The sequence below is a fragment of the Eubalaena glacialis genome, chromosome 8 (genome assembly GCF_028564815.1).
Source record: "Eubalaena glacialis isolate mEubGla1 chromosome 8, mEubGla1.1.hap2.+ XY, whole genome shotgun sequence".
NCBI lineage: Eukaryota > Metazoa > Chordata > Mammalia > Artiodactyla > Balaenidae > Eubalaena > Eubalaena glacialis.
Window position 1 is genome coordinate 10,245,856 of NC_083723.1, and position 50,899 is coordinate 10,296,754.

The following is a 50,899-nucleotide window of genomic DNA, read 5'->3' on the forward strand; positions in this document are numbered from 1 at the left end:
ACTGGCCACTCCTTCTCTCTCCCTCTGCTGGATCCCAGCAGAGCTCATATTTCCAGATGGTAGTCAGGGAAGGCAGTGACCAAAGCCTGAGGGTGGCCTGGGCACGAGTGGCAATGCCAGTGGCTCAGCCACCTGCTCCCTCTCCTCTGGTTCCCAGACTCAAGGGGGCCTCTCCTCCTTAGGACATGAATTTGGAAGACCCTGTGACCCTGCCCTGGGAACTGGAAGTGGCAAAGTGGCAAAGTCTGCGGTGATAAGGCGATTGGGCTGTCGCTATGGTGATGGGGATGGAGGCCTTTTGCCATCAGCCCCAGTTTTCTGCATGGCAGCTCTAATGACAGGATGGTCAGCCCTGCAGAGGCTGGAGGGTGTGAGCGCAGAGGCCTGTTCCTGGTTGCCATGGCAGCGTGGGCCCTCGCAGGAGCGCAGAAAGCCCTGGCAGGAGAATTCCCCACTCCACACCTGGTCAGAGCAGGAAGTGTTGGGCCGTGACTGAGCCTCAGAGAAGCAGGTTGGGGTGTGAGAAAAGAACAGTCGCCCACAGCTTAATTACTCAAAAGCTGTCCCCCAGCCACAGGAGGAAGGAGGACCTTTTCTGCTGAGTCTGTCTAGAGAACACCACGCCGTCACAGCTCAGCACAGCCCGGAGAGAAAGCTGACCAGTGCTGACCAGCTCTGGAGCCCGGCAATGGCCCTGCCCCGACCATACCTGGCCTGACAAGGCCTCAGTGGGGAAGGGTCCCGACTGGGACCCAGAAGAGAAGGCTAGCAGGCTTGCTGGAGAACAATGAAAAGGAGGAAACTCTGTGATTGAACCTCAAGCAAGAAGCCAGCCAGAAGGTGGACCATATTCTACCAGACACTCGGGCTGGCCGTGACCCTTGGTTGGGAGAAGCCTGGGGATATTTCTGCCTTGGAAGCCCGTTGGGGAACACTGAGGGGTTCCAGCTCCCCCGGGCGGGCTGCGGTACAAATGCTGGATGACAGAGCCAGGATGGAGATCGCCAAGAAGGAAAAGGTAGCTCTCTGCTGCATTCGGTTTTCTAGAAGTGCTTCTTACTCGTTCCTGTATTCAGTGGTTTGTTTAACTTGACCAAGTGTTTGTGCCTCAGTATCTGATTGTATGTGCAGGTGCTTTAGGGACGACCTGCTGGGAGTGAATTATGAGGCATTGACTTTGGTAATGATTTTATTTTATTTTTATTTTTTAACATCTTTATTGGAGTATAATTGCTTTACAATGGTGTGTTAGTTTCTGCTTTATAGCAAAGTGAATCAGTTATACATATACATATGTTCCCATAGCTCTTCCTTCTTGCATTTCCCTCCCTCCCACCCTCCCTATCCCACCCCTCTAGGTGGTCACAAAGCACCGAGCTGATCTCCCTGTGCTATGTGGCTGCTTCCCACAAGCTATCTATTTTACGTTTGGTAGTGTATATATGTCCATGCCACTCTCTCACTTTGTCCCAGCTTACCCTTCCCCCTCCCCATACCCTCAAGTCCATTCTCTAGTAGGTCTGTGTCTTTATTCCCGTCTTGCCACTAGGTTCTTCGTGATCTTTTTTTTCTTTTTTCCTTAGATTCCATATATATGTGTTAGCATACTATATTTGTTTTTCTCTTTCTGACTTACTTCACTCTGTATGACAGACTCTAGGTCCATCCACCTCACTACAAATAACTCAATTTCATTTCTTTTTATGGCTGAGTAATATTCCATTGTATATATGTGCCACATCTTCTTTATCCATTCATCCGATGATGGACACTTAGGTTGCTTCCATGTCCTGGCTATTGTAAATAGAGCTGCAATGAACATTTTGGTACATGACTCTTTTTGAATTATGGTTTTCTCAGGGTATATGCCCAGTAGTGGGATTGCTGGGTCGTATGGTAGTTCTATTTTTAGTTTTTTAAGGAACCTCCATACTGTTCTCCATAGTGGCTGTATCCATTTACATTCCCACCAACAGTGCAAGAGGGTTCCCTTTTCTCCACACCCTCTCCAGCATTTATTGTTTGTAGATTTTTTGATGATGGCCTTTCTGACGGTGTGAGATGATACCTAATTGTAGTTTTGATTTGCATTTCTTTAATGATTAATGATGTTGAGCATTCTTTCATGTGTCTGTTGGCAATCTGTGTATCTTCTTTGGAGAAATGTCTATTTAGGTCTTCTGCCCATTTTTGGATTAGGTTTTTTGTTTTTTTGATATTGAGCTGCATGAGCTGCTTGTAAATTTTGGAGATTAATCCTTTGTCAGTTGCTTCGTTTGCAAATATTTTCTCCCATTCTGAGGGTTGTCTTTTGGTCTTGTTTATGGTTTCCTTTGCTGTGCAAAAGCTTTTAAGTTTCATTAGGTCCCATTTGTTTATTTTTGTTTTTATTTCCATTTCTCTAGGAGGTGGGTCAAAAGGATCTTGCTGTGATTTATGTCATAGAGTGTTCTGCCTATGTTTTCCTCTAAGAGTTTGATGGTGTCTCGCCTTACATTTAGGTCTTTAATCCATGTTGAGTTTATTTTTGTGTATGGTGTTAGGGAGTGTTCTCATTTCATTACTTTACATGTAGCTGTCCAGTTGAGGCACTGACTTTGTTGGGCAGACCAGGTCCTCTCCTTGCTGCTCCAGACTCCGGCCCTGTGACCTGGAAGTCACAGGCTGCCAGGAGGCCCGGGAGGTGACCTCTGTTGGGTACAGGGTCTGGGGAGTTTAGAGCCCCAGCTGGGGGGCTTGGGGCCTGGGATCTTGGTGGCAGAACCAACTGCCCAGCCATGAGGCAAGACTCAACAGACATCACGAAAGGTCTCAGATGCCTGCGCTTCCCTGCAGGAATCTCTTCCTAAGAAGCCTCAGGGCCGTTGCTCCTGGTGAGGATTGGAGAGCAGTTACTTTTTCCAAAGCAAAGAAAAATCCAGACATCCTCTGAGCCAGCCCTGTGTGCGAGCGGAGCCAGGGCTGGTGACAGGGCAGAGGGAAGAGCCTGCCTGTTCCCCCGAGCCAGGCGGGGCGGGGGAGGCAGAGGAGAGGGCCCATATCCAGTCCCTTTGGCATGGTTTCCTCCTCACATGTCTTTTCTTCTCCTTCTTCTGTGAAATGACAAGGTCAGCATAAACACTGGGCTCGTTCTGCTCCTGGCAGAGCTAATGATGTTGGGAGAAAAACAACCAGCCTGGGTCAGGGTGCCCGCAGCTGCGGGCAGCAGGAAGCCCACGTCTGCTGGTTCCTGGGGCGATGGCCGGAGTTTGGATGAGAAATCCTGCGCGAAGGGGCCGTGGAGTCCAGCTGGGGAGAAGGGAGGCGGGGTCTTTGGCACAAGCAGAGAGCTGGCGTGGCGACAGTGAGAGGTGGGGCCTGTGGCTCGCCGTGGGGAGCTGGTGTGGGGAGCCCACCACGTCAGACTGGGGCTGGCCCACGCCCCCTTCTCGTTTGTCCCAGGGACACAATGCTCCACGCGGTAAACCATTTCTGTTCCACACGTGCGGCGTGCTGGCCCCAGTTCAGCAGCCAGGCTGGTTCCAGATTGCTGGTGGGGGAGGGGGGGGTGTTTCACTGACAGCCTTGTCAGGGCAGAGAGGAGAGGGAGGCACTGCCTCTGGCACATGCCTTAGGGGGTACCAAAACCGTCAGTCATCAAGATAAATAATATTCTAATTCAAATTCTAAAGAATCAAAATCAATGCAAAAAATTACGATGAGCAAAATGCCAAATTTCTAAAGAAAGAGGGCCTGAGTATTACTGATTTTTTTCGCTTGTCTTAGGCCTGTGCCGGCTGCCCTTAGAGTGCCAGTTAGCAAGGTGCCAGGGCCAGACAAGGGAGGCGTGGGGCTGTGACGTCCACACTCCTCCCGTCTGTCCTAGCTGCCCAGAGGACCCACCTCTTGTCTGGGGGCTGGGGGAGTGGGGCGGGGGCGCTTCAGCTTGGTTTCAGGGCCATCCTAAGGATCTGAGGTTTTGCTGCCAGGCCCACCCAGGTCCAGCCCTGCATCCCCGGGAAGTGATACACCCACCCCAAGCCAGCATGTAGCCTGGAGTGGTCAGCTGGGGCTGTATCCACTGCAGGCTCCCAGGAGGAGAGCCTTCAGGTTGCTTTGGAGGGAACTGAAGTGCTGCTGGTTTTGCTCGCTCTTTTTTTTTTTTTTTAATTAATTAATTAATTAATTTGTTTTTGGCTGTGTCGGGTCTTCACTGCTGCGCGCGGGCTTTCTCTAGTTGCAGCGAGCCGGGGGCCACTCTTCGATGCGGTGCGCGGGCTTCTCATTGTGGTGGCTTCTCTTTGTTGCAGAGCATGGGCTCTAGGCACACGGGCTTCAGTAGTTGTGGCACATGGGCTCAGTAGTTGTGGCTCGCAGGCTCTAGAGCGCAGGCTCAGTAGTTGCGGCACACGGGCTTAGTCGCTCCACAGCATGTGGGATCTTCCCGGACCAGGGCTCGAACCCGTGTCCCCTGCATTGGCAGGCAGGTGCTTAACCGCTGCGCCACCAGGGTAGTCCTGGTTTTGCCCTTTCTGTTTCTCTGGTTCATCTTGCCTCTGTGACCTGTCGGATCACCTGTGGTCATCCCCCTATAATCTGCAAGAGTGTGTGGCCTCAGTACCGTTTTCAGTGGCTTCCCTGTGGGGATGGCAGCTTCTTACATGGTTTTTCTAGGGCTCCTTGGGGGAGGCCCCTCCTACTGATGCTGCTTTCCCTCCCCTCCAGACTGTGGCTGTGGAAGCCCACCACTGAGTCATTCCCTTGGCATGGAAATCTCTCTTTTTTCCCCCATAGTTTCATCATCTGTAAATGGGTTAAAAATATCATCTTTTTCTTTAAAAAAAAATTTTTTAATGAAGTATAGTTAATTTTCAATGTTTCAGGTATACAGCAAAGTGATTCAGATACATATATCCTTTTTTAGATTCTTTTCCATTATCGGTTATTACAACATATGAAATATAGTTCCCTGTGCTATACAGTAGGTCCTTGTTGTTTATCTATTTTATATATAGCAGTGTGTATCTGTTAATCCCAAATTCCTAATTTATCCCTCCCTCCCTTTTCCCCTTTGGTAACCATAAGTTTGTTTTTTATGCCTGTGAGTCTATTTCTGTTTTGTAAATAAGTTCATTTGTACCATTTTTTTTTTGGATTCCACATATAAGTGATATCATAAGATATTTGTTTTTCTCTGTCTGACTTACTTCACTTAGTATGATAATCTCTAGGTCCGTCCATGTTGCTGCAAATGGCATTATTTCATTCTTTTTTGTGGCTGAGTAATATTCCAGTGTATATAAGTACCATGTCTTCTTTATCCGGTCATCTGTCAGCGGACATTTACGTTGCTATGGAGTTCTATCTCTTGATGGCACAACTTCTAGAAGACCTGAAATTGGGTCCTGGGCTCAGGGGTCTGCCGAGCTGTGTGCGGCAGGGGTGTGTTGGAAGGTCAGCAGGCGTCTACAGGCATTCACAGGACATAAGGCCGAGGTCCTGGTCTATTCTTCCTGGAAGTTCCTGGTCTATTCTTCCCCCTCCCTCATTTGCGCCCTTCTGCTGGTGGGCGGGAGCGATGGGGGCTCCAGAGCCCGTACAGTTTGCTTTATGTGGTGGGTTTGGGGAGCACTTTTCAGGAGGAAAGCTGGGAAGGTAACACCCCAGGTGTCTTAGTCTGCCCGGCTGCCATAACAAAATACTGTGGACTGGGTGACTTAACCAGCAGACATTGCTTCCTCACAGTTCTGGACACTGGAAGTCTGAGATCAGGGTGACATCATGGTCAGATTCTGGGGAGGGCCCCCTTCCTGGCTTGCAGACGGCTGCCTTCCTGCTGTGTCTTCACATAGTTGCGGGGGGGAGGGAGAGCATTCTGATCTCTTCCTCTTGCGGGGGCTCTACCCTCATGCCCTCATCTAACCCTAATCACTTCCCAAAGGCCCCACCTCCTGACACCATACACTGGGGGTTAGGGCTTCGACATATGAATTTGGGGGAACACAATTCAGTCTATAGCATGAGGGGTGGGGGTGAGAGCCATAGGGGGCACTGACCTCCCTCCATTCAGCCCCCCTCAGCTGCCCTGGGCACTTTGCTGCTGAAGGAGAAGGCTCAGAGATGGGGTGAGTCTGCATCACTTGGCAGGCATGCTTATCCAGGTTCCCTGGCAGGACTTGTCCCAGCGGATCTGGGGCCCCAGCAGGAGAGATGCCCCTCCCCCCAAGCCCCTTGGAGACCTTGCTGCTGCCAGATGCTCAGGAGGACGCGAAGCTCCAGGTGGCCCCCAAGCAGGTGTTCTGGGAAAGGGGCCTACGCAGGGAGGAGCAGATGGCCCCACTGAACAGAGCGGTGACAAGACCCTGCGTGTGGGGGGAACCAGGCTCCCCGTGGCTGGTGTGGATTCAGCAGCAGGGGCTGGGGCTCTGCCTGCCTGCCGTGGGCCCCTCTCGGCCAGGAGCCGCTGGCTCTGAGCAGTGTGAGACGTTGTCGCTGCGGTCCCGTGATGGGGCTGGGCTGGGAGGCCGTGGAGCAGAGACTGCCCCAGGAGAGCTGAGCAAGCGGCCTGCGTCCCAGGCCTCAGGGTCCAGATGCCTCAGGAAGAGCATTAAAATCCCCAGCGGGACCGTGCTCCGGAGAGGCGTCATCGTCTGGGGCTTCTCGGGTCAGGAGCAGGCCAAGGGGACCGGGCAGTGAGACGCAGTGCAGACCCAGCCAGGCCCACGCCTGCTTCTGCAGCAGCAGGACCGGAGGGTGGGAGCGGGGGAGAGGCACAGAGTGCTCTCGGCCGCCTCCCCGATTTCTGCAGAGCTGCCCTCAAGCCACCTGAGGCAAGAGAGGTGAGAGCTGCATTCAAGGGAGGCCCTCCAGGGAAGGTTCTGGGGCCCCCACTGTGGGCTGCGCTGCAGCCTTTGGGGACAGCCCAGGCGTGTTCCCCATGTCCCCCCATCCCTGCGACAGAGGGGCAGGCCTAGCCTGGCCCGGCCCCTCCACCTTCATCTCACTTCCCTTCTCATGGGCGGACGCTGATCCTCAGGAGGACGCGGCTCTTCCTCTGTCTCTCTCTTTGTTTCTCTGTCTCTCTCCTTCTCCTGTCTCTCTGTCTCGGTCTCTGCGTCTCTCTGTGTGTGTCTCTATCTCCCTATCTCTCTGTCTTTGTCTATTTCTGCCTCTTTTTCTTTCCCTCTCTTTCTATGTCTCTCTTGGTCTGTCTGTCTGTCTCTTCATCTCTGTGTGTGTCTCTTGCTGTCACTGTGTCTCTGTGTGTGTGTCTCTCGCTGTTTCTCTGTGTCTCTGTCCCTCTCTCTGTCTCGGGCTGGGTGCACATTGAGAAGAGGCCCCCTCGTCCCCCCCAAGCCTGCTGCCTCCCACATCACCCCCTCAGGGCTGGGTCTGCCCCCTGCCCAGGTTCCTCCCAGACTGGAGTCCCCTCGGGCCCCTCCTCTGCACCCCTGCTCTGCTCAGCACAGGACTCCCTGCTGGGCCCACGCCCTCCTCTCCCAGGCCACTTCCCTCCTCAGCCTCCAGGGGCCTCCCGGGAAGCTTCTTGGCGTCCACCAAGGCCCCTGGTCGTCTGACCACCACCATGTCCTCTCTTGCGCCATGTATTCTATTCCTTTATTTCTGAAAGAGCAGCCGTTTCCTGGTGACCAGTTTGTGTACAGGCCATCGAGCTGTTTAGAGAAGCCAGCTTTATGGGACTAAGTTCCAGCAAGTACATGTGCCTGATGAGGGTCCATTTCTGTTTGTTTACTTCTGCTCCAAGGAATCCCTCACTGCAGCCACTCAATGTTTCAGATACGGCTGTGGTGCCAGCTCCTGCCTCCCCTTTCTCAGTGAAGTTTAAAGCCAGTTGTCAAGTTTCATAAAAAGCACCATGGGGGTTTTGACTTGGGGAGAGATGAACCTTCCACCCCAGAATATGGACCACTTCCCCCCGATTCAGATGGTCTTTTTTGCTTTTCGGACACGTGTTCACATTTTCTCTCTTTGGGTCTTGGGCTCTCCTCTCCACGAGACTTGAGCTCCTGGCCCAGGCCTCTCCCTGACCCCTGAGAAAGCCAGTCTGGCTCATCCTCCTCCGGCCATTGACGCCAGAAGGTCCCGTCCTGAGGGCTGGGGCGGGCCAGGGTGCTTGGGCTCTGAGCCTCCCGCAGGCTCCCCTATCATGTGAAGAGCAAGTGCAAGGATGGGAAGGGAGCGGTGATCAAGAGCAGGGCAGCTCCCGGACGCCGAGCTGGGTGCCGGGGGTCCCACCAGCTGCTGGAACCAGCGGGAATTGCCAGGTGCTGACAGCCCAGCCATGTGCTAGACCGAAGGGAGGTGATTGGGATGGGCACTGGGGGAGCGGGGCTGCAGAGGCCACGAAGGCCAGAGCGTGTACCCAGAACAAGAGCGGTCCTGCGGGGTAAGGGGGACAAAGGGCCAGGTGTGCGGGCAGACCGTGCTAGAGAACCCACCCTTCCGGGTGGGCGGCCGGCTCCCCCTGGGCCCCGATGCCTCAGGACCCCCTGCAGTCATCCTGCCCTGCTCTTGATCACCACCCCCTTCCCATCCCCGCACTTGCTCTTCACATGTCTCGCTCAATCCATATCTGCTCTGCCCCCCTCGGCTGCCCCCCACCAGGCCGCACCTGCCCAGCTGGCGGCAGTGGGCAGGTCTTCCAAGTCTCCCCCCCTGGTGCTGGACCCAAGCAGGAGTCTCACCGAGGGGAAGAGCCCCAGCGATGGGCCCTTGCTCCCAAGTCCCCGCCGGCCAGGTCTGCCCGCTGCACCCAAGCAGGAGTCTCACCGAGGGGAAGAGCCCCAGCGATGGGCCCTTGCTCCCAAGTCCCCGCCGGCCAGGTCTGCCCGCTGCACCCAAGCAGGAGTCTCACCGAGGGGAAGAGCCCCAGCGATGGGCCCTTGCTCCCAAGTCCCCGCCGGCCAGGTCTGCCCGCTGCACCCAAGCAGGAGTCTCACCGAGGGGAAGAGCCCCAGCGATGGGCCCTTGCTCCCAAGTCCCCGCCGGCCAGGTCTGCCCGCTGCACCCAAGCAGGAGTCTCACCGAGGGGAAGAGCCCCAGCGATGGGCCCTTGCTCCCAAGTCCCCGCCGGCCAGGTCTGCCCGCTGCACCCAAGCAGGAGTCTCACCGAGGGGAAGAGCCCCAGCGATGGGCCCTTGCTCCCAAGTCCCCGCCGGCCAGGTCTGCCCGCTGCTCAACCACTGGCTGTTCTCGGCGATGGTTCTCGGAGGCTGCCCTGCCCCTAATTTCACAGAGGAGGGCTCTGCAGGCAGAGAAGCCCTGTGAGTTGCTGAAGTCACACAGGGTGAGTGATGGAGACTTGGGTTCAGTGAGAGCATTTGTTCTTAGGCAGTGGCTTCGTGAGCCCAGAGGGGGCCCCTGGAGAGGGCAGAGCCTGCATGGGCTCTGGAGCCAGCTCCCTCGAGGCCTGCTGAGATCTGGGCGGCTCTGGGCCTCACCTGCCTGGTCTGCAAAATGGGGCAATAGCAGCGTGTGCCACCTAGGCTGGGTGTGGAGACTCCTGTGAGGTGTGGCTGGAGCTCGATCAGATGGGGACGCGGGGACCAGGAGCTTCTGAGAGGCCCCAGGGCTCTGGCCACCGCTGCTCACCGCTCCGGGGTTGACACTGCCTACACTGTCTCCTTTGCTCCCGCCCCTCCAAGGCGTCCTAGCATAGTGTGCTTGGGGAAGCGCATTCAGGACCACGGCCTTATGTCCCGTGAATGCCTGTAGATGCCTGCTGACCTTCCAACACACCCCTGCCACACACAGCTCAGCAGACCCCTGAGCCCTGGGCAGGCCCCTGGGTGTTGAGTGGTGAGCCAGCTCGGCACAGGCTGTGGTCCTCCACACTGGGCACCCTGGGCTTGCCCATCCCTCGGGGGCCCACTGTGCTGGCCACCCTGCCCAGGCAGGAGACCTGTTTGATCTCGGAGAGACGGCAGTGAGCGGTGGCTTGAAGCGAGATCTAGTTCCCTGCCCAGGAATTGAACCTGGGCAGCCTGGATCAAAACCAGGAATCCTAGCTGCTAGACCACCAGGGGCTAGAGGCTAGAAACAAAATTCCCCTGGCCCTTGCCCCCAGTGAAAAATGCATTTCTCAAGGAGGCAAAAACTGTAAAAATGGGTACAAGTTGACTATTAGAGACACAGTACAAGTGGGAGAGCACACAGAGAAACCATTTGTTTAGTTAAGACAGAAGTAAGGCAGAGATGCACACCCGGAGAGCAAGGGTGTGGGCGTCCTCCCTAATGAGGAGGAGAGTGGTAAAGAAGCGGTTAAAGCATTCATATAGGGCAGTTCTTCCAGGTCTTTGTTTACCTTTGACCAATTACCTGGTTTCTTTTTCCGCACCTGCCCTGCCCTAGGACCTCCCCAACATGCGTGTGCAACTTTCTTTCATGATGGATTCCAGCCCAGAGGCCTATGGGGGGCCTTGGCATCACATATTATGGGGTAGCGCCCCCTCCTTTTTGACCCCCAAGGAGACTTTCTGCGCATGTGTAGTGTCTCCTTTGCCCCAAGGATGGGAAATATGTGACCTCTTGATCTTTTCCGCAAACAGGGTTTAGCCCCTCTCTGTTCCTGCCATGACTGTTATCTTAAAGTATCTTCAGGAGACAAAGCCTGGCTATTTACCTTGTTTCTGTTGTTATTTCTATTTTGAAGTGCAAACAGGAGGCTGGTTGTAAATGTCCGGGCTGAAGCCCATCTTTTTCTCACCCCAAGCAATGTAAACAAGAGGCCAGTTGTAAATGCCTAGTCTGGAGCCCATCTATCTTGTCCCTCACAGGGCATCAGCAACAGACCTGGGTGGAGTACTTCAGGCCTGTAAGGACCCAGCAGATCCATCCTTTGCCCCCAGGGGAGGTGAGGGGCAGGAGGAGATAAAGACCCTCCCTCGTTAGCACCCCCCAGAGAGCAGAACTGGTCTGGGCACCCAGATGGGAGGGAGGCCAGCTCCACCTCCAAGGACTGCCCTCTGCTCCCAGCCTGTGCCTGGCTGGGCTGCAGGCTCAACCCCACTCTTCCCCTTTCCAGCAGGGTGGCCTTCGGCGACTTTGAAATCCCTCCAGACCTCAGTTTCCCCTCCTGTACAGCGCCCCCCCTGGGCTGCTGTGTGGGTGTGAGCCCCTGAGTGTGCGCCTCTCGCAGGCATGAGCAGGGCGGGGCCCTCATGCTAGGTAACCGAGCGCCGACCTTTCCAGAACAACACTTCCACCGTGAGTAGAAGCGCAGAAAAGTCCCACAAGTAGACAGATGGGAGGAGGAACGCGATGCGCCCGCTTCCAGAAGATACAGAGTCCTCGCCCTGCGTCCTCCATCCCTCCGATCTCTGCTTCCGTCGTTGTCATTCCATCTTCTTCTCTGACCTTCCTGCCTTCCCCTTCCCTCTTCTAAGGATGCTTATGATGTCATTGGGCCCACGGGATAATCCCGGACCATCTCCCTGTCTCAGGGTTCTTAACAGCTGCCACGTCCCTTTTGCCATGTAAGGCCACGTTTCACAGACTCCAAGGACTAGGAATTCTTGGGGACGATGGCTTTGCCTCCCTGGCCACCCTCCCCCCACCTCAGTGACGGGCACAGCCCCGCCTGCCTGCCTCACCCTTTGGCTCACTGGCTTTGAGGACTTTTTCTTTTCAGCTGTAGATATCCGCCCCCCACACCCGCCCAACCGCACACACGCTTTTAATCAAATTCTGACACTTTTAGGACTCCCCTGGCGGTCCAATGATTAAGACTCCGTGCTTCCACTGCGGGGGGCACGGGTTAGATCCCTGGTCGGGGAACTAAGATCCCGCAGGCCGTGGGGCACAGCCAAAAAAAAAAAAAAAAATTCTGACACTTTTAATCAAAATCTTATAAAACAGACCACACAGAGCTATTCCCCTTCCTGGGCAGCCCTGAGGAGGGCAAAAGAGGAGGCTGCCCAAGCCCAGACCCGTGCAAGGTCACAGCCTGCGTTTTCCCTACGTTCAGGAATTGGTACCAGACTCCTGCGTGGCCCAGTGGAGGGCAGGAGAGGCCAGGCTAGGGGAGGGGCTGGGGGTCCATAAACAGCAGAAGGAAAGGACTGAGAACCAGGGCAAGTGGCTCCTGGGCATCTTAGGGAGTTTGGGATGAGGTGCACGGCACGCCCTTCCTTTTCAATCCTTTCCAGGTGGGCTGGCCAGGAAGGCCAGCGAGAAGGGATGCTGCACAGGGGCCTGTGGGGGAAGCCAGCCCAGATGGGATGTGCCCATGAGGGTTTCGAGGCAGGAAGAACACTCAGGACGGGACACGTTGGGTCACGAGGCCCTGCAGCACAGGAGAAAACCACTTTCCTAGGGGAGGGGCAAGGACTTGACGCTTCTGATCCGTGAGGATGAAGGGACAGCACCGCCAGGAACAGCCAGGAGTCCCCCGCCTTTCCCCTTGTCCACGGCCAAGTGCTCTGCTTGTGTCTGATGGGTGACCCTCAAGGTGTCAGCCTTCCCTCCAATGCAGGCACATACCCCCGCACATCACCGTCCAGGGGAAACGCAGCATTTTCTAGTAGGCACGTTACAGAAGTAAAAAGAAATAGATTTATTTACATAATGCTTTATTTAACCCACTATAAACAGAATATTATTGGGACTTCCCTGGCGGTCCAGTGGTTAGGACTCTGTACTTCCACTGCTGAGGGCCCAGGTTCCATCCCTGGCTGGGGAACTAAGATCCTGCAAGCTGCGCAGTGCGGCCGAAAAAAATATATATATATATTATCATTGAAATGTGTAATCTACATAAAAACTGTTAATGAAATATTTCACATGCTATGGTTCATATTGCTTTCCAAAGCCATGTGTATTTTCCACGTACAGCATCTCCCAATGTGGACTTGCCACGTTTCAGGTGCCCAAGAGCCACATGTAGCCAGTGGCTACCACCCTCGATAGCACAGGTCACAGCCAGTCTGACAGGTGGTCACCCAGGGAATCGTCAGGAATCTCTGGCCATAAGCAACGCAAACTCAATGGAACCAGAGGAAGCAAAGAGGGGCTGGACTGGCCTGATGGGCCAAGCTCCATGTGCTGAGGTGAGGGCAGCTTTGGGGAGCAGGATCTGAGACTCAAAGGCGGCCAAGGTCCCTCTGTCCACCTCTGTCTGGGGCTGGCGTCACTCTGCCCACCTGACGATGGGGACCCGGTCATAGGAGCTCCAGGCTCACAGCCTTACATCCTTATAACCAGAGAGAAAGGAGAGCTCTTTCCTGTGAGTTCTCGCTAGACACGATTCCCAGGAAGGACTCCTCGGGCCTCTGTTGGGACCACAAACCCACTGGAGATCCACAGGGTGGGCACAATCTGACCGGCCCAGCCCGAGGCACTGGCTGCCCGAGACACTAGAATCAGCCGCCTTCAGGAGTCAGAGGGCTGGTGTAGGGACACAGGACAAGGGCCCTGTTCTGGGCACACCCGGCCTGACCCCTGTCCATGCCTATCCTAACAGCAGCGTGGCCGCCGCGCAGCCCAGCTCCACTCACCAAGACACTCACAGGCCTGCGCTCGGCTCTGTCTTGCAGAGCCCATCCTTGCCGTGTGCCCCTTGGCCAGCTGGCCCCAGCAGCCCTTCTGCCCTCCCATCCTCACCCCCACGCCTGGCTCCACTGGCCATCCCACTCCAGGTCCTCACCTTGCAAGCCCACTTTTCCCACTGCTTCCATAGTGAGCCATCTAAACGCAATTCCAGGCGTGCCTTCCCTGCACAGAACCTCCCATGGCCTCAGTGCAGAGCCAGACCCTCAGAGGGCAGCCCAGATTTTAGCCTCAAGGCCTGAAATCTGCTGCCACACTCCAGCCACCCCAGACCCAGTGCCCTTCACTGTACCCAGTCGAGCTCCTTGGCCTTGGCTGTTGTTCTCTGCCTGCCTGGCTACTGGCACAAGGAGCATGGGTGAGCAGGTCACAATTATAGCTTTAAATTTAGTGGGACTCTTCTTGTACCTCTACTGGAAGCAGCCCTCCTCTGAGAACCAGGACCTCTGGGCCCACAAAACCTAAGGTTGTGGGTACAGAAAGAACAAATTCTCCAAATGGGTCAGGAGGAGTGATGAAGAGCCTTTGGTTCCCAGACCCATGTATTTTACCTTCTAGGGACACAGCATCACCCAGTGGCCATTAAAGAGGACATTGCACCCTGGAGGACACCTGCCCCTTCTATAGGGGAGCATCTTCAAGCTGACAGCTCAGTTGTACCTTCAGGAGGCTGTTTGACCACTGTACAAGGGGGGCAGCTTCTAGGTGGGAGGACTAGTGGATCCTGTGGACCTTGGGCTAACTGCCAAGCCTCCTTTGCCATGAAGCGGGTCCTTCGTCTGTGATCATGTTGTGGAGGATCTCATATCAGTAGGTCAGACATTCTGTGGTTCCTCGGTTGGTGGAACTGGCTGAAACACTGAACATAAGAAAGGCAGATGCGTGCCTGGAATATCAGATGAACTGTTGCCCCTTCCAGAGAGGGAAGGGTCCAGGGTAGTCAACTTGTCACTGAGTCGTGGCTGGTTGGTCTCCTGGAGGAACACTGTCACACCAGGTGTTTAGGGTCGGTCTCTGATACTGGCAGGTCACACATTTGACAGCAGCAAAAGCTAGGTCAGCCTTGGCAAAAGGGAGCCTATGCTTTCGCGTGTAGACGCAGCTTCCACCTCCGCCACCACTGTTATTGGTTTGTGAGGGCATCGTGTAAAACACTGAGCCGACGCAAGGAGCTGCTGGTCAGTCCTCCACGTGCTTATTTAGTGCCTCTTCTCTAGCAGATGGTTTCTCACAGGCAGTAACTCCTCAAACTTGTTCCCACGCACCTGGATTTATCTATACGCCTCCTCCCCACACGTCTCCTGTCCCCAGTCCTCTAATCGCTCTCCTTCCAGCTAAGCTATTCACCCCTGTCCATGGTCTCTGGGTACCTTGAGCTTTGGGCCACTTCCCTCTCCTCACAAAGTGCGTCACTGGGTGCCCTGCCCCACACTCTGGCTCTTGAGAGGATTTCTCCTCACCGCTGTCTTCTGGGGCCACCCCTGAGTGGGACTGCGGTGCAGCAGAAGTCCACTCCCAGCTTGTACCAACCGGCCAAGCTGACCTGTCTGTGGACCAAGTGTGGGTGGGTTTTTGCCCTCCTCCGCAGCCAGGCAAAGGGAAGGCCATCGGTGTGAGCTGAGGGAGGGGCACGGGGGCATCAGTGCAGGAGTGGTAGGTGACAGGTGGGTCTGGGCCAGCTGTTCCTGCAGCTGGACCTGCTTGAGCCTGATTGCAGATGCCCCACTTCCATCTTATGATGGATGGCTGTGGGGCCTGCCCCATCTGATGACTTAGCAGCTCTGACAGCATTCAGCTCATGACGGGCAGTTCTGGCCACATGGTCACTCGATGTCCCATGGTCAGATGCTCTGTCTCTACCTATGCCCAGTGACAGGCCAGGAGCTGCCTTTCAAGTGGTGTTTGGTTCTCTGCTGCAGTTGGCAGGACCTTGGTCCAGAGCCCAGGGTCTGGTCTGTGACCCTCCTCTGGGGGTTTATCACACTTCACACGGTGTAACACCTCAAGTATCAGGGCTGCCAGGTCACATGGCCTCAGAGTTAGGGCTGATTGTGGCCGACTAGCTGCAAAGCCCTTTCTTGCTCTGTCTCCACTTAAACTATCAGCCTTCTGTTTCATCCGGTAAATAGGTGGGAACAGTATTGCCAAGGGCAGAATATGCTGCTTCCAAAATCTGAAGAGGCCTATCAAGCACTGTGCACCTTTCTTAGCGATAAGAGAAAAAGGTACAATCATGTGTTGCTCACTTGAAAGCAATTGTCCTTGGCATGTCCAGACCACTGGGCCCCTACACATTTCACTGATGTGGCAGGCCCCTGAGTCTTTTCCTGGTGTACCTCGCCAGGACATCCATGGTACTTGCCCCTTTTGCTCGGTGGGTCCAACTAGCATGGTGTCATCAATATGGTGAGTCAATATAATGTTCTGTGGTCTGTGTAGACCAGATGGTTTAGGTCTCCTGGGACTGTACTGTGACAGAGGGCAGGAGAATTCACATCATTTGGAGCAAGACTGTGACTGAACACTATTATCCATCTCATGTGGGTGCAGACTGCTTCTGCTCTTCCCTCCTGAAGGGAATTGTAAAACAATGAATGTCTTCGCTCGGGCTGCCATAACAAAATACCATAGCTTCAGTGTGGGTGGCTTCAATAGCAGACATTGATTTCTCGCAGTTCTGGAGGCTGGAAGTCTGAGATTAAGGTACCAGCAGGGTTGGGTTCTGGTGAGAGCCCTCTTCCTGGCTTGCAAATATCCACCTTCTCATTGTGTCCTCACATGATGGAGAGAGCTTGAGCTGCCGTCTCTTCCTCTCCTTGTAAGGACACTAATCTCATCATGGCGGCCCCACCCTCATGACCTCATCTAAACCTAATTACCTCCCAAAGGCCCCACCTCTAAAAACCATCACACTGGGGGTTAGGGCTTTAACATATGAACTCTGGGGGGACTTTCAGTCCATAACAATAAATTTGCCAGACTAATAGCTGCCTACTATGTACCTACTATAAACAGTGTTAATCTGTTTTAGAAGAGATACTATATCCAGCACTTGAGCTGCAATTGTATAACTGAATTTGTGGTAGTCAGTCCACTGCCATCCATCCTGATCCATTCAGTTTTCAGGGATCAGACTGGAGAATTTAATGATCATATGATGTGACCCACACCCTGCGCCCTTTGAGTCATTAAGAATGGCAATCATGTCTGCCGTTTCCCCAGGATTTGACACTTTTCTTTTGGCTGGTGTGTGTGTGTGTGTGTGTGTGTGTGGCAATCTCAAGGGCTTGCACTTGGCCTTTCCTATTACAAATGTTCTCGTTCTATGGATCAAGGAACCACCGTGAGGGCTCTTCCAATAACTAAGTAAATCCATTCCAATTATATGTTCAGGATCCAGGGATGTGGCCACTGAGTGAATCCATGGAACTAGTAGATCCCACATAAGGCAGACCAGGCCCAGAACCCTATTTATCCCCTCACCCCAGTATGCCCCTGTGCTAACAGGGGAGCCATGATCATACATTGGGACCCTAGATATCAATGTCAATTGCCATGAAATAGCCATTGAAATATCTGAATATTATGTGTATTCAGGCAAATAGCCACATATCCCTATTATATATACTTGCTGTGGTGTTTCAGGGTCCTTCCTTCCTCATGGAGACTCAGTCCCTCTTTCAATCAATGGGTTCTGGGCCTGAGAACAGGCTCGGGTTTGGAAACTATGCCTTTCCATCTTAACTTCCCACTGGGGTGGCTGACCTCAGCCTCCTGCTCACCCTTTCTTGGCCCGAAGGGTACAACACTCTCTCAGCTTTCTCCTTAGATCCCTGTAGGCCAGCCCCCTCTGGTTGTCAGTCTTGCTGCTCAGTATGGTAATTATTCCTGCTTTGCTTCTGGTCTCTGCCATTAAGGGATCTGGCATCCCCACTGCTACTAAGGAGTGTAGTTCTGAAACAACATCTCCCCCCATCAGCCCTGGTCTACAGAGGACAGCCCCCTCTGAGCCTTTCCGTTGATGTCCCCTCATCAGCATGTCCCCTGCAGCCTTGGAAAACAGAGTGTCCCTCTACTTTTCCAAGGAGTATGGCCACCTTATGTGTTTTCCAGTCTTACAGAGCAGATCAACATTATTATACCCATTTCTCTTATCCTTTTGATCACTTCCTCCACGGTCTGCCATATAAACTCAAGAACCTCTGCCTCCTTTATTTATTTATTTATTTATTTATTTATTTATTTATTTATTTTTAAAGCTTTTTTTTTTAATTTACTTTATTTATTTTTGGCTGTGTTGGGTCTTTGTTGCTGCGTGTGGGCTCTCTCTAGTTGAGGGGAGCAGGGGCTACTCTTCGTTGCGGTGCGCAGACTTCTCATTGTGGTGGCTTCTCTTGTTGTGGAGCATGGGCTCTAGGCACACGGGCTTCAGTAGTTGTGGCTCGTGGGCTCAGTAGTTGTGGCTTGCGGGCTCAGTAGTTGTGGCGCACGGGCTTAGTTGCTCCGTGGCATGTGGGATCTTCCCGGACCAGGGCTTGAACCCGTGTCCCCTGCATTGGCAGGTGGATTCTTAACCACTGCGCCACCAGGGAAGCCCTATGCCTCCTTTTTTAAAATTGAAACATAGTTGATTTACAATGTTGTGTTAATCTCTGCTGTACAGCAGAGTGATCCAGTTATACATATATATATATATTTTTTAAAATATTCTTTTCCATTGTGGATTATCATAGAATATTGAATATAGTTCCCTGTGCTACATAGTGAGACTCTACCTCCTTCAATGTGGGTCATTGCTTTTTTAAAGCTTTGAGAGCCACCCCAGCAATGTAATGGAACCCTCTCTTGGGACCCTTGCCAGGGTGTTAAATCCGGCATCACCGGTGATTGCTCCCTTGTCAGCAAAGTCGCCCTTCTCCTTAGAGTCTACCTGCCTTGGTCCAGCATGTGAAGGTCAAGTCTCCCACTTCCTGCCAGAACATGTTAGCCAGAGCCTGCAGAAACCTCAACATATCATTCTTTTCCTCCCTCAGCAAGTCCAAGCCTTCCCCAACTGGCCATTTTGAGATTTGACCTTAGTACATATGGCCAGGGGGAGAGGCAGAGGCGGGTCCTGAGAAGGACATACATCGTCCCTTTGAGACTTCTGCATTGTCGTCAAGGGAGGCAAGTCCTCCTTCTCACAACAAGGCTACTCTGTAAGCCCAGAGCAGAGGCTGCATGGGAATCTGGGAATTCAAAATTCTCAGGCTCATCTACACATACTCGGAAAGCCACTCACGTGCCTCTCCTTCCAGCTCCTCCTTCAGTGATGCCGTGTTGGCAGCTTGAAATCGGCCATGGAGGGAGGGCTTACACCATGAAAATCAGAAAATGCTACCAGGAGCTTCCCTGGTGGCACAGTGGTTAAGAATCCACCTGCTAATGCAGGGCACGGGCTCGAGTCCTGGTCTGGGAAGATCCCACATGCCACAGAGCAACTAAGCCCGCGAGCCACAACTACTGAGCCCACATGCCACAACTACTGAAGCCCGCGTGCCTAGAGCCCACGCTCTGCAACTGCAACAAGAGAAGCCACTGCAATGAGAAGCCCGCACACTGCCACGAAGAGTAGCCCCCGCTCACCGCAACTAGAGAAAGCCCGCGCTCAGCAATGAAGACCCAATGCAGCCAAAAATAAATAAATAAAATAAATAAATTAAAAAAAAAAAAGAAAGAAAATGCTACCAACCAGGACCTCCATCATCCCTGAGAGCCAGTTGTTAACCATTGGCCATCACACCGCTGCCCACACTCCTCCCTCATGGGGCAAGCTTGCCCTCTCTGAAGTTCCAATACTGCTCCCTTACAATTAAGTCCTGCATCTGGTCTCCAGCTCTGTTGGCCTTTGGGTGCAGGAGACAAATACTGCCCAGGAGACCCTCCTCTTCTCACACTTTGCTTTAAATCAAGAGATCCGAGCCTGGCATTTTCTCTTTTCAGTGCACTGTGGCACTTATCCACAGCCACTCAGTTGCACAGTCCTTAGGCTGATGTCCCCCCCCAGAGCCCTCGGCGCCAGACGTCACACGGGTGGTGCCTTCCCTTCCATCAGCACTCTGCCCTCACCCTGGGAATCAGTGGAAGTCTGCCACCAGTACTGCTTCTGCCACCAGCGATGCTCCTCTCCTCTCGTCATTCCCGCGGCAAACAATCCACTTCCAGAGCCCCACCTCATTTCTAAGAGCAGCCTGGCACCAACTTAGGTCCTAGGAGGAGGGTCCCAGAAGGTCTGCGACGAGGCTTCCGGTGATGGTCACTTGTGAGAGAGTGTGCTCAGGTGAGGCCAGGTGCATGGGTGTTGGGGTAAGACAGGGGTGGAGGCAGATTCGGATTCAGCAGAAGTCAAGCCCCAGCCTGATCCCACGGGGAGCTCTGGAGCATGAATGGCGTCGTGAGTCATCCCTCCTGAGGCCGGGCAGCCTCTGCGCTCCTGTACTGGGCAGTCATTGGCTGCGGGTCCCAGTGGGAGGGCCAGGGCTGCCAGATTCAGCAAATAAAAATTCAGAATGCCCAGTTACATTTGAATTTCAGATAAACAACAAATAAATTTTTAATATATGTTCCCAATATTGCATGACACATTGTATTTTCTCTGCCAATCCCGGAGGCACATAACCTTCCAGGTATTTCTGGGTGGGGTGACTTCGTAGACTGAAGACAAGTCTTAGGAGAAGGGTCCAGCTGTGAGCTGCTGGCAGCCAATCGGAGCAGCTGGGGAGCAGGTGCAGTGCCCAGCAAAGGGAATCGCGGCAGGTACCAACACCATCTATAACGTGATAGGTTATGCCGTGAACAGGACCACTGTGTACTCCATACAAATACAGCCACCGTTGAGTTCTTTAAGAGTTCAATGATTAGGTAGTTGATGTTTTGAATGCTTTATAGTATGCAAAAATTGTTGGTGGATTGCTATATATAAAGAGAGTTTTAGTGATATTTGGAGAATGAGATGGAGTGTTTGGATGGCATCATTTATTTTTCATTTAAAACAAGGAATGTAGGCTCTTGCTGTTGGAAATTAGTTCACCAACATGTTTTCAAAGTGGCTGCAAAGTCATGAGTGTAGTTCAGCCACCTGGGGAATCCATGTGGGGAGCAGCAGACCTAGCTTGACCAGTGGCACCATTAGCCATGGAGTAAGTCAGAGGGTAGAACAGGGCGTTTCCCTCCATCCTTTCAGACACAGCCCCAACTCTGTCTGCAGGTGGTGGGGCCGGAGCGATGGGGGGAGCATGTAGCAGAGCCTCTCATGCCGTTGTCACATGGCCACGGCCAGAACCACAGCCTCCGGGAGGTGGCCCAGAAGGGTCAGGGGATCAGGTTCCAGGGAGGCTGGGGGGCCTCTGTTCAATTCCTCCACTCAGGTCTTTTCCCCTGGAGAGCCAGTTGTTAACCATTTTCCGGCAGAGCGCTGGTTTCCATCACCTTGAAGGGAGTAAAGTCCAGCTTCTGCCCCACCTCCTGGGGGCTTTCCTGAGCCACCCTGTTGAGGGTAATTACCTGTGGGTGTCCCGCCGTCCCTTGCTTCCCCCTCTCTAGGCTTTCTCACATGCAGCAGAGCCGAATGACTTGTTAGTCCCCACCGTGGCAGTGCGGGTCCATTAGGCTGTACCAGATACCCAACTATCACTGAGTTCTCTGATAGGGCTCATAATCTCACCATAAATAGGCCAGAAGTGGTTCTCAGCCCAATACAGTGACACCCTGATGTCAGGCTCTGGGTCAGCTGTGCTGGCTGTCTTCACCTCCCCCTCATGGCTGCAAGGTGCAGCCACAGCACAAGGGATACCAACAGACCCAGTGATGCTCCAAATGCAAGAGGGGTGGGCCTTCTGCTGCCACATCTTCCCCGAGTGCCTCCCTCCTGGCAGCTCCAGAAGGGGTGGGCTTTAGGCCAGACGGGGCCATCCCCCAGTGCTGGGCGTGTCACCACCTGATCCCCAAACAAAACGGAGGGTCCGTGAGCAAGAAAGAAGGGGAACCAGCAGTGGGGGGCAAGAAACAGTGTCTGCCCTCACCCCTAGGAGCAGGCATGAATCACATGTCTGAGGTCAGGTAGGTAGCAAGTGTCCACCAGCTCCCATCTCCTGCTCCAAGTGCCACGAGGGAGCTGGAACGATGACTTCCAGGGTCCTGGCTCCTCGGGGTGGAGAGACCCGCTGCAGAGGGAGGCTTGAGGAAGGCAGCAGCTCTCTGCACGGGCGCCTGTGTCTTTCCACCTCTAATGTGGATCCCTGACTCTCTTCAACTTCAGTTGCTACTCTTCTTTTTTAAATGATATAAAATGCATACAATAAAATTCACCTTTTTAAGTCTACAGTCTGATGAGTTTTGTCAAATGTGTACAGTTATGTAACTGCCATCACTGTCAAGATACAGAATCTTCCCAGCACCCAACAGATTCCCTCCATCCCGCCTCTTTTTCTTTTTAATTAATTTTTATTGGATTATAGCTGCTTTACTATGTTGTGTTAGTTTCTGCTGTACAGCAAAGTGAATCAGCTACGCCTATACATAGATCCCCTCTTTTTTGGATTTGCTTCCCATTTAGGTCACCAAAGAGCACTGAGTAGAGTTCCCTGTGCTATATCGTAAGTTCTCATTAGTTATCTATTTTATACATAGTAGTGCATATATGTCAATCCCAATCTCCCAGTTCATCCCACCCTCCCTTCCCCCATTGGTATCCCTACATTTGTTCTCTAAGCCTGTGTCTATATTTCTGCTTTGCATATAAGTTCATCAGTACCATTTTTCTAGATTCCACATATAAGCATTAATATACGATATTTGTTTTTCTCTTTCTGACTTACTTCACTCTGTATGACCGTCTCTAGGTCCATCCACATCTCTGCAAATGGCACAGTTTCGTTCCTTTTTATAGCTGAGTAATATTCCATCGTATATATGTACGGCATCTTCTTTATCCATTCATCTGTCGATGGACATTTAGGTTGCTTCCATGTCCTGGCTATTGTAAATAGTGCTGCAATGAACACTGGGGTGCATGTGTCTTTTTGAATTATGGTTTCCTCCGGGTATATGCCCAGGAGTGGGATTGCTGGATCATACGGTAGCTCTATTTTGAGTTTTTTAAGGAACTCCATACTGTTCTCCATAGTGGCTGTATCCATTTACATTCCCACCAACAGAGTAGGAGGGTTCCCTGTTCTCCACACCCTCTCCAGCATTTATTGTTTGTAGATTTTTTGATGGTGGCCATGCATCCAGCCTCTTGGTGTCAATCACCTCCTCCACTCCCAGACCCTGGAAACCACTGGTCTGTTTGCGGTCCCTTTGGTTTTGCCTTTTCTATGTAAGTGGGATCGTTGAGAATACAGTGTTTTGCGTCTGTCTTCTTTGACTTTGCATCGTGCTGTGCACGTATCTGCAGTCTGCCAGTCCTTCTTACCTCTCCGCAGCTGAGCCGTGGTCCACTGCAGGGATGTGCTATGTGTCCATTTATTCATTCACTAGCTAATAGGCATTTGGGGGGTTTCCAGGTTTGGCTACAATGAATGAAGCTGCTGTGAATATTCAATTACGAGCTTTTGTGTAGACTTGCGTCTTCATTTGGGGGGATAGATATCTAGGAGTGGTGCCAGGTGGTGTCAGGTGGCAAGTGTATGTTTAACCTTAGAAGAAACCACCAAACTGTTTTCCAAAGTGGGCTGTACCATTTTCATTCCTAATATTTGAGGACTCCAGTAACTTCATGTCCTCCCCAACACTTGCTTTTGGCCATCTTTTAACTTTCAGTCATGCCGGTGGGTATACAGTTGCAGAACATTGTGGTGGTAATTGGCATTTCACTGGTTGACTAATGAGGTACATATTTTCATATGCTTATTGGGCATTCTTTGTGAGGTTTTAAAAATTGGGTTATTGGACTTCCTTGGCGGTCCAGTGGTTAAGACTTCGACTTCCAATGCAGGGGGTGCGGGTTCAATCCCTGGTCGGGGAGCTAAGATCCCACATGCCTCGGGGCCAAATAACCAAAACATAAAACAGAAGCAATATTGTAACAAATTCAATAAAGACTTAAAAAAAAATGGTCCACATCAAAAAATGTTTTAAAAAAATTGGGTTATTGTCTTCTTATTGAGTTATAAGAGTTCTTTATATGTTCTGGACACAAGGCATTTTATCAGACATGGTTTTGCCAAGCGGTGAGAGTAAAGCTACAGGGATCCTATTAGGAACGTGGAAATATGTTTCTATGAACAGGGTTCACAGCCTTCTGTTCCCACTGCTGAACCCCCGGGCAACAGCCCTCACCCATCACTGCAGACTTCCTGTGATGACACCCCAAGCTCGTCTGGGGCTGGATAGCTCAGTGACTAAGAGTCACTGGAGACAGAATGCCTGAGTTTGAACCTCATATTTGCAGGGTGATAAGGGTAAGTAACTTACCTTTCTGTGTCTTGATGACTGTACCTGGCACAGCACATAAACAGCCATTATTGTTGTTGTTGTTTGTTGTTGTTATTTTCCCAGCCCCATCCATCCCACCTCTGCCACCTCATCTCCCTTCCCCCTGTCCTCCTGCTGTCATAAACCATCCGGCCTTCCACTGTCTGCAGGACTCAGTTGAACACACATCCCCAACTTTTGGGCCCCTCACATACTGTCCCTGCCTGCCAAATAAGTCTTATCTACTTATCATCTCATTAAATAAGCATTTATTAAGACTTGTTATGGGCCAGGCCTTGCACTGGACATTTCCATAGCCATATGAAAACAACAGCAGCAACCACAAACAAACAAAAAAAAACCTAGCAAGACCTGGTATTCTTTTTTTTTTTTTTTATAACAAGCACTTTATTTATTTATTTATTTATTTTGGCTGTGTTGGGTCTTCGTTGCTGTGCGAGGGCTTTCTCTAGTTGTGGCAAGCGGGGGCCACTCTTCATCGCGGTGCGCGGGCCTCTCACTATCGCGGCCTCTCTTGTTGCGGAGCACAGGCTCCAGACGCGCAGGCTCAGTAGTTGTGGCTCACGGGCCTAGTTGCTCCGCGGCATGTGGGATCTTCCCAGACCAGGGCTCGAACCCGTGTCCCCTGCATTGGCAGGCAGATTCTCAACCACTGCGCCACCAGGGAAGCCCTAAGACCTGGTATTCTTGTTAAGGGAAGTTTTTTGACATCTGTTAACATTTCTTCTATTTTTCTTCATCTGGTCAGGTTTTTCTTATCTTCCTGAGTCAATTTTGATAATCCATATTATTTGGAAAATCATCCCTTTTCTCTAGATTTTAAAAATTTATTGAAACAAGTCTTACACATAACTTTCATAAGACATTTCAAGCTCCTCTTTATCTGTGGTTATGTCTCTTTCTTATCCCTGAAGTTATTTATTGGTGTCTTCTTTTATCCTTGATTAGATGACCAAGTGTTGCTATTTTATTGGTCTTTTTAAAGATCTGGGTTTGGGATTTCTTAATCAAGTTTACTATTGTTTTTGTTTGCATGCTTTCTGTACAATTTGTTTCTGCTTTTATCATTACTGATTCCTTTATTCTTAGGTTTACTTTATCTTCTCTGTGTTGGGGATTTTAAGACCTTGGGAGGAATGCTTTGCTCATTGATTTTCCATTTATTTTTTTGTGAGTGCATTTAAGGGCATGAATGTTCCTTTGAGTATTGCTTTGGCTATTACCCGTACTTTTTTTTTGGCTGCACTGGGTCTTCATTGTTGGGTCTTAGTTGCTCCATGCGGGCTTTCTGTAGTTGCGGCGAGTACGGGCCACTCTTTGTTGCGGTGCGCGGGCTTCTCATTGCGGTGGCTTCTCTTGTTATGGAGCACAGGCTCTAGGCGCGCGGGCTTCAGTAGTTGTGGCATGCAGGCTCAGTAGTTGTGGCTTGCGGGCTCTAGAGTGCAGGCTTAGTAGGTGTGGCACATGGGCTTAGTTGCTCCATGGCATGTGGGATCTTCCCAGACCAGGGCTCAAACCTGTGTCCCCTGCATTGGCAGGCAGATTCTCAACCACTGCGCCACCAGGGAAGTCCCTACCCATAATTTTTATTTCCGGTACACTCATGGTTATGCATTTCAAAGGGATCTGTAACCCAACTCAGACTACCTCTTTAGCCCAAATGCCATTTGCAACAATCTAATTTCCTGGGTGTGCCCTTTGTGGGTGTTGGTTCAAGCCACTATAAGTATCTGTGTTTCTCCAAATGCCTCTGACTTTGTCCTGTTGGCCCCTCTATCTGGAATGTTCTTCTCTGCTGGCCGCTTCCCACTCATGCATTAAGGGCAGCAGGAAGCAGTACTGAGAAATCCTATTCTCCAGAAAACCCCATCAGTCTCTTCCATGTTCCCCCAAGACTCTGTAGCTCTGCCAGTATCAGTTTGTATTTGTTATTTGCTTGTTCCTTCTGCTAGATTGTAAGCTCCTTGAGAACTAAAAACTAGTCATTTTCATAACCTCAGACTAAGCACAAATTAGGTGCTTAATAATGTTAAATAAATGAGTGATTCAATCCCCTCCCAAGCTCTATTTTTGCTCATTGGTGCTATCATTCTGAGTATTAATTAGGGCAAGCTTAATTGCTATAACCAACACCAAAACAGGAAATGGGTCTACAGAGCAGAATTGTATTTCTGGCTCACATGATAGTCAATGCAAGTGTGAGCTGGCTGAGAGGTTGTCCTCTACATGGTAATCTAGGAATCCAGGCATCTTACATTTCTTTCTCCACTGCCTCCTAAAGCTTCCTCATCATCAGTGTGATGAAGCCCTCAGAAAGGTAAGAAAGAATCTAGAAAAGTCACTCTCTGTTTGAAAGCCTGGACCAGGAAACGGTAGGCTCGCAAAAGGTGGTACATCTCAGAGCAAGAGAGGCTGAGAATACAGAATGGCTGGCCAGCCGTGCACATGGCGTTGTTATCACAGTGGACAAAGAGGACATGGATTTTGGCCCACAGCTGGTAATCTCTGCCACGGTCCATGGGTACCCTTCTTCTTACACTTAGAATCCACATTCATCCCTCCCCAAAGGTGATGAGCCAAGATCCCACACAGTCCTTGTATCCAGGGGGAGATGCAGGCAAGTAATGCTGAGCACGGTCCCATCGTCTGGGAAGGAAAGATGAGTCACCATCCATCCTTCCCCCCTCCAGGACCAGGGGAGTGGGCAGAGTGTCCACAATCAAAATTCCTATTGGGAAAGGGGAAGAATGGAAAACAAAGAAGTCACATCCATAGTGATGATGAAATCTCACCAGGCAGGGACGGGGAAGACCTTGCCCTGGTGGGGACATGTGCCTCCATAGGACTCCAGTTCTGCCCTCTGGGGGAGACTCTGCAGCCCCAGGGCCCACCCTTTGGGAGATTCTTCTTTGACCACTATCCTCTATGATGTAATACCCTTTCACAGCCTACTTCTTTCTGATAAAGTTTGGGGGCCCAAGGATTATCTTGTGGCTTGAGCAATCAAAAGCTTTTTCAGGCCAAGTTCATGGGGGGTTTAGCAATACAATTCCTCAAAAACTTAGGGCATTGCATCTATTTTCTCATAGACAAATGGTGGCAGTAACTACAACCAAAATCTCTCTCCTCGACATGGTTTTTATATTGTCTTTCTTCTTAGTCCCTATTCCCCTCTTAGTGGCATCCAAAACAACAGATCACCGTGAGAATTAATCTTTGCCACAGGGCTGAGTCCTTTTGTTTACAGAAATGACTGAACGGGCCTTCTCAAAACCTTCTTCAGGGTTATGTCCAGTTTGGGGGGAATCCAGAAGTAGACTTCCCTCACCCTATTCAAAAGCCATATCACATCCATATAGTGTGCAAGGCACCTGCTGGTAAACATTGTTGAAAGAATGAATGAATGTGCAAGGGTGATTGAGTGGTGATTCCATTTGGGGCAGTAAAAAACTTGCTTTTACCATAAAAATAAACAGCTTGTTAGTATTCTCTCTTTTATTATTGTGGCAAAACATGTAAAACATTAAATTAGCCATTTTAACCACTTTTGAAGTGTCCAATTCAGTGGCATTAATTACATTCACAATATTGTGCAACTATCATCACTTTTTCCAAAACCTTTTCATCATCCCAGTCAGAAAACTCAGTAACTCCCCATTCCTCCCCACCATTCCCTAGGTAGCCACTATTCTACTTTCTGTCTCTATGAATTTTCCTATTTTGATATTTTATGTAAACGGAATCATACAATATTTGTCATTTTGTGCCTGGCTTATTTCACTTAGCATAATGTTTTCAACATCCATCCATGTTGTAGTGTGTCAGAACTTCATTCCTTTTTATGGCTGAATAATATCCCATTATACTTAATAATACTTTTCTTTTATCCATTCATCTGTTAATGGAAAGTTAGATTGTTCCTACCTTTTGGCTATTGTGAATAATGCTACTATGAAGATCAGCATACAAATATATTTTTTAGTCCCTATTTTTAATTCTTTGGGGAATATACTTTAAATACTTTTGGAAATTGTTAAGCCATTATTTCTTCAAATACTTTTTCTGCCTCCTTCCATCTCTTTTCTCCTCGTGGAACTCCTACAGTACTTACGTCGGAATGCTTTATGGTGTCCCACAGGTCTCTCAGGTTCTGCTTATTTTACTTCATTCTTTTTTCTTTCTGCTAGGCAGATTGGATAAGTTCAACTGCCTTATCTTCTTGTTCACTGACTCTTTCTTCTGCGTGCTCAAAACTACTGTTGAAGCCCTCTAGCATTTTCTTTTTTTTTTTTTTCATTTTAGCTATTGTACTTTTCAGCTCCAGAGTTTCTATTTGGTTCCATTCTATAATTTAAATTCTAGGGAATTGTCATTCCCTGTTTTTTCATACATTGTTCTTCTAATTTCCTTTAGTTCTTTATCCATGGTTTCCTTTAGCTCATTGAGCATGTTTAACTTAACTTTTTTGACTGGTAATTCCAATGTTGATTTAATGTGTTTGACTAGTAATTCCAGTGTTCAGGTTTTCTCAGGGATAGTTTCTATTGATTTTTTTTTTCCTGTGAATGAGCCATATTTTCCTGTTTCTTTGGATGCTTTCTAATTTTTTGTTGAGTAACTATTGTGGTAACTCTGGAAGTCAGATTCTCCCTCTCTGTAAAGATTGGTTTTGTTGCTTGTTGAGGACTGCAGTTGTTCATTTGTATAGTGACTTATCCAAACTATTTTTTTGTGTGTGTGCAAAATCTGTATTTCTTGTTGTATATGTTCACTGAGGTTTCTGTTCTGATTTTCTGCAGTCAGCCTGTGACCTGACAGAGAAATCCTTAAATGTCTGGATCCAAAAAACAAAACAAAACAAAAAAATTTAAACTGTTATGTATGTCTCTTTAACTCTTCTGCTAAATGCCACCAGGGAGGCTGCAGCCTGAGGAGGATGAAACAAAGGCAAGCTCTGTACTGAGCCCTCAGGGAACCACCAGATCAACCAAAATACACAGCCCAAGGTCCTGACTGCCCAAGGAACCTGGGTGCCGTTCCCATGGCCATGGTGGGGAATGGGGGTGGTAGCTGGTTTGTGTCCACTGCTCACTTACAAGCCATCAGCAAACTCTCCTTTCATCAAGTACTCCCCTGGTTGCTATAAGTGTCCAATCAGGTTTATTTTGATCATTTTTTTCTAGTGTAGTGGTTGTTTTGGTGGAGGGACTCATCTCTGGGGCTTCCTACTCCACCATTTTCTGTGATGGCATCCTCTTTTCAGACAATAAGCATCATTGATTTACTGTGGGAGTGGCATCCAAGAGGCTGTGCCACCTGTCTGTCTCCTTAGAACACCAAAATAATCAGCAGGCATGGGGGTGGGAGTTTGGATTAGGACCTGCTATAGATCTAGAGCTTTGGACGGCCTGTATTCTAAACTCTGACCCAGGGGCTAAAGCATCCTTTGGTAGTAAAAATAGCTACAAATCATTGAACAACTTGTATTGCCAAGAGTCTTATCTACATTATCCCATTGAATCTCCTCAATAGCCCTGTGAGGTAAGTAAGTCGTTACCTCCACTTTACTGATGAGGAAGCTGAGGCCCAGAAATTAAGGGACTTGCCCAAGTCCTACGGCCAGTGAACTGCAGTTTTCAGACTCAGGCTGGTGACCTCATGCTCCTGTGTCACCCCAGCGTTATCCTGCCTTCCTTGCATGGGTCCTGGATGATCCCACAGCCTGCCTCCCCCTCCCCAACCAATGTGCAGGACACTCCCTGTTCCTCACCCACCCTCTTCCCCTACCCCTCCCATGGCCACAGCCTTTAGGTGTCCCCCTGAAACCTGGCCCCAGGCCTCCAGGCCCACCTACTGTCAGAGGCAAGCACCATGCAATGCAGACCTTGGCGGCTGCTGCTGTTCCCAGCCCCACCAGCTGAAGCTGAGGTCTCTGAACATCTCCAACATGGAAGCAGCTCCAGAGGCTATTTCCTGACCCTCAGCATGTGCTTGGCCCTGAAGGAGCCCTCCCCCTCTAGTCAGGAAGACATCTTCCAGTACACCTGGAGTCAGGCTGAGCTGTGGGCAAATCCTGGCTAAGTCACTGATGGCTGTGGTATCTTGGAACTCCCTTAACTCGCATGGGCCTCAGTTTCCCCACATTTAAAATGACTTCCCTGGGCTTGCAGGCCAGTTGTGATCCACATAAGCATCTAGCACAGCAGCCAGCATGTGGAAGCCACTGGGTACTCACTAGCTGTGGTTATCATGACCCCAGCCCACTCTGCTGTCTCTTGGCTCCTCTCCCCCTTGCCTCTATCCCTGACATGGCCACATTGCCTGACACCCTCTCACCACTGGGCCCCTGGCCTGCCCTTACACAAGGGCACAGCCAGTCTCCAGTCAACCCTGCTGTAGACAAACACATGCAACACCATGCTGACCTCCAGGCCCCATTGCATCAGGTCAGGGAGTGCCCACACTGTTGCCCAGCTGGTGCTGAGGGCCGTCAGGCCATTGGGGAGGGGCTGGCATGCTGGGCTCTCCAGCTCCCAGCCCCACTTTCTTTCCCACTGGAATATGGGGCCGGCAATTTGACACATTTAACTCTGAGCCTGCATCCTTCAGAGTCTGGGCATCAGAGCCTCTGTGCAAAAATAGCAGATAAGGCCCAACCTTTTTATTTTTTAACTTGATTTTAAAATAGTACTCCATTAATACACATTCATTGCAGAAAAACTTAGGACATACAGATAAGCAAAGAGGAAAATTAAGTCACTCATATTTCCATCATCAAGATAACTACTATTACCATTTTTCTGTATTTCCTCCCATGTGTATATTACATATAATATACATATACATGACAAAAAGGGATCATGCTATATTTTATAACTGTTTTTCCTCTCTATTAGTCTTCTATTGCTATGTAAAAAACTACCTCGAAATTTAGTGGCTTGAAAAAACATACCTTTATTATCTCACACTGTTTCTGTGGGTCAGGAATCCAGGAGTGGCTCAGCTAGGGTGTTCTGGCTCGGTGTCTCTCCTGAGGTTTTAGTCAAAATGTTGCCTGGGGTGGCATCATCTGAAGGCTCGACGGTGGCTGTTGGATCTGCTCCCAAGGTGGCTCGCTCACCTGCCTGGCAAGTTGGAGATGCCTATTGTCAGGAGGTCTCAGTTTTTCTCAGTGGACCTCCCAATAGAACCTGAATGTCCTCATGATCTGGTGCTGGCTTCCCCCAGAGTAAAGAATCCAATAGAGAGAAAAACGGAAGCCTCAATGTCTTCGATGGCCTAGCCTCACAAGTCACACTCCGTCATTTCTGCAATAGCTTATTAGTTACATAGGCTAGACCTATTCAGCATGGGTGGAGCCTACCCGGGGGCTTGAATGCAAGACATGGGGCTCATTGGAGGCCCTCTTGGAGGGTAGCCACCACATTCTCTTTAAACAGGATGTCATGAACATCTTTCCATGCCAATAGAGGCAGATCAATCTTACCATATTAAATGACTGCATATAAATGTAGCATAATTTATTTAGACAATTTCCTAAGGTTGGGTGTGAGGATTATGTCCCATTTTTGGATCCTAGAAAGAGTAACCTGGAATATCCATCTCCGAATTTGTCAGATTATTTCCTAGAGATAAATTACAAAGAAAATTAAATCATGCCTGTCAATCAGCTCCTTGAGCAACCAAGATGAGGGTACCAACTGGGGCATAGAGAAAAGTCCCTCTGGTCCTGCTCTCAGATGCCCCACATCTCTCTCTCCCTATTAAGTCGGGAGCTCACTATCTGCTGAGACATCCTAGCCCATTGTTGTGCAGTTCTGGGTTTTTTGGGGGGAAAGTCTAAGCAGAAACCACGTTCATCTAACCTCCTCAGGACAACCCTTGAGATATTGAAGACTCTAATTATGTTCTGGGCATCCCTCTGGAGCCATTGTCTCTGAGGCCCTCCCTCTCCTGGCCCCTCTTCTCTGGACAGGTCTATCCCTTGCTACAGGGATCCTTGACTCCAGCCCAGTGTTGACCCTCTGGTGTCACTCCCTCACCTAAAGAGGAAACGGTGAGACAGGGCACACCTCTTGTGGTGGGAGCACAGGAGAGCTGGCATGATGCATGAGAGTCTGGCTCTGGAGGATTAACTAGTATGGGGAAGTGGGGCTATTGGACGCCTTCCTTCCTGCCCTCACAGGTGCTGGGGAATGCAAGGAGGCGGCCCCAGGAAAGGGCTCTGGGGAGGGGTGCTTGCTGGTCAAAGTGCAAGCCAGAGAGGACACTGGAAGTCCAGCAAACAAGAAAGGGGCCCACTGATCTGTGCCCAGCCCTGTCCTCTCCCACTTCCCAGAGGACAGAGCTGGAGGATTCTGATCGTCTTCTCAGGTGCTATGTGCCTGGACCAAGAGAAGAGCAGCTGCTTCTTGGCCTGGCTGGTCCAGAAGGCCCCCAACTCCAAACTCAGGGGTGAGGCCTGCCCACCCTGTGCAAACAGAGGCTCAGAGCCAGGGGCTGGTGGGACAGTGACCTGTCACATGTGGGTTTGGTGAAGCCGTTTTGGTTCTATTTTGGGAAAGGGATCAATCATGTCAAGATCTTCCTCAGGGATGGCCACACTGGCCATTCGCGGGAGAGCCTGGCATTCCATCAAGCTACCACTCCCCAACCCTGCCCACTCCTGAGCTCTTGCTAATTTTAGCAGGGCTTGGCAGCTTCCGGCAGGTCCAGGCAGGACAAGTTCACTCCCAGGCAAGGAGCTGGGAGTGGGGAAGGGGGATGGTTCTCAAAGCGAGCTCTGGCCTGGATTTTGCAGACCCAAAACCCAGGGATAACCTTCCCCGCCTTTTGAGGCAGGTTTTGACGATTTACAGTTGAAGACCCTGATGAAGACAAGCATTTTCTACTTGGTGGGGGCAGATGGCCCTGGGTGGGGGTGGGGCCAGTCATCAGGGCGGTGCCCCACCTCCATCTGCTCCCCCTCACTTCCTTACCCCTCCCCCTCCCCCACCCCTCCCCTCCCCTCCCCAACCCCTCCCCCTCCCCACTTCCTGGCCCCACCCCTCCCCCTCCCCACTTCCTGGCCCCACCCCCATCCCCCACCTACCACCAACCCTCACCCCCACCCTCCAGTCCCGCCTCTGCCCAGGGCCTGAGCCTGGCTCTCAATGACCCAACCGAGGTCTTTCGTGCAACCCCCAACCCTGCCCCACCCCCCCCCATCCATCCCCGCAACCAATCCTGCAGCCTGATTGGCCACACGGCAGGGCTTTGAGGGCTCAGAAGAGGAGCAGCCCAGGAGGTCCCTGCCCTCCACACCCCTGCTTCACGAGGAGTCTGCCTTGCTCAGGGCCTCGGGCCTGGCCTCCCAGCCACCAGCCTGTCTCTCCCCTCCCAAGTACAGGACAGGCCCCAGGTGAAAATTAGCCAGGGATCCCCGTGGTCCGAGACCAAGCCCAGACCCTCCATCCTGCGTGGGGCTGGCCCCTCAGCAGCCCCGCCCTGTCTGCCCAGCTCTTCAATGTGCTTTCCTGACCTGAGCAGCATGATGACTGCCCACCCTGGCATATCCAAGGACTGGAGCGTGTATAGAATGGTTCTGCCCCCTCCGCAGAAACTCTGGGCAACGAATCCCCACCCCAGTGGGCTGAAGGCATGGGGCACCACCCCACAGCCCTCCCCCCGTGGCTCTTGTCACCCCTCACTCCAGGCAGGCCTCCTCTGCCCTTTTGGCCCTGCCTGACCCGGTGGCGGTAGACAGAGTATTTCAACAGCCAGCTGCTGAATGCTCTCTGCAGAAGCCCTGGGCGGCCTGCGTGGGCAACTCCCCGGCTAGGCGGCCCGCACCTGCACGGGTGGGCCTCAGACTCCCGGCCTGCAGCCCCGCCCTGCGCCTCTGCAGACAGGAGTGTCGCCCCCTCCCCGCAAACCTACCTTTTGGCCCCTCAGAGAGATGGCGATGGAGGCCACAAGGAGCTGGGCCCAGACAGCTTTGATCTGGTAAGGGTCACCCCAAAGCCAGGGCGAGTGGTCCCCAGGACCACGGCTGGGGCAGGTTCTTCCTGTGTGGGTAGGGCAAGTGGTTTGGTAGAGTGGAGGTTAGGGGCAGCTCTGGACCCCTTGGAAGGAGGCGCAGAGGTGCGGAGGCTAAGAGGCAGCGGGTCCCCCCGATGCCCACTGTCCAGCCTCTCCAGGAGGGGTCTCCAGGGACGGCGTCTTCTAGGGGACTTGCTCCTGGAGCCGACCGTGCTAGGCTGTCCCCTGCGCTCTGGCCTCACTGCTCAGCTGCTACTTGGCATCCGTCTCCCCTTGGCTAACAGACACGCCAACGTGCCTGCAGAGACCAGGCGGATTTCCCCAGCCCAACCCACCCCTTCTCAGTCTGCAGAACCTCCCCTCCTAGGGCTCAGCCATCAGTATGAAGACAGTCCTTAAGGCCACGGGTCTGGACAAGGCCATGGGCTGTACAGGTTGGAAGCAAAGTGGGAGGGGCCCAGCTGGTTGGGCAGGGATGACGGGGGCTGGTGGGGCTCGGCTGGGGACACCTGCCCCATTTATGCCACAGTCAGTGCTTTGGGACCCTGCCCCAAGGGCTCAGGAAAGATGGCAGGACATCCTGTGGGGCTTCTATTTGACAGATGAAGAGACAGGGAAAGGTCTGAGAGGGCCTCCCACACCTGCACAGCAGTGGAAGGGCCCCAGAGGGCCAAGGCATGGGCCCCTGGGCAAACGCTGGGTGCCCCGTGAGCTCCAGAACCCATCCCAGTGTCCTGGAGGGTAGTATGAGCCCTGCGTGGGTCCAGCTGCAGCCATTGGATGGCTGTGTACACACAGTGGGTGACCCTGGGCCAGGTGCCACATATTCCTGGGGAAGTGGGTCCCCAACCCGCCAGCTTCAGACCCTCCTGGAGAATCCCAGGAGAGCCAAGATGGGAGGACCCCGGAGAGCCAGAGGGCACTGGGCTCTTCTCCTGCAAAGCCCCGGGCCGGGGCACCAGAAGCCGGAGTCCTGGGGGGCTGTGGCACTGTCAGGTGGTGGCAGTGGCCCTGCCTGGAGAGTAAGAGAGTTGCTCAGGGAGGAGACCCCCTCCCACCATGTTTGGGTGCAGCTGTGAGCCCTGATGCTGTGTCCTGTGACCTCCTGGTGAGCAGGCGGGGGTGCAGCTATGGGGGCAGGGCTGGGGGGACAGGCTCTGTCTGTGCTTTGTTCTTCTGTGACCTGGGGGGACAGATGGCTTCTTGGGTTCCTCAAGCAGCACCCCGCAGTTCCTAGGCTGCTCGGCAAGACCTTTAAGCCAGCTTGCACGGACACCCAGCCTGGGCTCCGGGAAGGGCTGGGCGGCCCAGCGGGGTAGGGAGGGGAGGTGGGCTCAGAGCCAGCGCCTGGGTTCAAAGCCAGCTCTGAGCCGTCTAGATCTGTGGCCTTGGAAAGGAAGTGGAGATAATAAAATGCTTGGGTTCCAGGGGGATTAAGTGTAAGGGAGAACTGGGGATGCCCCAAGTGGGGCCTGGTGCACGGTGCCTGCTTCTGGGGGTGTTCCCACGGGGTCTGTGAGGCAGACCTCTGCCCCGTGACTTGAACCCCACTGGCGTCCGCCTAGACACGCAGCCTTGGGGGTGAGGTTGGAGTGCCTCCTCTCAGGGTTGCAGGCTCACTGTGGTGTCTGCAGGCCCCAATGCACCCGAGAAAGGGGCTCGTATCCACCATGGAGGACGCTCCCCACTGCCACAGGGGAGGGTTTCTGGAGGCCTGTGTCAGCCTTTGGCCGCCTGGAGTGTTGGACTGCAGCCATGGAACCTTCCAGCACCCTTCCCAAACTGTGCCCACATGGGCCTGGACACAGAGGGTGAAGCCATTGGGTCACGGCCCCTCATGAGTCCAGGCTCATGGCCACTGGCTGGGCTGCCATGACGGAGAGGGAGGGGATGGAGCCCAGCGGGGCCTGAGGGCTGGACCTCTGCAGGATCAGCATCGCTTTTGTTAAGAGCCCGTGATGTCTTACAGTTCTGTTTTGGGAGAGATGCCGGGCAGCCTCTTGAGGACTTCTGACAGCGGCCCTTGAGTGCATGGCTTTGGGTGCTGGCCTCACTCTGTGTGCTGGCTGCATGTGGCTGCATCTAGAAGATGAGCGGGTGGTGGCCCCTCCCCCGAGCTGTGTCAAGGATGAAAGGCAGCTTGTGTAGTGCACTCACCTCAGAGCCTGGCATATTGGAAGGATTCAGCAAATGTTAATGTTACTATTCCTTCCTGGCACATTTTACTTGAAAGTGTGTGAAAGAAACAGAGACGAGGCCAGGCTGTAGGCATGGGCCTCTGAGGACAGCCTGGATTGTTTCACAGAGCATGAGGGCCTCTCTGGGGGTATGTCCTGCCAGGACAGCCTTGGGGTGGGCTGCACCCTCACCCCATCTGGGGCTGTAGCTCACCCCAGAGCTACAGAATGGCTTAGCAAACACTGGTGTTTGATTCTGTGTGTCTTGTCGTAGACTTTGTCAGCCCCATCCCTTTGTGACCTTCCCTGGATTTAAATTCTAAGTGTGAGGTCTTGGTAAGAGAATTTGCTCCTAAGTAAGGATCTGTATGCATTAGGAATGCTTTGGGCTGCAGGAAACTAAAAGCCTGACTGACTGTGGCCTTAAGTGATTAGTATCTATTCCCACAACCGGCACTTGGAGGTGGGTGGGTCCAGGGTTGGCTCAGCACATCAGTGATGTCATCAGGGCTGGGCTCACTCTGTCTCTCTTCTCTGCCATCTATAATATGCTGACAGCCTTTTCTCTTCAGCCTTGTCTCCTCGTGGTTCAGGATAGCTTCTGCAGTGCCGGCCAACACACCCTTATACAGCTGTGTTCAGAAAGTTAGAGGTGCACTGACCTTCCCAGAAGGCCCCCCTCCTGCTAAAATCAGGCTTCCCTTCACCTGACACTGGCCAGAACTGGGCCACATGCCCATCTCTAAACCAAATCACCAGCAAAAGGGGATAAGATAGCTGGGCTTGGCTTAGCCCAGTCATGGGCTGTCCCCTGGGCCTGGGAAGGGGCTGTCTTCCTTTGATATGATAGCTCCCCAGGCCCCCAACAAAATGTGTGCTCTAAAAACTGAGGAAGAAGGGGCAAGCAGCTCTGTTGTCTCCTGATTGGAATTCAGAGCATCTCCACCCCCCGAGCTTACATGGAAAACTGCCAGCGAGAGAGTATGAGTTTTTTGAAGAGTGGACCCACGGCTTTCATTCGAGTATCCTCCCTTTCCTTTTTGGTCCAAATATGTAGGGAATCGAAGTGGTCTTCTCTCCATGAACACGTGCTATTGTGCAAAGGGGAAAGGGCGGCCACACCACTGTCCACACACAAGGTCAGAGCAGGGTCCCTGCTTCCTGGGGACTAGTGGGCATGGGCACGGTGTTTAAGCCCAATGTCATGCCACCATGAAGGGATGAGCAAGCGGCCACTCCCCCAGAGGGTGCGGGAGGAGAACCCAACCCAGGCCGTCCATACTCACGGGAATGGCGGTATTGAATCTGAGCTTTGTGTGCCAGCCTTCCTCCCGTCAACGTACAGGGACCTCTCCTCCCTCTGAGGGCCTCAGCGCCTTCCAGGCTATGGACTGCCATGCTTTAGTCCACCAGACACCTCTAACTAACTGGTTTCACCTCTAAGTAGTGTGTCTTGACCATCACTTATGAACATGTGTACACACTGGCCCACTAACTCCCTTAGCATAGATTCCTAGAGGTAGAATGACCGGATCTTTTAGACAGTAATGCCAGCTGCCCATCGCCCTCCAGACGGGCTCTTCCAGCCCGTGTCTCACTCACTCTCCTGGTTAGCGCCTCCCTCCTCCCCTGGCCTGGATCAGGGGTACAAAGGGAGGTGCCACGTCTGCCCTCTGCCCCTCACCCTCCAACACGCTCCAAGCTGCATTTGTTTGGAAGCTGGTGTTGGAACTGTGCTGTCTTAATTTTTCAACTGGTTGTAACTGTGGTAGTTTGAAATGATGGGTCATCCTGGACCCAGGGTCAGGGGGCAAAAGGAGACCGTCGGTGTGTGGGGGAAACACCCACTCTGTGGTCCCCCTTCCACGTACTGCACAGCCCCTCCTCCGCCCAGCTGTTCCCCATCTCCCTCCCTTTGCAGGTGGAACAGATCCTGGCGGAGTTCCAGCTGCAGGAGGAGGACTTGAAGAAGGTGATGAGGCGGATGCAGAAGGAGATGGACCGAGGCCTGAGGCTGGAGACCCACGAGGAGGCCAGTGTGAAGATGCTGCCTACCTACGTGCGCTCCACCCCGGAAGGCTCAGGTATCGCGGTCCAGGGCGGGGCAGGGATGGGACTCACATGGGAACCAGCAGGTCCTCATCCAGAGGCAGCTCTCCCCTGGCCCTTCCTAACAGCCCTGACTGTCCCCAGCAGCCCCGAGTCAGCTCCCCAACATGCTGTGCCCCAGACATCAGCCAGTTCTCACCCTCTGCTCCGCTGGCCCAGCCCTGGGGCCTTCAGGCTCACTCTGGCCTCAGGAAACTGGCTTTCTTCATCTCACAATGAGAAACTGGTTTCCCACAGTCATTTGGGGGACTCCCAGCCCAATCCTGAGTCTGGGCCATTTTCCTCGGTCTTCAGGTGGGCCCTGGGCTGGGGGCGACTTCAGCCCAAGGCAAGGGATTCCTGCTGACTTCCCCAGTTCACCTTTGACCCTTGCCACAGTTTATCCTGGGGTCCCCCAGATGTCTGGCATCAGGGGCCCCTCGTCCAGCTCTTCTGGTCCCCCCACCATGCCTTCCCCTCCTCCTCTCCCAGTCTTGGGGGCTCCTGCCAGGCGGTGCCCATGAGACTGATGTGCTTCTCTCTGTGGCTGCAGAAGTCGGGGACTTCCTCTCCCTGGACCTGGGCGGCACCAACTTCAGGGTGATGCTTGTGAAGGTGGGGGAAGGGGAGGAGGGACAGTGGAGTGTGAAAACCAAGCACCAGATGTACTCCATCCCCGAGGACGCCATGACGGGCACTGCTGAGATGGTGAGCAGCTCGGGCTAGGGCTGGGGGGCCAGGGACCTCGGTCAGGACCACCCAGGATCTCGGAGCTTGGCTAGTCCTGGCGGGAGGGCCCAGCTGTCCACCAGGGGTGGGCGGAGCTGTGGGCCCAGCCTCAGGGGACCCTGCTGCAGGAGGAGGAGGGAGCTGAGAGGCTTAGGTGGACGGCCACTGGGTGTGGCCCCGGAAGGTCGCACCCCTGCCCAGTTTCCCAGAAGGATCTGGAACAAGGCAGGGCAGCCAAGAGAACACGCTGCTCCAACAGGCTCGCAGCCCATTGTTCTATCTCCACCCCACGTGTCGCCCTCACCCTCCACCAGCATGGATGCCCCTCACCCTCCATCAGCATGGATGCCAAGTGGCATGACTGCAATGATAATATCTGACCACGGGGAGGACTCAGGAAGGACCACAGAAGTAGAATGAGCCCTGGGCGGAGGTGGGGAGCAGCCAGAGCCAATCCCCGCGAGGGGCAGGGTTTCAAGGTAGGAGGCCAGTGGCCGCCTGGTCCTCGCCACACCCCCGCGTGCCGTGGGTCTGGGCGTGGAGCAACGCTGGCGCCCATCAGGGAGCTTAGTCAATCAGCAGGGCACTCTGTAACGCCCAGGTCTGTGGATAGGCCTGTGTGAATGGGGTGGCAGCTGGTCCTCGCAGGGCCAGGGGTGGGGCGGCCAGAACACTTGGAGGCAACAAAGAATACTCTATGCTGGAGTCAGAAATCGTAGTTATCGCCAGGGATGCGCCTCTGTCCAAAGCCTGAGACTGGAGTCCACTGGGTCCAGCTGGGAGGGCCAGGCTAACAGAGCACAGCTGGGCTAGGGACCAACCCCGTCGTCCTGGCGTTGCCCTGTCCCGAGGGCTGCTGTCAGCGGGACCCTGGCATGGGGCGGGGCTCAGGGCCTGAGTCCCGACAAGCAGTGGTGATGAGGAGGTGGGGACTGAGGGTAGGCCCGGAGGCCACGCTTCCCTGGGGCCCTATGGCTCAGCAAGGGCTGAGGAGCACCTCGGCAGGAGGCTCGCCTCTGCAGCTGATGGCCACCTCGGTGTGCATCTTCCAGCTCTTTGACTACATCTCTGAGTGCATCTCCGACTTCCTGGACAAGCATCAGATGAAGCACAAGAAGCTGCCCTTGGGCTTCACCTTCTCCTTTCCTGTGAGGCACGAAGACATCGACAAGGTGGGACCAGGTGTAGAGTGGGTGGGGGGAGGTGGACGGATGGATGGACAGACACCCCAGAGAAAGGCACCCATGAACTCTGCCCTGTGCTGCCTTCAAATGCAGCTCCCATTGTTGGGAAAGAGCCTTGCATTCAAACTGGCTCCATCTCTTACCTCTCTTGAGACTCTGGGAAATGATCGTATGAGCTGATTCTTACTATTTGCCTCCCACAACCCTATGAGGCGTGCCTATCACCCCCACTACAGGTTAGGAAACTGAGGTGTAGCAACTTGCCCATGGTGGGAAGTGGCAGTGCTGCGGCTCAAACTCAGGCAAACAGGCTCCAACACACCTGTGTGTCATCTCTATGCTGTACCGCTGCCTGTGGCAGAGGTGGCAATGTGCCGGGGCTGAGGGTCTACCCTGCCTTCCAGCTGGCAAGTTAGCCTGTCACAGTTACACACACACGTACATGTAAATTACACACACACACACGTTATACATGCTCACATAGACACGTGTAAATTATACGTATGTATGCACATAAATTATACATGTGAATTGTACACATGTACACATAAATGTACGCACTGCACATTTAAATTATACACATGCATGCACTCATGTCGATTATACGTTCATATAAACACATAAATTGTACATGCATATTTTTATGCATACATAAATTATACATACATATATATACACAGGCCAGTTATATATTCATATATATCTACACATGCCAATCATACATACATATATACAGGTAAATCATACATATCAAGTATACATACATACAAACGTGTAAATTACACATGCATGTTTACACATGTCAAGTATACATGCATGCATATATGCACATGTCAGTCATACATATATGCACATTCACAGGTCAACGATACATACACACGTACACGCATTGATTATACATACATATATACATGTGTGTGTAAATTATCCAAACATACGCACAGTTACACATAACACACAGGACCTCTGGGTCAGAGAGGAAGCCAGGTCAGTACTTCTGGCAGCAGCAGGAGCAGGAGCAGCACCCCATATTGCTTTTCCCCGCTGGGCACCGAGGGCCAGGCGGGACCTTCACACGCAGAGGGTGCACACAGGAGAGGAGCCCCAGTCTTATACTGGCTGCACCCCTCTGGACCTCATCCAAGCTCTGGGATGACGACTCTGGGCTTAACTACACAAGCATTCTTAAATTGGCTGGGACCCAGCCCTGCAGAAATATGAGATATTGGTAGAAAATTATCTCCAACACTTCTTGAACTTATATGGCTGCTTTGAGCCTCAGTTTCCTCAGCTTTAAAGTGGGTGCACAGGGACTTCCCTGGTGGTCCAGTGGCTAAGACTCTGCGCTCCCAATGCAGGGGGCCCGGGTTCAATCCCTGGTCAGGGAACTAGATCCCACATGCCACAACTAAGAGTTCGCATGCCGCAACGAAGATTCCGCGTGCTGCAACCAAGACCTGGTGCAGCCGGATAAATAAAAAAAAATAAATTAATTAATTTAAAAGAAAGGTTAATTATAAAGTGGGTACACATCCCTGTGGTCCGAGTTAGCTCCCGTCCCTTCACGCCTGCCCCCAGCATCCAGCAGCCACCGAGGCCCCCCTCTACCCCCAGGGCATCCTTCTCAACTGGACCAAGGGCTTCAAGGCCTCAGGAGCAGAAGGGAACAACATCGTGGGGCTCCTGCGAGATGCCATCAAACGGAGAGGGGTGAGTAGCACCTGCACCTGCCCCTGCCCTGGGCCCCCTCCCCCTCACCACCTCCTGCCGGGAAGCCAGGGAGGGCCTTCTGGGCGTCCCCCCAGGAAGGGGTCTCTGCCTTCTGCGCCTGGCTGGACTGGCCTGGAGCAGGCTGAGACCCCCCCCACCTCCAGCCCCATCACCACTGCCTCTGTGCCTCTTGGCAGGACTTTGAGATGGATGTGGTGGCGATGGTGAACGACACTGTGGCCACGATGATCTCCTGCTACTATGAAGACCGCCGGTGTGAGGTTGGCATGATTGTGGGTAAGGATGCGCTCCCTGCCTGACCCAGGGGCCTTGGCCACCACCAAAGATGGGGCCGAGGCTTCCCGTCTTCAGCAGGCTGCACACAGCCTCTGCGCCAGTCATGGACCCCAGAGGTGCTGGAGCCCAGGGTGGTCTTAGGGAGCAGCAGGGGTGTCCCGAAAGACAATATACCAATGTATATTGGTATTGGGTGTACCAATAAACAGGTGCTGTTTATTGGTAGGAAGCATTTCAGCACTCACAAGTCACTGCCTCAGATGGTGTACCAGCTGCACGTCCACCTGGCCCATCAGGATTTAATTAAATCACCTTATCTGGTAAGTTGACCGACCTGGACAGATTTGTCCAAGTGGAAGAGGATAAACCAGAGTGGTGTCATCCCTCCCTGGACAGTCTTACCACACCCCGGGGCAGCCGTCTGCCCTGCCCGAAGTGGAGGCAGGTACCAGGAAAGGAGGCAGCACTGGCCCCAGTGGCCCTTTTCCACCAACCGAGGGCCTTTCCCAGAAGTTCCCAAGGCCTTACAATGAGTGTTTACTGAGGAGTGTTTACTGGACATACAGGCGAGCAGGTATTTCCCTGGACTCTCTGGGCCCCGGTTCCCAGAAAGTCAGCATTAAATTTGTTTGCTTCCGCGGCCTCTTCAGGGCCAGCCCTGAGGGTTTCTGTGTTCTTAGGACCCATCTCCAGTTGCATGAACATGTTCTAAGGGGCGGGCGGCCTGCTCTCTGCCTCTCCTCTAGTTTCTCACATCTCCTCCTTCCATTCTCACCTTTCGGATGGAAAGTTCTTTTTTTTTTTTTTTTAACATCTTTATTGGAGCATAATTGCTTTACAATGGTGTGTTAGTTTCTGCTTTATAACAAAGTGAATCAGTTATACATATACATATGTTCCCATATCTCTTCCCTCTTGCGTCTCCCTCCCTCCCACCCTCCCTATCCCACCCCTCTAGGTGGTCACAAAGCACCGAGCTGATCTCCCTGTGCTATGTGGCTGCTTCCCACAAGCTATCTATTTTACGTTTGGTAGTGTATATATGTCCATGCCACTCTCTCACTTTGTCCCAGCTTACCCTTCCCCCTCCCCATATCCTCAAGTCCATTCTCTAGTAAGTCTGCGCCTTTATTCCTGTCTTGCCCCTAGGTTCTTCATGACCTTTTTTTTTTTTTTTTCTTAGATTCCATATATATGTGTTAGCATACGGTATTTGTTTTTCTCTTTCTGACTTACTTCACTCTGTATGACAGACTCTAGGTCCATCCACCTCACTACAAATAACTCAATTTCGTTTCTTTTCATGGCTGAGTAATATTCCATTGTATATATGTGCCACATCTTCTTTATCCATTCATCTGTTTATGGACACTTAGGTTGCTTCCATGTCCTGGCTATTGTAAATAGAGCTGCAATGAACATTTTGGTACATGACTCTTTTTGAATTATGGTTTTCTCAGGGTATATGCCCAGTAGTGGGATTGCTGGGTCGTATGGTAGTTCTATTTTTAGTTTTTTAAGGAACCTCCATACTGTTCTCCATAGTGGCTGTATCCATTTACATTCCCACCAACAGTGCAAGAGGGTTCCCTTTTCTCCACACCCTCTCCAGCATTTATTGTTTGTAGATTTTTTGATGATGGCCATTCTGACCGGTGTGAGATGATATCTCATTGTAGTTTTGATTTGCATTTCTCTAACGATTAATGATGTTGAGCATTCTTTCATGTGTTTGTTGGCAATCTGTGTATCTTCTTTGGCGAAATGTCTATTTAGGTCTTCTGCCCATTTTTGGATTGGGTTGGTTGTTTTTTTGATATTGAGCTGCATGAGCTGCTTGTAAATTTTGGAGATTAATCCTTTGTCAGTTGCTTTGTTTGCAAATATTTTCTCCCATTCTGAGGGTTGTCTTTTGGTCTTGTTTATGGTTTCTTTTGCTGTGCAAAAGCTTTTAAGTTTCATTAGGTCCCATTTGTTTATTTTTGTTTTTATTTCCATTTCTCTAGGAGGTGGGTCAAAAGGATCTTGCTGTGATTTATGTCATAGAGTGTTCTGCCTATGTTTTCCTCTAAGAGTTTGATAGGAAAGTTCTTTAAGTCCACACCTAAACAGGAGCTCCAGGGGCCCTGGCAGTGCTCCCCTGGCTCTCTCCGGTTCCGCAAGACACCACCACCTGGGCTCTACAGCCGCTTGCCTCGGGCTCGCCCCATCTGGAGCAGAGATGGCAGAGTGGCGCGTGGTCGCATCTGCCCTGATGTGCTTAGAAACATGTTTATGATAATTACCAAGAGCTAAACATTGGGAGAAACCACATCAAAGTCTGGATTTCTGTGTTTTTTCCCCACAAAAACTTGGAAGGCCCGGCATCACTGGGCCCGAATTCCAGGCAGCTCCACTGCTGGTGTGAGGTTGGCATGACTGAGTTGCTGTCCCTGATGGCTTGAGGGGTGTGCAGTCATGTTCAGATTGAAGCTCTGCTGTCACCATTTTGAAACTCTCAGTTTATGAACAAAGGACCCCATGTTTTCACTTTGCATGGGACCCTACAAATTACAAATTCCTTAGCCAGGCCCGCCTGCAGTGGCCCGTGTGCTGCTCCCAAGGGCCCACACTGTGACTTACTCACCTCTGGGTGCCCGCCTCCTCCCCACAACAGAGCCTGGGACAGAGAAGCTCAAACACATGCTTAGAAAGTGCCAGAACACAAGGGTGGTGCATAGACAAGACAAAATCATAACATCCCATACCCATCTCTAATTGGCAAAGCACTCTGACACATGTTCTTTCCCTCACTTCTCTCAACTACCCAGGTAATAGGAGGAGTAGGTGTTACCAACCCCTCTTGGGGAAGAGGACCTGCCCAGGGAGTTGGGCTTATCTACCTGAGGTCACACAGCAAACCCAGGTCTTCCAGCTCTTGGGAGAGCTGGTTTCCTTTGCTCCAGGGGATGTAGGGAGTGCTGGGGGTGGAGGGCTCAAGGAAGCTGGGAAGACAGGGCCGCACGGGGCTTCCTGCCGGGGGGATGCACCCAGCAGAGGGGGCATCCCAGGAAGCGCAGCGCCAGGTGGGGCCTGACGCTGCGGCCTCTCGCAGGCACGGGCTGCAACGCCTGCTACATGGAGGAGATGCGGAACGTGGAGCTGGTGGAAGGGGACGAGGGCCGCATGTGTGTCAACACCGAGTGGGGTGCCTTCGGGGACTCGGGCGAGCTGGACGAGTTCCTGCTGGAGTACGACCGTGTGGTGGACGAGAACTCCCTGAACCCCGGCCAGCAGCTGTAAGGACCGCCCCTCCCCCTCCCCCCACGCCGGCCCCGCCCCGCCCCGCTCTGGCGGCAGATGGGGCCGGCCCGCAGATAATGGGCTTGTTTTTAAACAGCTCTGGGGAAAAGCAAACTGACAATCCCTTCGTAAGCTGGCTCTTCTCTTCCTTCAGCTCGTACGCGTGTGCCCCTCTGTGAACCGGGAACAGTGAGAGATGCTAAGGATTAGTCTTTAAAAAGAGGGTCTATGGGGACTTACCTTGCGGCCCAATGGTTAAGACTCCGCGCTTCTACTGCAGGGGGCGTGGGTTCCATCCCTGGTCGGATCCCACATGCTGCGCAGTGTCGCCAAACTAAGATTACAAAAAAAAAAAGAGGGTCCGTAGATAGAGGAGCGGGAACCTCCCCGCTTCTGACAGGTGACCCCTGGCACAGGAAGGCTCTGAGACGCCCCCCAGCAACGTTAACTGGGTTTAGTCCAGAGTTCCCCAAAGTACAGCTCTGAACACGTTCACAGAATGAATCATAGTATTTGGGGGGATTCTGCGGGTTCGCGGACAGCTGGAGAACCAGCCCTCACAGAGCTTGTCCTGAGTCAGGGCTCTCCTTTATCAGGCGCCTTCTGCAGCGCGCCAGGCACGTGCTAATTCTTTCATGAGCTTCCTCTCGGGCTCTCATAAGCCTCTACTAGGTCGGTAGTATTCAATGTACTACAAGATGAAAATACGGAGGTTTACAGACTCTAGCGCCACCGGGCCAACTCCGTGGATTCCAGGAGCGCAGGGACCTAGGAGCCCTAGCCAGTGAGCAGAGGCCCGCCCCAGGCTGGTCACTAGCCGCTCTAAGCCTGAGCTTCCCCAACTGACACTGGGTGATGAGAACAGCACTCGTTCCGCATCTGTGGGAAAACCCAAGTGGGCTCAGCGCAGGGTCCTTCCTGAGGATGGTCTCAGAGGGACTGAACCGAGGCCCCACAGTAGAGCGTTCTCCCAAGGCCCCAAAGCCCCTGTTGATAAATGCGGGAACGGGCATGAACCCGGTTTTGCCAAGGCGGGGGTTGGTCACAGCGTCCCACATGGCCTCCTCGTGGCCGTGACTGGGGGTGGTGGCTGGCCTCTGCCTGCTCGTGGGGACCTCCCTGCTGGGGATGACCCGGCTGCTCTCTGTCCAGGTACGAGAAGCTCATCGGAGGCAAGTACATGGGCGAGCTGGTGCGGCTCGTGCTGCTGAAGCTTGTGGACGAGAACCTGCTCTTCCACGGGGAGGCCTCGGAGAAGCTGCGCACGCGCGGCGCCTTCGAGACACGCTTCGTGTCGCAGGTGGAGAGGTGCGCGGGCGCGCGGGGGCGAGGGGTGGGGTACAGTGGTGGCGTGCATGGGGAGGGGTCCTGGACCCGGACCCACGGGGCGTGGGGGCGGGGCCTGGGCGGGGCTCAGAGGGCAGGGGCGGGACACTCGTGAGGTCAGGGGGCCGGACTCAGGGGGCAGGAGCCCAGGACCGGATAAGGTTCCGGGGTGGGGCAACGGCGGCGGGAGTAGCCTTCGGCCCCCAGGGGTACCCGCCATCGGGCAGCTGACGGAGACCAGGCGTCCTCTCTGTGCTTCCCCACCCGCTGTGGACCTCGTCTCACTTCATCCACACAACAGCCCCGAGGCACGGCAGTGTCACCCACGTTAGGGCGGAAACCCTGGGTTTAAAGAGAGGGGTAATGACCAGATTACTGCTGGTCCCTGGCGGAGTCAGACCCGCTCCGCTCGGAAGCCCGAGCCCCAAAAGCGCTTTGCCTGGGAGAGGTGGGCAGGGGGAGGAGAAGAGGCCGCCGCTGTGGGGATCGGGCTGGTCTGGGACCAAGCGACCCTCCCGCGACGCCCTCCTGTCCCCGCCCCGCAGTGACTCGGGCGACCGCAAGCAGATCTACAACATCCTGAGCACGCTGGGGCTGAGGCCGTCGGCCACCGACTGCGACATCGTGCGCCGCGCCTGCGAGAGCGTGTCCACCCGCGCCGCGCGCATGTGCTCCGCGGGGCTGGCGGGCGTCATCAACCGCATGCGCGAGAGCCGCAGCGAGGACGTGATGCGCATCACCGTGGGCGTGGACGGCTCAGTGTACAAGCTGCACCCCAGGTGGGCCTGCTCGGCCGTCTGCACCTCCCCGCGGGGTCCAGCCTCCCTCTTGTGAGTTCGCCTCCTAAGGGCAGAGCCCGGGCATCGGTCTCCATCTATGATATACAGGCCGAAACGGATGCTCTCCGAGGTCCCAAGGATTCTTAATCTCCTCGCTCCCCCTAAGCCCACAGACTCAGGGGAAGGTTCCCCTTGGCTTACCCCCTGCCCTGCCTTCAGCGCGTTAACTAACCGCAGCCCCGCTTGCCCCCTGCTCAGCTTCAAGGAGCGGTTCCACGCCAGCGTGCGCAGGCTGACGCCCAGCTGTGAAATCACCTTCATCGAGTCGGAGGAGGGCAGCGGCCGGGGTGCGGCCTTGATCTCCGCGGTGGCCTGTAAGAAGGCCTGCATGCTGGGCCAGTGAGAATAAAGGCTGCAAGGCAAGGAGGAGGCTGTGGCCGCTACTAGACCTGGGCTCCAGGGGACACACTCCCTACAGGTCCCCCCAACCTGGTCCAGTCAAGAGGCTTCTCCTTGTAAGGACCTTGGATGCCTCCCATCCCCGCTGTCACCCCAGGAGATGGGGAAAGCTTCTCTGGGGATGCGGTGAGGCCCTGGGCAGGCCTCTTCTCTCAGGGTCAGTTGGTAGGATAGCCCTAGGGCCCTGACTGGGTTGGGGGCTGAGATGAACAGGAATGGAGAACCCCCAAAGTACCTCGCCTTTCTTGCTGCAATCAAGGGCCCAGAAGGGAGTTATTAACTCAGGATTTTGTTGCATTTCTGCACTGCTCTTGGAGCTTTCAGCCTGGCTCAGCCCTGGCTCTGGGACGGGGGTGCCCTCTGGACCCTACTATGGCCTGGTTTCCCTGGGAACCCAGCCCACATGGGGAGGCAGCCCTCATGACCTGGCCAGACCTAGACCTGGGTACCATAGCGGGCCCCAGGGAGCTGCTGATCACCCAGGCCTGGGAAATGGAAGGGACCAGCTCCATGTTGGAGGCTGTGGGTACCCCGAGGCCTGGAGATGGCAGCCTTTTCCCTCCCATCCTGCCATCCCTGAGTGGTTTCTGGTTCTGGGATGGACCCTCACAGGAGGTGCAAGAGACAGAGTCCCCATAGCCCCTGCCCAGAGGGGCCCAGGAAGAGGAGGAGTCCCCCTACCCACAGACAGGCCTGGGAGCATCTCCGGGATCGAGTCCTCGGCTCCCACGGCACTGGGCACTCAGAAACCCCAGCAGCACTCAGCACACCCCCAAGGGACAACCCAGGCCTCTTTCTTCTCACCAGACCTCCATGTACCACACCAACCTCTCCATGCCCAACCTGGGACTGTGTGGGTTTTTTTAATTAAAAGTTTTAAAAGTTTAGAATATGACCTTGTCCACCGTTCTTTGATCTCTGTGTATAAGACTGTGGGACAATAAACATATAGACGTGGTCACATGTACACAGACACTCTGCAGGCCTAGGCGTGTTTTGGAATTTTCCATCCTCTCCACAGAGCTATGCCAGGGAGTGTGAAGAGTGACAGACCAGGCCTTAGAAACAGGAATGGGGTGGCGTGCCGGGGTGTGGTCAGAGGTCCTGGACTTGCCCAGGCCTCTGCCCACCAGCCTGTGGGATGCGGGGTGTGGTTCTGAGGTCTCCAAGAGCTCCAAGGGAGTGTCTGGGAAGGAGTGGGGCTGCTCTGGGAAGGGAGATGGCTGGTTCTTGGGACTGGTCCTGCTGCAGGTCGGTCTCAACAGGGGATCCCTTGGAGCCACTTGGGTTGTGACAGTGACTGCAGTGGGAGGCCAGGATTACAAGAAGTCACGTGATTTCTGCGGTCCTTCCAATTTGGTCCTGAATGAAATGCCTATTTCAGGTTAGCCAAGCCTAGGGCCTAAGACCAGTTACTTATGAACACGTATTTGTAAGATTTTAACATACACGCACTTTTTTTTCAGGTTTTTGGATGTTATCATCTTTTTTTAATTTAATTTTTATTTTATATTGGACTATAGTTGATTTACAATGTTGTGTTAGTTTCAGGTGTACAGCAAAGTGATTCAGTTATACATATATATATATCCATTCTTTTTCAGATTCTTTTCCCATATAGGTTATTACAGAGTATTGAGTAGAGTTCCTTGTGCCATACAGTAGGTCCTTGTTGATTATCTGTTTTGTATATAGTAGTGTGTATTCCACTCACCTTTCAATAGATAAACTATCTAGTTTCAATAGAGAAACTATCCAGCAAATCTGGAATGACTGTGTTGTTTTATTCAGAACTTAACCCAAAGTTGTGATTTTGAGTTGTCACATCCTCCTTGAGATGCTCTCTCGTTTTCTGGTATGCCTCATGTGGAATTACTTCTGATCTTTTTAGTTCTCTCGAGTCCAAATTATGCATCAGAAGTTTGTGTGAGCATCTGATGACTTCATTATCAGTAGTAATGTACTCGTGTTCCACCATTCAGCTACAGTGTTTGATCTCATTTTACCATAAATTATTTCCTAGTTGTCCTTCATGTTATGTATGGTTCAGGGCATTGTATTGTTGTTTTTTTTTTACAATTCTCTATGGAGGTAGCTTGTATAGCCTATGAATTTCATTTCAGGAGAGTAAAAGGTGTTATAAAATACTTACTTGCTATACAAAAGGGACGTTGGGGCTGTTGGATGAGAGCCCTGCCCTCCCAGCGGGCCTCCCTGCATTCCTCACCCCAGTGGGCCATCTCCTGTTCCGGGTTCAGGGAGCAGCCAGCAGCCCACTCCTGCTCTGGGCGGTCCCCAGCCCCCCAGCCCCCCAGCCCCTGTCTGCCCCGGGCCCGCAAGGAGCCTCGAGGCTGCTGCTCTGGCACAGCGGACAGAGCCCAGGCCCCTCACTCTGCGGTTGAACCCCACAAGAAGGGCTCGTGACCCACTTTCATGGGGATCCCAGGGGATGCTTGGGGTCCAGGCAGTGCTCCGTGCTCCAAAAGCATCACGTGGAGGCTCTGTTTGGGGTCACAGCCAGCTCAGGGCTGCCTTCTGCCCCTCGGTCAGAGGGGCCAGAGGCCAGGGCCAAGCATCTTCACCAAAACCTCTGGGAATCCCCAGGGGTCTCAGGCCAGAGACCATCCTCAGAACCACCAACTGCCCTCCCAAGCCCAGTGGGGGCCCCGGGCCAGCCCCCCGCACCGCTGCTGTCCTCTTGGCCTGAGCGGGTTCTGGGCTGGAACTGCAGGAAGGACGGTCAGGTGGGGTTACAGGGGCCCCTCGTTCAGCATGAGAGTGGTGAGAGTTGCGACTCTGCTCTCAGGAGGCGTTTCACCCGCTGCTG

At 52.8% G+C, this 50,899-nt stretch overlaps 1 protein-coding gene across 2 annotated transcripts; it reads left to right on the top strand.

Annotated features, from left to right (window-relative positions):
* Positions 1 to 431: 431 nt before the first annotated feature.
* On the top strand, positions 432 to 48,922 carry GCK (glucokinase). 2 transcript variants are annotated; one of them, XM_061198392.1, is made up of 10 exons: positions 432 to 1,018; positions 38,140 to 38,302; positions 38,860 to 39,014; positions 40,088 to 40,207; positions 41,834 to 41,929; positions 42,127 to 42,226; positions 45,321 to 45,504; positions 46,661 to 46,816; positions 47,380 to 47,613; positions 47,872 to 48,922. In XM_061198392.1, exons 1-10 carry the CDS (start codon positions 974 to 976, stop codon positions 48,014 to 48,016), a joined length of 1,398 nt encoding a protein of 465 aa, XP_061054375.1. In that variant the 5' UTR covers positions 432 to 973; the 3' UTR covers positions 48,017 to 48,922. The 2 variants fall into 2 exon arrangements, with proteins under 2 accessions (XP_061054375.1, XP_061054376.1); XM_061198393.1 differs by lacking the exons at positions 432 to 1,018; positions 38,140 to 38,302; positions 38,860 to 39,014 and adding an exon at positions 39,450 to 39,514.
* Positions 48,923 to 50,899: the final 1,977 nt, after the last annotated feature.

Excerpts from the sequence above, each read along its gene's own strand:
- GCK (XM_061198392.1), top strand. The coding sequence starts at position 974 with ATGCTGGATGACAGAGCCAGGATGGAGATCGCCAAGAAGGAAAAG. Across the intron at positions 40,208-41,833 it reads GGCACGAAGACATCGACAAG|GGCATCCTTCTCAACTGGAC; the intron begins GTGGGACCAGGT and ends CTCTACCCCCAG. Across the intron at positions 41,930-42,126 it reads ATGCCATCAAACGGAGAGGG|GACTTTGAGATGGATGTGGT; the intron begins GTGAGTAGCACC and ends GCCTCTTGGCAG.